The sequence below is a fragment of the Nothobranchius furzeri genome, chromosome 6, assembly GCF_043380555.1.
Source record: "Nothobranchius furzeri strain GRZ-AD chromosome 6, NfurGRZ-RIMD1, whole genome shotgun sequence".
NCBI classification, from domain to species: domain Eukaryota; kingdom Metazoa; phylum Chordata; class Actinopteri; order Cyprinodontiformes; family Nothobranchiidae; genus Nothobranchius; species Nothobranchius furzeri.
In genome coordinates this window covers 46,223,392-46,292,720 of record NC_091746.1, presented here as the reverse complement: position 1 = coordinate 46,292,720, position 69,329 = coordinate 46,223,392, and the positions used below count along the sequence as shown (strand labels likewise).

General features: G+C 41.6%; 6 protein-coding genes across 19 annotated transcripts in view; 4 read left to right on the top strand and 2 right to left on the bottom strand.

Annotated features, from left to right (window-relative positions):
- The window catches only part of ank1b (ankyrin 1, erythrocytic b), a 95,378-nt gene extending 91,285 nt beyond the window's left edge, over positions 1-4,093 (top strand). For 4 of the 5 annotated variants that reach the window (XM_054744873.2, XM_054744874.2, XM_070552264.1 and 1 more), the window contains 2 exons: positions 318-380; positions 2,879-4,093. In XM_054744873.2, coding sequence (XP_054600848.2) covers positions 318-380; positions 2,879-2,941 — 126 coding nt within the window. In that variant the 3' untranslated portion in view covers positions 2,942-4,093. Of the gene's footprint in view, positions 1-317; positions 381-758; positions 854-2,878 lie in introns of all 5 variants that reach the window. The other variant, XM_070552266.1, reaches the window with a different exon arrangement.
- An 8,638-nt stretch (positions 4,094-12,731) lies between these two features.
- LOC107396958 (eukaryotic translation initiation factor 4E-binding protein 1) lies at positions 12,732-15,713 on the top strand. The gene is made up of 3 exons (XM_015976812.3): positions 12,732-12,995; positions 14,856-15,050; positions 15,219-15,713. The coding sequence occupies exons 1-3, from the start codon at positions 12,860-12,862 to the stop codon at positions 15,248-15,250; spliced, it is 363 nt and encodes a 120-aa protein (XP_015832298.1). The 5' UTR covers positions 12,732-12,859; the 3' UTR covers positions 15,251-15,713.
- Positions 15,714-18,448: 2,735 nt separating this feature from the next.
- On the bottom strand, positions 18,449-20,778 carry LOC107374881 (nodal homolog 2-A). The gene is made up of 3 exons (XM_015943176.3): positions 19,540-20,778; positions 18,702-19,390; positions 18,449-18,609 (listed from the first exon to the last, which is right to left on the bottom strand). Exons 1-3 carry the CDS (start codon positions 19,823-19,825, stop codon positions 18,457-18,459), a joined length of 1,128 nt encoding a protein of 375 aa, XP_015798662.3. The 5' UTR covers positions 19,826-20,778; the 3' UTR covers positions 18,449-18,456.
- A 604-nt stretch (positions 20,779-21,382) lies between these two features.
- On the top strand, positions 21,383-45,450 carry LOC107395399 (prolow-density lipoprotein receptor-related protein 1). Of its 2 annotated transcripts, none has more exons than XM_070552747.1 (55): positions 21,383-21,484; positions 21,886-22,008; positions 22,095-22,340; positions 22,747-22,860; positions 22,945-23,064; positions 23,241-23,366; positions 23,540-23,743; positions 23,824-23,992; positions 24,097-24,265; positions 24,338-24,560; positions 24,665-24,784; positions 25,436-25,654; positions 25,730-26,035; positions 26,302-26,520; positions 26,654-26,800; positions 26,873-27,121; positions 27,199-27,405; positions 27,522-27,782; positions 28,161-28,328; positions 28,429-28,677; positions 28,746-28,973; positions 29,492-29,740; positions 29,809-30,036; positions 31,243-31,491; positions 31,570-31,797; positions 31,900-32,148; positions 32,241-32,462; positions 32,553-32,801; positions 32,880-33,107; positions 34,436-34,684; positions 35,016-35,177; positions 35,235-35,495; positions 35,594-35,809; positions 35,916-36,095; positions 36,543-36,665; positions 36,831-36,995; positions 37,069-37,284; positions 37,373-37,602; positions 37,806-37,935; positions 38,017-38,210; positions 38,313-38,496; positions 38,837-39,046; positions 39,143-39,326; positions 39,396-39,597; positions 39,770-39,934; positions 40,005-40,253; positions 40,333-40,560; positions 40,697-40,828; positions 40,912-41,113; positions 41,540-41,665; positions 41,936-42,043; positions 44,232-44,468; positions 44,559-44,859; positions 45,068-45,155; positions 45,286-45,450. In XM_070552747.1, the coding sequence occupies exons 1-55, from the start codon at positions 21,394-21,396 to the stop codon at positions 45,328-45,330; spliced, it is 10,647 nt and encodes a 3,548-aa protein (XP_070408848.1). In that variant the 5' UTR covers positions 21,383-21,393; the 3' UTR covers positions 45,331-45,450. The 2 variants fall into 2 exon arrangements, with proteins under 2 accessions (XP_070408848.1, XP_054599457.2); XM_054743482.2 differs by having other exon boundaries at positions 40,694-40,828.
- Positions 45,451-52,636: 7,186 nt separating this feature from the next.
- Positions 52,637-64,622, top strand: LOC139070312 (uncharacterized). 9 transcript variants are annotated; one of them, XM_070552263.1, is made up of 4 exons: positions 52,637-52,816; positions 57,340-57,679; positions 59,557-59,630; positions 60,834-64,622. In XM_070552263.1, exons 2-3 carry the CDS (start codon positions 57,393-57,395, stop codon positions 59,588-59,590), a joined length of 321 nt encoding a protein of 106 aa, XP_070408364.1. In that variant the 5' UTR covers positions 52,637-52,816; positions 57,340-57,392; the 3' UTR covers positions 59,591-59,630; positions 60,834-64,622. The 9 variants fall into 9 exon arrangements, with proteins under 9 accessions (XP_070408364.1, XP_070408363.1, XP_070408362.1 ...); XM_070552262.1 differs by having other exon boundaries at positions 60,110-64,622; XM_070552261.1 differs by lacking the exon at positions 59,557-59,630 and adding an exon at positions 59,669-59,737 and having other exon boundaries at positions 52,654-52,816.
- Positions 64,623-64,728: 106 nt separating this feature from the next.
- Positions 64,729-66,470, bottom strand: cldn23.1 (claudin 23.1). Its single transcript, XM_015976787.3, has one exon. The coding sequence runs from the start codon at positions 66,431-66,433 to the stop codon at positions 65,549-65,551; it is 885 nt and encodes a 294-aa protein (XP_015832273.1). The 5' UTR covers positions 66,434-66,470; the 3' UTR covers positions 64,729-65,548.
- Positions 66,471-69,329: the final 2,859 nt, after the last annotated feature.

The window sequence follows — 69,329 nt, the reverse complement described above, 5'->3', positions numbered from 1 at the left end:
TTGAACGGTTTTTACCGAGAACAAATACAGCACCTTTAATAAAACAAGTTCACGACCCCAGTGACACAACAGCAAGATTCTGTGATTACAAAACCGAGAACTCTCGTGAACAAATCAAGACTTGTGGGAAACATTCTTGCAATTTAGCGCCACCAGTCGCAGACCGATGAGCGATTGGCTTTCGTCACATACACTAACTCAAGCAATTTTTTTGACAAAAAAATTGTTTAACAATAGTTGACAGTTTTGATGGCAAACCATGTCACATGAAAAGGGTGCGGCTGTTCACAGGCTTATTGTGTGATTTTCTTTTACAGAGAGAACAGAAGGAAGGCTGGTCTGCAGAGGTGCAAGAGCAGGGAAATGTGCTCGCTAGAAAGGTGAACCAATTGTGTTTTTATTATTTCCACTGCGTAACATTCACATACTGCAAATCCATGTGTACAGCTCTGACTGTATGTTCATCGCATGCCCTGAAACACATAACTGGTTAATCACATTAGTCACCAGACAAGTGTTCACTAATGTATTTTGTCTTTTTTGAGGATAATTGAATAAACACATCTATGAATTCAGAAATCTGCATTTAAACCTTGTAAAATTATAAAATACTTGGTGGCCTGAATGAACACTAAATGCAAAACTGTTTATAAACAGTGAGTCGTAGTTAGTTTCCTGCTCTGGTTTCATGTGGAGGCTGCAGCAGTTAACTGGTCCAACCCTTCTCCGTTTGCCTCCTCCTGCCATTCTTGCTGCAGGTGGGGGTGGATGTGAGAAAGGGTGTTCAGTCAGTGCAGCGGACCAATCTGCGGAGAGTTAAACACTGAAATACACACACCTCCCAGTCCTTCAGGTATGGGACACACAACAAGCACTTGTGCATCCCAGTGCTTGGATAGTATCCGCTGGGAGTAATTTCCCTCTGGAATTAATAAAGTGTCGTTGTACCCTGTAAATGACGACCCATTGGACTCTGACTGAGCCTAAATAGTTCCTTTATAAGCTGCTCTGCTTCACTCATGTTTACTTTTTGCAACCCTGTTTGCAAAGGGAAATAAATGTAGACGTTAAATGTAGAGTCTTATTATTTAAAAACCATTTGAGCTGCCACAGGACTTAATGCAAAGGCAACATATCAGCTTATGTCAAGTAAAATGCCTTTTGGAGAATTTTTTTTCTCCTTTTTTCTCTTTTCCTTCTATTTACCTTTTTATTTTTGGGGCATTACTGTATCACAAGATGCATGAAATGTTCAGTGGTCTTGGGGAAATGTGGGTAAACAGCAACATAAAGGCTTGCCAATCTCACTAGATTCACGTGTGATTATGAAATGTGGAAAATTCATAGAACTTATCAACCTAAATCTTTTGGAGGAAAGACCTAGACCCACAGATTCAAGGGCGTGCCATTGATGCAATAAAAGTTCAATTCGACATCATGCCGCTGAAGCCTGAGTCGTACTTCTCGGTCAGCTCAGTTTAGGAGTCGGGCACATGCATTGAAGGTAGTGGGCGCAGTTCTTTTCTGGGCTATCCAGCCAACATTGCAGTCACGTCTCCAGTCCATAGCAGTGTATTAACTATTATGTTTAAAGAGGTCCTTTACTCTTTTTTGTACTACATTTGCAGTGGTCTCTAGCAGGAATAAATGCCTGGTGCTCCGGTGCATCTGTTTCAGCACAGAGAATTCAGCCAGAGAAAGTAGCTTCAGAGGACAGGATTTGGAGTTTTATTTCTAGATTACTAGACATTTCGCCTCTGATTGCAAAGCGAATTTACCACTGACTCTCTGTGCTCTGCAATGTTGATGTTTTATCTCCACAAATACAGTAACACAAGCCTGAAGGAGTTCTGCCATGTGGTGGAGTAGCTAATGCTAATATCTAGCTTATACAAGCCTTCCCAGTTACAAGTCAAGATGGGTGAGTCCATGAATGTTACGTGACAGTGTGATGTAGATCTGTCAGGATTTTCTAATCCTAGAGTTTCACCGTCTATGACCAATCATTTTAAAAAATAATAAGTAAAAATGATTTCTAAGTGGACCCTTATTTCAGAGACTTCTGAACACAAACAAATGTGTCCTTCATTCGTGTCCACCTCTTTATGCAATCACCATCTCCAAACAAACATTTTTCATCATTTCCATCCGTGAAAAAAAGGTTTGCTGCGTATCTTTGTACTCCTTCAGTCACATGTGTTCATGTCGTCTGACATTTTCCCTGAGATGTTCTTCAATCTGCTCTTTTTAATTTTTTTAGAGGGGACGGGTGGTGCTGTTGACTAATTTAAAGGAAACAGTGTCCTGACCAATAACAAGCCTGTGGTCTATGTTGCTTTAGATAGATAGTTAAAAATGTGAGCATGTTTCTGTCACCATATGCGGGTCTGCTGCAGAGGCCTTGCATCGACACATAATGGTGTTTCATGCCTCCCTACCCACGCAGACAGAGGAGAATTATTCAGGTTTTAATATTTATGTAAACACATTTCATTTATTCTGCACCTAATTTAAAATGAGACATTTAAACAATATGTTTCTATGTTATCTTGGTGTCAGACAATGGAAAAGTGGGATCATTTCAGGGTGTTAACTCTGCATCTTGCTTGGGCTCAGGCTAGGGGAAATGGTATTTTTTTCATCCTCAAGACCCATAAAAAATTCTGCCACACTCAGTAGCTTTACAACCTACAGAAGTTGGCCTTTTTATTTATTTTTAAGGTTCAAATGTTTTTTAAATCATCACATCCCACTTTTAACTCCCTTCTCACCACTTCCAACCCTCTCAGGAAGCTGTATTGTTCCACTGTCTACATGTTAATGTGTATTTTCAGTAATTATGTGTTTGTAAGACGATTGTGTTTCTAATTTTGCTCAGGACCGGAAAGCCACTGCCAAAACGTCCTCCACTAAAACACGACCAGACCGGAGAGGAAAATGAGCAGAGGAGAAAAAGACGAGACAAAAAGAGAAAACTAAAAGGACTAACAGAACCATCCTCAACCTGTGATAATGAAGCACCACAAGACAACAGAAGATCAGAAAAAAAGAGGAGTTCACGTTGTAGTTTTTTAACATTTGTAAAGAAAAAAGATCAACTAAACTAAAGCATGATGATTCATTTTTATACAAAAAATATATAAATGTTCGTAAAACAACAAGAAAAATAAGCAACAAAGTGCTTCCTGTGAACTGTAATCGCATGACTGCTGGTGCATGCCCTTTGACCTTTTGAACTGTCATTATCTACAAACTGAAGGGGTGTAAGGTACAGGGACTGGCCTACAAATGGGTCACAGGCCTTTTTAAGGACCTTCTTCCCCCATCTGGAGTGGTTTGTGTCAGCAAGTTGAGTCTGATAACAGTGCAGCCAAAAAGCGTTCCTCAAAGGATGGTTGTGTTTGCAGCAAAGCCTCTGCTGAGCCTACCAATGCTTCTTTCACCAAACCCTTTTCCTTAATAATCCTAATGTGATATATGCACTCTGTGCTACATGTGGACACGTGTCGGTGTGTATGTGTGCGTGTAAATTGCTCTACCGCATGAGTTTCTTGCTTCTGGGTTAGCGATGAGCCTCGTCCCTTGATTTGGCTTGTTGTCTCTGTGATGTCATGGCGTGCTCAATGGTGCAATGCAAAAGCAGCTGCTCTTCTCTTGTGAGTTCTTGTCTGCGTGTCTTTTGTTTCCTCTTTTGTTTCTGTTGAGACAAGCTTGCTTCCACTTTGGTGCTTGTCCACTTCGGTTCTCTGTATTGTTTGACTTTAGTAGAGAACCAAACCTCTGTCAGCCTTGTGTTTCAGGGGAAATGTGTCAAACCAAGACAGCAGAATGTTTTCTTTCGAAAAAGAGTTGGTTGCTTGATTGCATTGCACAGCGGCTCTACAATGCAAATGTTAACTTTTGTGTTTCGTTTTACACTTTCTTTCCTGAGTAGCATATGTCCTTTTCATCAGCAGCCCTTACATATATATGCAGTAAAATCACAGCCCTCTCCCGTCAGTATCCAACTTTTTTGCTCGGGCGCCTCATTACCAACTTTTAGGTAATTATTTTAAACAAAAGAGAATAAACAAAAGCTGCAGCCACATTTCCTGCCCCAAGTCAAGCTTGTTTCTAGTGTTGTTTGGACTCCACTTGGGCTGCCCCAAGGCGTGGAGAGGAGGGTGTTTGGTTTGGGAATCTCAAAGTGTAATTTCTGCATTTTGCAGATTATGTGATTCTGTCGGTGTCTTGAAGTCTTGACTTTTACCATGAAGTTCCTGGGATAGGGAGCCTAAGCCTCCTCCCATTCAGGTCAGCTCATGGCTCCCAGGAAGAACAAAAAAATGAGGCTATGGGGCTAAAAGAGCTACTTTCTAATCTGCTTTGTATCACGCCCTAAATCACACACATCTTTTTTCCGTGTCTGGTTCATTGACATCAGTTTGGAGTCATGGACGTATTTTCACACAAAACCTCAAATAACTTCCCCCCCCCCCCCCCCCCCCCCCGTTCGAAAATAAAAGTGTTCTTGGTATCAGAATGTGTCTTTAAGATTCACTGACATCCTATGTGAAATCCTTGGCACATAACAAACAGGATTAGAAAATAGATTTTATAGCCCCATTGACTTGCATTCATGTTCTCGTTCTTGGGGACCCATGGTCCAGAAGTAGATGGACTTAGGCTCCCTATTGGAGTAATCTTTTCAAAGTCTGAGACCATGGTACTTGATAGGAGAACTATAGAATGCATGCTTAAAGTGTCTTCTTTAGGAAGAGAATTGAGAGTTATCAGTTTTTCTTGAATGATTGTAGGATGGAGTGAAAGATTGACCAATGCAATGGAAGAGGTGCAGCAGTAATCAGGGTGTTGATCCAACCCGTTGTGGTAAGAAAGAAGCAGTCGAAAGGAGAATCTCTTGATTTGGTTGGTCTATGATCACAAGACTTTGATCAGGACTGATAGACAATCTGGTTACAAGTGACTGAAATGAGCTTCCTCCATTAGGTGGCTGAGCTCAGCCTTAGAAATAAAGTGAGGAGTTCCAACAATTGGAGATCTTGGCAGAGCTGCTGCTCTTCCTCATCAAAATAGTCAGCTGATTACTCTTAAGCTTTACTGGCCACGATTTATCCACCCTGAGAAGGCTTTGGGATTTCCCAAGAGGGGCTGGGGAGAGGGATGCCTAGGCCTCCTTTCATGACCCAATGTTGGATAATAGTGGAAAGTGGATGAATGGATGGATGAATGGGATGAACATGCAAAAACACATGTTATGGAACTAGTTGGAGAATTTCTGTCAGGTGGGAAATGGCTTTATGCTCCAAGAGTTTATCATCACAAGAGGAACTGTGCAGCGAGGACAGACAGGTAGCACTGTGACTGTCGTATCAACACTGACCCCAGACTCGTGAACATATCCACAAATACACTCACACGTTGTACAAGCACACACACCCCATATCCACCGATCTGACTGTCATACACCTTTAGCTGCAGCAATAATACTTAAGAAGAAAAACTGATGGACGGTTTGAGTCAAAAAAGACTGAATCTGGAGGTAAAGGATTTGAGTCTGACGAAAGTTCAAAAGCACACACCGAGACCCCGATGCAAACTGCTGTGACTGTCACGGCAACCATGTGGGCTGGAAACCAGAGGTTTTTGTTTCAGCACTAAACGTAGCAACATCACAATATGTTCTTTTAAAAGTATATTTTTAGTAAGTTTGCTGCTGTTTTAAGATGGAATTCACTTAAAATCTTTTTTAAGTTTCCTGCATCATTAAAGCTCTTAGAATTTCACAAATTCACCAGAGTTGTATTGTTTTACATCAATTATGTATCATTCAACACTTTATGCAGAAACCTGACAGCAGCACTATGTAGACAGTGTATCATAGTAGCACACATTCCTGGAAAACACACTATTTATCCCATAAGTACTGTAAACGCTACTGTAGCCTGGATGATTGTGGCACCAAATGAATGAATGAATGAATGAATGAATGAATGAATGAATGAACGAACACATTAGTGCATGTATTTTCATAAACCATGTCATGTAAGTGAACCTCATCTGATGATAGCACGTTTTAACATATCACATGTTACACTCAGGTTTTTATTTTTGCTCTGTTAGAGACAAAAATGGTTTGGATTACCAGGACGTCCTCCAGAAGATGAATGTGGAAATACTTCAAAAACTTTGCTGTTGGGGCTGTTTAGGTGGGAAAGGGGTGTTTTTGTTGGATGCATGAAGCAGAAAATATAGTGTATTTGTGAAAACATGTGCATTAAGTCAATTAAGACCAAAAAAAGTGTTGAATGTGTCAGAAACCTCTTCCTGTTTGAGGGTGCCAGTCATGTTTACCCTCAGTCATTTTTATCGTTGACAAAACTAAACTGAACCAAACCTACTTTGTGTGAAGCACAAAAATGTACTTTGATGGATGTTATATTAGTTTCATTGAACTTTTTTGTAGAGTGTCAACGGAAATCTTACTTGAATAACTCAAAATAGCAGTGCTGCTAAAAGCTAAGAAAATTTCCTGTCATACCAGGGCTGGGACAAATCTAATTGCTCCCTTGCAGATTTTTATTTTTGTCACTTAAATGTTTCAGAACAGACAACGATGACTATCCAAACACCCTGACCATAAGCGAAAAAAGTTACTTCCTCCAGGTGTTTCATCACAAATTTTCTGCGATCATCTACCATTTTTGGAAAGTTAATTTCAGTTTCACTACCTTCAAATAGACTTGAACTGCAGAATTAAAAAATAATCACTTTAATAGAACTCATCTGACAACATGAAGTAGGCTATAAGATCTCAAAAAGCAATCCATCATGCCCCAGTCGAAAGAAATGTACGAACAGAACAACATCTAAATTACTGTTGACCTTAGTTAACGCTCTAAAGTTAGAGTTCATTAATCAACAATACGAGGAGAAAGGGTTAAAACAGTATTGGTGGAAGAGTTCCAAACTGAGAAGAAACAACAAGCAAAAACACAAAAACTCATCTCACGTTTACCAGAAAACATCTAGATTATGCCCAAGAAATTTGGGGAAATATTCTGATGAGACAAAAACAGAATTGCTAGGAAGAGTGTAATTTCTTCTGGTGTACATCATCACACAAACGGTCAAACATGGTGGAGGTAGTGTGATGGTGCGGGGCTGCTTCTGGACCTAGACCACTCACTGTAGCTGATAGAGCCATGAATTCTCCTCACTACCTGAAGCACCTGGGGCATGTGAAGAGTGTCTCATCTTTGATGATCTCCCAATGCAGCTGAATTCAAACAATTCAACATCTATTCTCTCTCTCTCTCTCTCTCTCTCTCGCTATATATATATATATATATATATATATATATATATATATATATATATATATATATATATATATATCATCTATCTATCATATATATATATATATCATCTATCTATCATATATATATATATATATATATATATATATATATATATATATATATATATATATATATATATATATCATCTATCTATCATATATATATATATATCATCTATCTATCATATATATATATATATATATATATATATATATATATATATATATATATATATAATCATTTGTCAGGTTTACAGATCAGCTACTTTTTTACACAGACCCAAGCTGGTTTCAATATATTTGTCCTTGAAAGTGTGGAACACTGAAAAAACATTTTATTATCACTTTAATTTTTTCATGCAGGCTGATCATGAAAACAGTCTCCTATACCTGTCTCCTGCATTAGCTTCTGCACTAGTATTTGAAAATCCTCAGAGATCTACGTCACATTGTCACTTAACATTCATGGACTCACTCCTCATGACTAGCGATGGGGAAGGCTGCTGTTGTTCAAGCGTCCAAGAAACAGCAGAGAGCGTATCAGCTGAAGCTAACTGTTAGCATTAGCAACTCCACCCCACAGCTGAAGCTCCTTCAGGCTTATGTTATTTGCGGAGATAAAACATCCACATTGCAAGTCAGTGGTTGAGTTTTGTTGCTGTTATCCAATCAGAGGCTAAATGTCCCAAAATAAGGAAATAAGACTCCAAATTCCATCATCTGAAACTCAGCTCTGATGTGGCAATTTTCTATTACCTAAAACTGGTGCAGCTGGGGGTTTTTTTCCCCACAGTACAACTCACAATGCATTTATTCTTACTAGAGATCAATGCAAATGTATTGATTAAAAGAGTGTTCCACAAGTTTAATCAATCAGTTCATCAATTTAAAACAGGATTTGTATGTTTTCAGGTTATCTATTGAAATTAGTTTGCTGATCTGAAACATTTAAACTTTACAAAAAAAAAAGCAAATATAGAACAAATCTGTATGGGGGTCAATTTTTTGCAGTACAATAAATTTACTAAAAGTGTAAAGCTTTTAGAAGATGGGAGGTAAAGACAAATTCAGATTATTCAGAAAGTAGATGTTGAAAGTTCTAATCAACACAAACCTGTATTTTGAAGCTCTTCGTGTAGCAGGGATATTTGCCATGATGGCTAAAAGAAACCTCGGCTAACATGTTGCAGACTTATACCTTTGATAGTGTCAATCCACTCTGTCAAACGGCGTACCACACTTTTTCTCCTTAAAACTGTTTTCATTTTGAGAATGACTTGTACAAATATGATTTGTTGTTCATCATCTGATCAGAAATGATGTTCACTCCTGCACCTCCAACGTGTTTGTTCAGTATGAAAGTGTGTGTGCATGATGACGCTCGGTTCCAAACCTAGTTGGGTCAAAAAGAAGAGGAAAAATAAAGAGGACATTTTTACCTGGCATGTGAGTGAAGATGACGTGTAACTTACAATGGTGTATTTTAAAATGAGTGTTGTACAATTTTAACTGTTGCAAAGAGTAGAGCTCACCTATACTCCTTTAGACTGGATACATGACAATGTTAACGCAATATCATATTACACAATCCTAAGGAATGCAACTGCGCACATGCACAAAAAAAGATGTTTTTATGAAAATGTATGTATAAATATATGACAAAATCTATTTAATTAGAATGCTATGCACCCTCATAGAATTGTTATGGATGTTCTTTAAGCATTAACACGTCCAATGCCCACTTCATGGGGAATGTAGAGGCTTTGTAACGCGGTGCATTTGTTTTCTTTTCTTTTGTATCGCCCGCAGAGAGGATAAACAAAGGTGAACATGTATACAAGCCGTTCGATCAGAACTTATCTGACATGAAGATATGTAGAAATCATGTTACCCTGTACACCAGCTCTAACCATTTACAAGACTTAATAAACAAACAAGATGGGACCTAATAAGCTGCTTGTGTTTTTGGTTAAAAGCTGAATAAGTGCTGCTTTGTAGTTGAGTGAATCAGGTGCATTTGATATTTTCATCCAATGTTGCTATTTTTTGTTTGATTGGCTCGTTTGCAATTTTATGATGCTTATGCAAACAAAATGTATCTAAAAATGACCTAATCAGGGGAATTTAAAGGTTCCATATCATGCTATTTTAAACATTTTAGAACAAAGGTAGGCACAATATATGATAACATGTTACCGTTGGCACTACTGAGATGTAATTTGTCTTAAAAATCAGTTATTTTTGTCAGCCTGAATTTATGCCCAGAAATAAAAACGGGTTAGTTTCAATGAAACTCCTTTCATTCCCGCTCCAACAAAATGTGCAGAGTCAGCGGCTGACCTGTGTATGGAAGTCCAGTGGTTAAGGCATTTACCTGGGCGCTTTAACCACTGGACGACCAAGTTTGTTACATGACAATAGTCCACTAACACACATCCTGTGCTGGCCAGGGGAGACAGGTTTCAGACCAGAGACTAGCTTCCAAGAGAGGAGCAGGGCCTGATGACGAGACAATAGTTTCCATGAAGGCTTTACAGGATTTTCAAAGTAAAACTCAAAATTAGCAGCTGAGACGGGAAAATGCTGCCAAAAATGTTTTTTTTTTCATGAGGAAATAACATCACATGGTAAAAAGCTCCAACATGTAGATTTTCCATGACATGGCCTCTTCAAGTACTAAGTATGACATTAATGAAAATGTGCAGCATTCCAAAGTTTTTTCTGGTTCCTGGTTTAAACCTTTCAGACGTGCCGACCCTAGCATATGACTCCTATCAACCATATTACAGCCATGTGATCCAGTTTTTTAAGGGTTAAAGGCTCTGATAAGATCATCTAATAACTGGAACAAGATGGAGTCCACCCTTTTAGACAAACAGGATGAGCTAAATTTGATACTAACTTGTAAACATCAGACATTTTCTCAGTTTCCTGACCGGTTTAGGTAATGGGGTGTTTAATGTGAGCCTGGTTTGGAAAAGGCACTGGAATAGGATTGTTATGGTATGGGCATGAGGAAGGAGCTTGAGACATGTCAATGAGGGGACTTATAAGGAGAAATCTCTGTTTCAAAATAATAGCTACCAAATATATTGTCCACGTAGCGCTGGGCAATAAATCAAAAAATTATTATCGAATTTTCTGACTCGTTTCGAGACGTCTGCGAAGGTTCTCAGTCATCCAGATCATTGTAGTCTAATGAACATTGAAAGAAAAGCGTCTGGACTTCTTTGAGTTGCTTGAAGACGTTTCACCTCTCATCCGAGAGGCTTCTTCTGTTCTAAGGTCAAATGGTGGAGAGTCCCAGATTTAAACCCAGTGGGAGTTTCCCCCCGAAGAGGGAACAAAAGACCCCTGATGATCTTCTACATAAACACATGAGCCAAGGTGTGAGGTGGGTGTGGGTCCGATTCAGCCAGAGTTTCGGGTGAGCTCATTGTGAAGCCTGGCCCCGCCCTATTATTTCTTTCAAAGCTCATTAGACTCGTTTCGAGATCATTTTTTCCATGTCAAAATTTTGATAATAAAAAAATAATAAAAAGAAGTGTGTAGGTTCACAACATTCATGTCCTGAAGCTGTACCAGTGTGACTCAACCTAATACACGTGACAGCTCCATTTAATGGACAACTTTTGTTTCTGTGCATACCTGTAGTTATCGTCCATTTATCATTATTGAGGTGAAGTCCTCAATTTATCGTGATACTGATTTTAGACCATATCACCAAGCCCTATGTCCATATGACCCACCACCTTCCTTAAAAAAAATGAAAACACAAATATCTTACAATATCTTATAAGAAAATGATAAATGACCAGCACTTTTATAGTGTATTCCTGAGTCAGAGGACTCAAAAGTGCATTGGCGGTTTTAAACAGGGGCCCACAGGGGCCTGGGCCCCTATAGAACCGGCCCTGGCCCCTGTTATGGCCCCTGTGCTGAAGAGATTGGATTTTTTTTCCCGCGCTGCCTCGGAGATGGGAACTAATGCGCTGCAGCGTTTCAAAAGGAGCCTTTAGAGCGCAGCACACTCTGTGGACAGAACTGTTTACCCGGTGGATTTTTGAACAAAAGATTAAAAATAGTTTAAATGGGACCCGAAGAAATTCTTGAGGACGACTAACGGAAAAGACGCTGAGAGAAGAAGGCAAGCAATACAGTTTATTTTCCTGACATCAATGAATTTCCTTTGGCAAAATTGTGCACAAGCACAAAATTTGTCATATGGCGACGACAAAAAAGAATTTTGATATTGCACTAATTTTTCCCTTTTTTTCTAGCGCCCCCATGAAAAAAATACTGGCCCCACTATGGCCCCCCTGGAAAATTTGGCCTAGAACTGCCCCTGCAAAAGTGATTTACACTAGTGGATCCTTCATCTATTCAAACACTGGTGGTGATGAGCTACGTAGTGGCCACTGTTGCTGGGGCACACTGGCAGACGAGATGCTGTCTTACACTGGCCTGGCCTGCCAGACTTGTCCTCTGTTTAATTCTATACAGAGAACTTCCCATAAGGAAGCATGAGGCTGCTGGTCAGGCTAGCATTACACTGCACTACATAATTTGTGCTAAAAATATAAACAAGATGGACAAACAAATGTAAAGGTAAGACATGTCATACCTGCAGTCATATAATATTAGAACAAATAGAAAAAAAAAATCAAAATAAGACCTAAGAAATTCATCATCTTTCTTTTGATCAACTGAGAAATTATCTCTAATGGTTTTTGGTAGTACAGCACGGGTTTATTAATTAAATCCTGATCTTTTTTGTGATTGAACCAAAAAAAAATGTGAACAAATTGTGTCTTTGTGGCAAAGTGCTAGTAGCAGACTGCTCATTGAGCCAAAAGGTTTGGTGTATAGTGTCATACACATTGATTTTGAATTATGTTTCAAAACTATTTCAGTGCAGAATGTCAGCTTCCTCATAAGTGGAACTATTATGCTGTTTTATACTTTGAATTTAGGAGTGATTTGTATACAAATGGGTTCTAATTTAAGTGGCTTAACAAACAAAATCATGTCCCTGGAATTAGCCAGCTTCTGGACTGAAATTAGTGAAAATGCAGCCAAAGTTGAGAAAAAAACTGTTGATTCAGGCCAGATCACTTTAAAATATTACAGAAAAATCTGTTGAGAGCTAAAGGGTGACTCGGCACTAATATGTGAGTTTAATTAAATTTCTAAGAGTCTTTTTTTACATTTTTAAAGAGTATTTCTAAAAGTTGGTAACATTTTTCTCACACTCTGGATCCTGGGATTTGGATTTGATTTGTTTGATAGAAAGGTCATGGAGAAAAAACACTTCCGCTGTTGGTGCCGCCCCTCGTTTTCAGCCAATCACAGCTCGCCATTCCACGTGATGTTTTGTAGGAAACCCCTGAGTTGTTTTGGGTTTTTCTTCAACCACGTGGAGGGTTCCAGAGCTCACATCGCGGCTTGTGATCACCTCCAAACGCCGAACGCGTCTGTAACCGTCCGCGGTGAGAGGAGATGTCAGCGGCCGGTCAGACCTCCAGGAGCCGGGAGATCCCCGCCGTCAGGAGGATCGCCATCCACGATGCTGCCCACATGCCCCAGGATTACTCCACCACCCCGGGGGGGACCGTGTTCAGCACCACGCCTGGAGGTGTGGATGCAGATATTTGTGATGTTTTATTAATTTTCATTGGATAAATTAGATTTATTAGTTTACATAACCACGCGCTTTTACCAGATGAATGCGTTCTCAGAAATAATCTATTTATAGCCCTGCACTGCAGCAGCAGCAACATGTTTACTGCTGCAGACCTGATTTCACAGATGATGGCTTCTACACGATCATCATGTTACATTTTTTTCTTACTGGTGATCAGAAGGTTCACAGAAATGAATATATCATCTCATTTTTTATTTAATCTTTATTTATTTTATATCAGAGACAATTAAAGTGCCACCGGAAAACCCAAAGAGAATAGAGAAGATGGTAAGTGTTTTCTATTGAAAGCCTGGAATATTCGAGCCATTATCCAACATTTCACACAAACATGGACACAGGGAGCTCTGGGGAATTTCCTGCATGAGAGAGAGGTAGGTGGTGGAGGGGAAACCTGACCAGATGCACTTGTTCTTTCGTGACTGATAACATGTTCTGAAACATCAGCAGGTGGGACAGTTTAAACAGATTAAACATTCCCGGGTTTGAATAAACAACTGGGTTACTGGTCAGGGCCATGTGGAGCCGGGACGGGGAGAGAAGTCACTTCTGGAAAATACCACAAAAACAATATTTGTGCTAATATTTAATTTTTTTAATAGTGAGGAAATCTTTTTAACATAAGGTTTATTCATGATTTTATTTCTAAGAATTTAATGCATTAAAAAAAACATGTTTTACAAATGTGTTTGATTTTAAACATGTATTTATTTCAACTTATTTTTTATTGGGCGTATAATTATTTTTTACTCATTATGCTTTTTAATTATTTATTTTAAATTATTGGCTTATTCTATTTACTTTTTTATTTTTAGAGTCATTGTCGTTCCATGCTGTTTTTGATCATGTTATCTGTTTTGTATTCACAAATGTTCTTTATTGTTTATTGTTATTGAAAGTTTAGGAACGTGATCTAAAATCTTTTATTTTTTATGTATGATGTTTGAAGGGTAATTTTAGCCTGTGTAAGGGCCTGTATTTCTATAGCACCTTCTTAGGGTTCTACAACCCCCAAGACACTTCACACACACACACACACACATTCATTCACACACACACACACACACACACACACACACACACACACACACACACACACACACACACACACACACACACACACACACACACACACACACACACACACACACACACACACACACACACACACACACACACACACACAGGTGGGGATGAGTTACGATGTAGCCACAGCTGCCGCAGGGCTCACTGACAGAGGTGAGGCCTGCACTGGTGAACACTGGTGCCACCGGTCCCTCTGACCACCACCAGCAGGCATGGTGGGTGTGTTAAGCAGCATTCTGTGCCTGGATCGAACCTGCAACCTTCCGATTACTGGACAACCTCCTGCTGTTTCATCATGATCATCTAGATATTTTTAACCTAAATGAAAACCTCAATCTATCTGATTTTTCATACCAAGGAAAACTCAATAAAATATAAATTTCCCGCTTTTTTTTGGAGCCTGTTTTGTGTAGAAAATAAATATTAGCATGGCCATAGGCTTTTAAACATTTACTCAAATATCCACATTATTTTCATTATTTGTTTTTCCCGTTAAGTTTGTCTCATGCTTCAATAAAACAATTGAATAAAATGTGTTCTGCCAAGCATTTGACCTGCCAGTCACACGGTTAAACAGCCAAAGTATTGGAGCCTTGTACTTATTTTGTGTTTTCTAGCCGTTTTATACACTAATGTCAGTCAGTCAAGACGTGATATAAATGCTGCTCTTGCTAGGATGTGATCGTGCCACCTGTTCTCTGCTGGCAGGTACCAGGATCATCTATGACAGGAAGTTCCTCCTGCAGTGTCGGATGTCTCCGTTGACTCGGACGCCTCCCAACCTCCCTGATATCCCAGGAGTCACCAGGCAGCTGAACCCAGATTCCTCTAACGACACAAACCAACCAGAAGAGACGCCTAACAAGAGCCACCACAACAACACGCACACACAGCAGAGTCCAGGTAAAGTTACCTGATTAGACAGACAGACAGACAGACAGACAGACAGACAGACAGATAGATAGATAGATATATAGATAGATAGATAGATAGATAGACAGACAGACAGACAGACAGATAGATAGATAGATAGATATTTCCTGTTCCTAAACATAATGTCTTCTTTTCTAGGGGAAGATGCCCAGTTTGAGATGGACATATAAAGAAAGCCTTCTGTCAGCAAAGTAATCCTTATATTCACCTAGCCATTATTGACTTGAACAAAAAGCTTTGTATTAGCTGAATTAATACTCTTATTCTTAGTTTTATGTTTGATATTTCAAATATATTTTGAAAACAAGTGTGTGTGTGTTTTTGCATTGCCTTAATATTTGCTAAAATGTACTCACAGAATTAAGAAATACAAACAAATGTATTTCTGCTTTGATTTTGTGTGACTTGATATGATATGTAACATATACAAAACTGACTCTGAGTTGTATTAAAATAGCATTTTATTTGAATTTAATTCAAAAGTTTTATTTTAAGTGACGTTTAACTCCACACCAGCAGTAACTAACTTTGGCCACACGAGGGCAGCAATGAAACTGACCAGTGACACCCCTGTTTCAGGTTTTAAGTTATTTTGTCTAAAGTTGACATTAAAATTTAAGCATTTGTAAAGCAGCATGAATAATCGTCTAATTTCTTGTTTTCAGATATTTGATGAGTTTTGGTGTAATTTTATTATTGATTTAAATATCCAGCCTTGGAGAAAACATCCCAAAATCTGTGATTCTATGTATTATACATTAAAAAGCCAAGACAATGCGTGGTTTTGCACCAGTTTGAATAAAAACTTATCTCAAATGAAAGCGTTTTACAGCTTTGAACTCTTTGTGGGTCAAAGGTCATCAAGTGACTCCAGCATGTTCCTTTCATGTTGAAGAGCAAAAATCAGGCCTCCGCTGAAGTGGTTACATAGGACTGTTTGTCACAGGCTAAATGTTAAAGCAGTAGCTCAGACCTTTTGTGTAGACTTCTGTAGAAAGGTTAAGAACCACTGATGCCAGTTGGATAGTTCTTTGACCAACATCAGTTAAGAGAAATATAGATTAATACCGACTAAACAGATTAGCCAAAGTCTGACACAATTTTAATTAAAATATGTCTTAAACCTAGCCTAGAAATCTAGACTGGTCTAGCCACGCTACATTGTAGCCTTAACAGGCCCAAACAGTCTTGTGTCTGGCCAATCACAGCGCTCTTATCAGTTTAATAGGGAGTCTAAGTCACTTCCGCATCATGGGTCCCCAGAAGAACGAACAAATGAATGCAGGTCAATGGGGCTAAAAACGTTATTTTCTAATCGCTTTGCCTTACGCCCTGGGTCGCACGTATGTTGTACTGCAATTTAAATGAAAAGATGGGTCTTTCAACCAGGGGCGGATTAAGGACTGAAGAACATCCGGGGCTTAGCACACGCACGCGCACACACACGTGATACGCACTAGTCAACATTTTATATGTCTTGTACCACATAATTTTTAATCTGAAGCTACATATTAAGCATTTTCAAGGCAGAATATTGTTCCTGTTAGTGTTTAGTGTGAGGTGATAGTAAATATTCCCTTTCTTTATCCAACCACTTTACCTGATAAGCTAACTTTACGCAAACCAGCAGCACAACAAATATTTTCAAATAAGACTCACAAACCTGAGTCAACACCAGTATCATCAAAGCTGGGGTTCTGTCGCCGTACTTTTGGTCTAAAAAAACGTCCTTATGTCCATCTTCACTCATGCGTTTCAGGCAGAGAGTGTAGAAGAAGCCGGCTGCTGAAGGGCTTCTTCTTCAGTGGTGGAGGTTCAGGCAGGCTGTATACAAACTACTGCCAGCTGCTCCCTCTCTGTTGGACTTTGGTACTGCATGTTGCTTCCGCGATTTAGATCCGGGGCTTTCCATGAAATATCCGGGGCTTCAGCCCAAGTAGCCGGGCCTAACGCCACCCCTGGTTTCAACCATGACAGTCGCGTACTTTGAGATTTATTAGCTTGTAAAAGTTAGTAATTAGCATGACTACAAACTAGAAATCAACACGTCTTATATGTGACGTCACAACATTTTCTCTCCCCAAAGTAGCTGCTACTTACCACATGACCAGATTTATGGTGGTTCTTTCCTCCTGTGGGAAGTTCTTTGAACTTACAGCCCTTTTCCCACAGTTTTCTCCGTGTCTGGTTTGATGACGTCACTATCGCGAAGCACATTTGTAATCCTGGACTTAATTTCACACAAAACCTAAAATATCATTCCCCCCGTTCGGAAATAAGCACGTTCTTGGTATCAAAATGTGTCTTTAAAATTCACGGACATCATATGTGAAATCCATGGCACAAAACAAGCGGAATTACAAAATAGCTTTTTAGCCCCGTTGACTTGCAATCATTTTATCGCTCTTCCGGGGTCCCGTGATGCAGAAGTGACTCGCTATGGGCGGGATGGTGCCACGAAGCGAAACAGCAAAGATTGCCGTGGCTCGTTTGGAACAGCTTTGACATCAACTTTGGACTATTTAGACGTGGAATTTTCTTTGAGTCAAGAGTAGATAGAGATACTTACGTCCTTTATTTTTAAAAAGGATGTATTTGTGTCTTCTTCGACATCCATAGCGGTGAGGATGTCACGTTTTCCGTTGTCTAATAACATCAGAGACGGTTTTAAAGACAATCTTAGATTCTGCCCCACGACCGAGCTCTCTGGCTCGTGTTCTGACTACATATTCACCTCGCCAGGCTAACTTCAACCTGTTACTTACAACCATAAAAATTTACATTTTTATTAAATTCCACATAAATAACCAAGAAAAGGGACATTTGGTAAAGTTTCTAAAAGTACATTTTCACTAACAAATGAAATCAGAGTTGTTTTAAGGCTAATCCTTTTTAAAATCATTTATTTAAAACAAATAGCCAAAATCTATCATAGCAAACATAAATGCAAACATTCCAAAGCATTCCCACCATTTTAGTCTTGTTCCTTCAAAAACATTGACTTATAAGTCTTTGTGCATCTAAACAAACAGTTCATACATAAAAGGACTTGTGCAAGTGACTGTTGTGTAAATAGTGCTTTAGTTAGTGTCCGTGGTGCTTTTTTTTTTAAATGCACAACTCAAGTTAAGCCCTAACAAGTGAAATAAGTCAGAAATACATGTTGTGCATCCCAACAGCGTGATCCCACGCTGCACAGCATCAGGGGAAACATGCAAACATCACATTTTAGTGAACAGTGGTACAAAAAATCACAATCTTTGCTCTGGAAGGTCTGGGTACGTCTGATTGTCAGACATAAACATTTTCGTGCATTTTGTACTTCCGTGCATTTTTGACACATGGTGCTGTCATGTGTTTTCGTTTGAAACTGTCCTCATTGGCAGCCACACTCTTTCACCACCATGTCCTCGTGATGCCTCATCACTAGCTTCCTCTTATCGTAGTACAGCATGGAAAGCGGTGCCAGGTGTGTGGGTGCACAGGAGAGACGTGGAACCTTGTCTGGGTGGAGATAGTTCAGTGCACTCTGAAAAAGAGAAAGGTGAAAAAAACAATCCATCAGATTGGAGCACATCTCTTAAAGTGCACATGGGTGCATGTGAAACATTCCGGACTTACCTGAACCTGTGCGTGGTTGAAGGTGGCTAAAGTCCCATCCACCGACATGGAGCAGCTCCCCTCACAGCGGTAAGCGTTGTACCTTCTGGGCTGGACAATCCAGTCACTCCACTGGAGCTTCTTGAAGTCCACCCACATGTCCACCTTCTTGCAGAGAGGACGTTGTTTCTCCTGTTCTGAGAATCTAACATGTTTCTGTGTCTCCTGGTGTCTCTTCCTTCTACTGCTTCTCCTGTTGATGGACTTTGACTGCTCTGCTGTTCTGACCAATGAAGGCTGGTTCTTTGGATCCTGGCTTGAAAAGACCACCATCATTACTCTATTTACAGTAGGATGCTGGATTATCTCCTGCTGCTCCTCCTTCATCCCAACTTCTACTGTTCTGTTTGTGGAGGATTCCTGCTGCAACCAGCGATGAAGCATCCCCGTCACGTTGAAAACTTTCCAGGAGGAGGACGACACCATTGTAGTGGGGTGAGCTTCCAGGTGTCCCAGAAGCAGCCGGTTCACAGAGCAGTCATTGCTGGAGCAGCGGTTCTGGTTGGAGTGACAGATGTCCAAAAATACTCTGGAAGACTTAGAGAAGGCAGGAAGACGGATATGAAGTTCAGCCAGTTGGATGTTGTCCCTTTTAGACATGGAGGACAAGTCAAAGGTGACCGACCACCTCTCACCAACCTGCAGGCAGCCTGAAAGAAGATAAAGAATAAAAAAATTCTTAATAAAAAAAATCTGCATAATGAAGCTATTTCTTTGAAAAGCAATGAGATATTTAAGTTCAGTGTTGGTTCACTTCTGTGGGTTTTCATTTTCTATTTATTTTAAGCCAAATACTCACTTTTTGCAACAAGGCTGGTCACACAGTCCGAGTCCTGGGTCCTGCTGTGGTGGCCCCTGATGTTGGCACTAGCATGATCCTCGATTCGCATGGTCTGGTAGAGCTGCATCATAAAAAGGGGCAAGCTGCGGGTCTGCTGCCGCTGCATGAAGCTTCTGAAGCCGCCGGAGCGACTCGTCCGCCCATGAAGCAGCAGAGCGTCAGGGCGCGTTCCTTGGAAGGGTTGCGTCTGGACACCCAGAATCAAATCCACCAGAAGTAAACCCACTAACTCCGCAGGTTTCATTATTCCAGAGAGTTGTTGCTTCGAGGTCAAATCCAAATTATTTCAGTAAGAAACGCTGCCTGGTAAAGACACGCCCCTCATTTGAAGGTTGGAGGTGTGTGTGTGTGTGTGTGTGTGTGTGTGTGTGTGTGTGTGTGTGTGTGTGTGTGTGTGTGTGTGTGTGTGTGTGTGTGTGTGTGTGTGTGTGTGTGTGTGTGAGCCAGGGTCGCGCGCACTCAGTGCAAAAGGTCGTTTTGGATCGAAACCAAGCGAGAAAACTCTGCGATCTGATATTGTTCTGTGTGTAACAGATACTTTTGATAATGAGAGATCAAGGAGCTGCTTCACTGTGCAGTGATTAATCAGCCTAACAGGTCTAATTCGAGTAGATCAGAGAGGAGAAAATCAGGTGCTTCAATTTAAGATAACGGGTTTTTTAAAGTAACAATTAACAATAATTAGGGAGTGAAGCTTTAGTTTTCAGACAACTTGAAGTTGAAATCGTGAGAAAAATCTAAAAATTCAGTAAAACAGTCTTTATTCAAATGTGTCAAATAACTTTTTAGCTCAATACATTTTCATCATGTTACAAAAAACACAAAATAATAAAATAAACATTTGCAATGCATTGTATTGAATTAGCTAACATGTTTTAAGGATTTATAGCATTACTTTCTTGCAATTAATTATGTTAAACCGTAAGTCTTATTCATTTATTTTTGCTTGTTTGTTTGTTTGTTTGTTTGTTTGTTTGTAGGATAATGGTCACCTGACGGAAAAAAGCTTGGATCTTAAAGGCCCATCAACAGCCACCCATTAACGAGACAACTGCACTTGACTTCAAAGTTGATGAGGGACTTTTATTCCTTTCACTGGAACATGAAAGGATGAATTTACATTGTAATGAATGATTTTGGTTGATTGATAATTCGTGTATGTGTGACAAGTCACTTTAAAGAAAAAAATAAATCAAGTAATATTTCCATATATGTCTAATTTCATGGGTACAGAAAGATAATCAGAGAGTATGATCAGAGTATTATTAGGCCTATTCTTCTATTTTAAAAGATGACAAACATATGCCTATACTGTTTTACTTTATCCACAAATAGAAGATTTCAGTCTAATATTTGTTTAACAGCAAACATTACCGAACTTCAACGTATTCAAAAAGCCTTATGTGCGTAAAACTCACCAAAAAAAGCGCAAATGAGAAAGGAAAAATGTTTATTATACATACTAGCATGACAAAGCCAGGAGATGATGGTCCTATGATAACACAAGTGCGCAGGAATTGAAAAGATTATCGCTCATTAATATATATATATATATATATATATATATATATATATATATATATATATATATATATATATATATATATATATATATTACTTCAAGTGAGCGAAGTCATCATGTCCAACTTTTATCTTGAGTTCAACATCCAAAACGTGTTTTTAGTGTCAAAATAAAGGATTCGGTTTATAATTTTGTTTAATTTATGGAGCGGAAGCTGCCGGAAGCTGCCGTTTAAAATGACAGGTGCGCGTGCAGCTGAAGCTGATTTAAGAGCTTGCTGACACCTGGTGATGTTAGTTCGGGTGAGTCGCGCGCGGGCAGATATGCACCTGCGCACGTTCATTTGTCTGCTTTTTCTGGCAACTCGAAGATTTTCTTCTGGTGAGTTGAGCCGTTTCTAATACTTTCAGTAAACTAATGGAAAGGCTGGGAAGACCTGGGTGAGTTTGGAGGTTCCTCTTTCTACCCGGAGACGAGCTCCTCAGCTAGCGTTGTGCAGCTGAGGAGGTCCTGAATGACTGAAAGGTTATTATAGGAGTGCCACTACATGCATTTGGATGTGACCACTGCTCATTCAGTACACAAATGAAACATATAAATTAAACAATCCATTCACTTTAATCCACATATGTTAATTAACTCTAAAATATAGCAGGAACAAATTAAAAAAACTATTAGCCCATTTTGGTGTGATTCAGATCCTGATTTTGAAAAGAGACTGGTGTGTTTAGTCTGAAGTATTGATTGACTCACACAACATTGTCTTATTTTGATGTTGGAAGGCCAAATCATAGGATGCCCTAGAGGCCAGTGGCAGTGTGATGATGGACATTGCATCACTGATGCATGGAGATGTGATGGGCAGGGAGACTGTCTGGATGGATCTGATGAAATGGACTGTGAAGGTACGTTCTCTGCCCCAGACTGCACTGAGTTGTGCTGTCATTGTTAAATTTGTCAATTCTGAAACATTTCATCGTGTTGCTTTCAGCCTCCGGAGGCTTTGGTTGCCCTCCAGGTCAATTTGCTTGTGAGGACTCTGTTGGCTGTGTGGATGTGTCTGCACGCTGCGATGGAAGGAGCCAGTGTCCCACTGGGTCTGATGAGGAGAACTGTCTGGCCACAGAGGGCTGCCTGGATTCAGAATGGATGTGTCGAAACCACGTTTGTATCCCCACAGAGCTGCGCTGCAACAGAAAAAACGACTGTTTGGACAACTCTGATGAACAGGACTGTGGTGAGGAAGACGGCGGGTTTGAATCTGATTTCTAATGAATTGTAAAACTCGTTGCATTGAGATGAACTTTGAATTGAAGTGGATTAAAAGGGAGTCCAGACTCCGTGCAGAACATATTCTGTTTCTTTGGACATGGAGATGATGCAAAATCAGATCTTATAAATTCAAAGATGGAAAAAGTATTTGGACCTAAATCTTGAATAAAGCCTAAAACAAAATGTTCCTTTTTACATTAGTGAACCCAGCAGTCTTCAAGAATATAACATTTTGTGGAATGAACAAATTCAAATCTGTTAAGTTGAACTGTTGAGGCTTCTTTCTTTAAAAAAAAAAGATCCTATGAAGCATTGGTCACTCAAAATGGTGAGAGCTACTCTGGCTTGCTCAATAAAGACTATCATTGCAGGTACGTGCAGTGCAGAGGGTGTACGTTGTCCTGATGGGACGTGTCTATCACCTGAAGAGAGATGTGATGGACAGATTCATTGTTCTGATGGTAGTGATGAACCCATAACGTGTGGTAAGCCCCACCAGAACTCTTCTAAATGGTTCAGTAATGCTATCAGTGTGCAACCATTGATGTGGTTTTTGGTGCCTTCTGCAGGCCGGATCTGCTCCATGAACAATGGCGGTTGCAGCCATGTGTGCACTGATGAAGTATGGGGCGCTCGGTGTTCCTGTCCAGTTGGACTTAAACTCTCTCCTAATGGTGCTGTGTGTGAAGGTGAGCAGGCTGTGAAAACTATTGGAAACTACTACTTCTAATACAAACATGTAGCACCATAAAACTAAAGAGCTTCATGTTTCGCAGGAGCAGTCTTTCCCAGATAATCGAATACTAACAGATTGTTTTACTTGTAAAGTGAAATGCCTGTGAATCGCTACATCTTTTGTTCTCAGATTTGGATGAGTGTGCTTCACCTTTTCCACCATGTGTGCATCACTGTGCAAACACTGTTGGGTCTTTCTATTGCCACTGCAGAGTGGGTTTTAAACTGGTGGGAAGCTCCAAGTGTCGCGCCTCAGGTACGACTTCACCAAGACTTCATTAAAACTAAGTTTCCAGGATAAATTAAAATCTACTCGACCTTTATCGTTTTCTTTTCTCTCCACTTCCTAAAAACACATTTTTAGACATTAATTACAAAGTTTGACTTAAAACTTCCTCTAAATAATTCACATCTTTTTCTTTCTGTCAGGAAATGCTACCCGTTTGCTGACGGTGCAGAAAAATGCAGTCGGACTGCTGAATGTAAAATCTCAGCATTTTAATATCATCAAGGCCTCGGTGTTTGACCCAGTGGCCTTAGCTTATGACATCACTAGAGGATACTACTACTGGGCAGACAGGGGTGGGAATATTTTTAAAAGTAACGGGCAGCAAAGCTGGACAACCTTTTCAGGTCCGTTGAAGGTACGAAAGATTGTCTAAATAAAAAAAGTTTAAAATTTGGTAAAAGGTTTCTTTGATTATTTAAAACAGGAGAGCCTGGAATCAAAGGTCTAGCCTGTGATTGGCTAAATGGATACCTGTTCTGGACCAATCAGAAGACTCGGTCAATCTACATGCAGTCAGCTGATGGAGCGAGTTACACAACACTGCTGAATAAAAACATCAGCCCTTCAGATCTGGTGGTGTTACCTGTTGAGAGGTTCGTTTGTTCCACCTGAAGATGAATTGATAATTGTTGGTTTGCTAAAGTTTGAAAACGGCTGCATGAGTGCCCCGTGATTCAGTTTTCTGTCTGCCTCCCAGCTCCATGTTCTGGATCAACGTTGGTCCAGGGGACAGAGTGACATTAGAGAAGTCATGGATGGACGGATCGGACAGAGGAACGCTGGCCGTCCTCACTGCACAGGTTGCCCACAGCCTGACGGCTGACGTCGCTGCCAGGAGGCTTTACTGGATCAGTGGCTTCAAGAGGGTGGGCTTCCTGCATAAGGAGCAAGTTGGAGAGCACCCTGTTGATCTATCATTTCAAATAACTTTTCTTCAGTCCATAGAGACGGTGAAGGTGGATGGGACCGGCCGTTTCTCCTTCACAGGGATGTTCAACAGGAGGCCCGCACGGAGCCTAGCTGTGTTTGAAAGTGTGTTCTACTGGGTGGACGACAAAGGACTTTGGCAAGTTCCACAAAGCCAGCCAAGTCAGAGGAAGTTCATCTGGAGAACCGAGCTGCCTCAGTTGGTTGTCTACCATGAGCTCCAGCAACCTAAAGGTATGAATATTGAAGGGTGTACTACGAGATGCTGCTACACTGAGACCATGTGTGTTAACTAGATGGTGTTTTTCTCTCTTAATTTATTTGGTTTGTTTGATCAGGGTCGTCTGTCTGTGCCGAGATGTCGTGCGACCTCTGCCAGTTGACCAAAAGCAACTCAGTAGGCTTCACCTGTGCCTGTCCGTACTTCAAAGTGCTGTTGCCTGACGGGATGTGTGAATGTGAGATCTCCACTTCAAAGTTTAAATATCTATAAAGTCTTAATTTTTATTCTGTATAAAATGTAGATTTCAATATTTAACTAATTTAGAACTTGCTTGTGAAGCAAAACCTAGTTTATTTTATTGAGCTGTGCACTTAAAGGGTTATTCAGCAGGCTTTATTGTCCACCACTGAATAATGCAGTAATGTTTCAACCAGTTCTTTATGTGCGAGTTGGTTTTTCTGTCGTTTCAGCAAAAATATTCTATGAAGCATTTGATTTCTAGACTCAAAAACTTCTAGGATGCATCTGCAACTGAACAACTTTTGAAGTTGAACTGGTTCAAGATGGCCGCCACATCTAGTAACTATAGCAACTTCAATACTGTCTTAATTCAGGAGGAGCATGAGGACCCAGCCTACCCATTACACATAGGTCGAGGTCGTTATTTATTTATTTTTTACAAACAATACATTTAAAACTAAATCACCTCAAGCTTTTAATTAAAACTGCCAGATATGTGTGTACTGACATATGAAACTACCCCTGTTTGCCATAATTGCAACAATCTCCACTGTGCATGAGTCCTAAAGATTTGACCAATGACCGACTACATGTGATTTGAACAAGTAAAGTTCTGAGTGACTGCGGCGTTAATTTTGTTCCCCAGTTCCACGATTTTTATACACTACAATCACAACCATCAACTTGCTGGAGTTTAGAGGCAGCGAGTCGAGTGAAACGCAGCTGTTTACCACCGACGAAGGAATCCTGTCTTTTGATGTGGACTGGTACAGAGACTGGCTCTACTGGGCCAATCAAACGGGCCACATCCAACGCTCCAGTCTGACGCAGGACAAGGTGGAGCTCATCCCAGCGCCACTTCCAGGTTACTGCTAACCTCTTGGAAAGGTCTTTCATCACAGTTTGAGTTTCTGCAGTTTACCAATTAGTTTTGTTTCAGTTTGTCTGATAAATGTGGACCAGAGGAATGGAAACCTCTTTTGGGTGTCGTGTGACCAGAACTCCATTGGCACCATCACAGCTGGCAGTAACTACCCACAGCAGCTTTACCGCACCACAAAGGAGATCCGCAGCCTCTATCTGGACTGGCTTCGTGGTGGGATGTTCTGGCTGGAAGATAAGCGGATCTTTAGCATGGACTTGGCAGAAGGAAAAGCTAAGGAGCTGCTGGAAATGACAGGAGGTGTTGGTAACCTAGCTTTTGACCTCAGGGCCAGCAGTCTTCTCTGGAACTCCAAAAGAGCAGGTTGGTTGGTTGTAAACTGAAAATGCCTGAAAGTTTTATCACATTTTAAACTTGTACAGCTTTTGGAAATGCTTAGAAGTGTTTTGATTGTAGATGAAACTACTGCAAAAGTTGCTGTAAAGTTTAGTGTGTGTGTGTTGCTAATTTTAATATGATTTACCTTTTTGATTTTTCAGTAACTTCTTTGAATTTCCTAAAATAGCATCTGACTTTTAAAGCTTTAACTGGTAATCAATCTTGATGTGGGTTTGCTGTGTATTCCTTAGGCCTGACAACTCTGAGTTTGCTGAAGGAGAGAAGCCATCAAGCAGGAAGAAGGTGGAACATTTCAGGCTCTGTCGTAGCTGCTTTTGAGCCCTTCCTTTTGTCATATTCTAATGAGGTCATCACGCTCTGGGATCTGCGTGATGGGACCAAAATTGCATCTGTGACTGTGAGGGGTTACGTGTTGAATGTGATCGTTGCGCTTGGAGACATTCAGATAGGTCAGTTTCTGTAGTGTTGCTAATTTTAACAATTATTTTCTGCATTAGAGAAAAACTATTCCATTATCTGAGAGTGGATCATTTTGGTGGTAAGACTTAATCTGAAAAATTCTATCATTGCATCTGTTCATAGAGCCTGAAACTCCAGAGTGCAACGCTCCATCTTTATTGTGCCGGCGTTCCTCAATCTGCATCCTACAAACCCAGTTCTGTGATGGGAAGAGGGACTGCCCAGATGGAGATGATGAGGACTTTTGTGTTGTCACATGTTCATCTAAAGGTAGTTTTCTTCGACTCTGCTTTAAAAGCATTAAATGAGTATGATTGGGTGTTCATGCCTGTCAATTTTCAGATGAGTTTAAGTGCAAAGACAGCAGAAGCTGCATCCCCATAAGACTGGTTTGTGACGGCCGTTCTCACTGCCACGATGGCTCAGATGAGGCCAGCTGTCCAACGGAAGCGGCTCCGTTAACTCGCTCAAACCACCTGAAATGTCGCAGCGGCTCTAAGCTATGTGCAGATGGCACGGAGTGTGTGCTGTACAGCCATGTGTGTGACGGAGAGATGGACTGTCAGGATGGATCTGATGAAGTGGGATGTGGTACGTTGTCTAATCATAGCTCTGATGTAATCACCTCTGACTTAATGTTTACATTAAACTGTTATTGTTGTTTAAAGATGAACCTAAGGAGAACGTGGATAAGTCGGGTGGCACATCACCTACTACTCCACCTCCAGCTGCGACTCTACCAGCCTGCCTCAGCCCGTCTGTCCTCTGCCCTTCTGCACACATTTGCATTTCTCCAGACAAGTTCTGCAATGGGATTAAAGACTGTCCTGATGGATTTGATGAAAAGAACTGCATCAAAAGTTGTCCCTTAAAAAGTAACTTGGAACATTTGATAAAAAAACTAATAATTAGAAAGTACAACATGGAACCAAGACCTAACACACATTTAATTACAGATGAATCTGAATTGTTTGAATGTTCTCCTTTTTAGATGATTTTCTCTGCAAAGACCGTCTAAGTTGTCTTTCCAAGAGTTTAGTCTGTGACGGTCGCTCTCACTGCAGCGATGGTTCAGATGAAGTGAACTGTCCAAACTTGGTCCCAAACGCTCCTCGGAGGAACACGAAGTGTCCCTTTGGCTCTAAACTGTGTCGAGACGGCATCGGCTGTGTCCTCCTGGGTCACCTTTGTGATGGACAGAGAGACTGTCCTGATGGATCTGATGAAGAATGTGGACAGAATCTATCAAAAGGTGAGTTTTGATGGATAAGACAGTTTATTATTTAACCCTCCCACAGTCCTAATGGGTGACCCCGCGAGGAAAGTTGACCATCGAGCAGGATTGATGTATCCCTTGAGGTCCAGGTGGCAGGGGTGAGGAGTGAGCACCACCTGCCACCTGGACCTCAAGGGATACATCAATCCTGCTCGATGGTCAACTTTCCTCGCGGGGTCACCCATTAGGACTGTGGGAGGGTTCAGTCAAATCTAAAGTCATAACAAAATCCTGATTTCAGTTTCAAAGGTTTTAGGTTTTTTTTTTAGTTGTCATTTAGTGAAGTTACGTTATGGATTAATTTGACTACTTGAACCACGTTTGACCATTTCTTCTTGAACTCATTCCTAAAAGCTGAAGAGATCCTGACAACCATTCCTCCCACCACTCCACCGTGCACCAGCCCTTCAGTCCTGTGTCCAGGTTCTTCTGTTTGCATCAAGCAGACACAGATGTGCGACAGAAAGAGGGACTGTCCTGATGGCTTTGATGAGAAATGTATCAAAAGATGTCCCTCTGCAAGTGAGTATTTCAGGAAATACAATTTTAAAGTTTCTGACAATTATGCTCCTGTAGATGATCAGAGTTCCTTTTCTATTAACATTTTTTCTTCTTCCTGTAGCTGATTTTCGCTGTAAAGACCGCCGGAGCTGCGTTCCAAGGAGTCAGGTGTGTGATGGCCGCTCTCACTGCCACGACGGATCAGACGAGTTCAACTGCCAGAGCCCCGCTGCTCCTGAAACTCCAACCAAAATCCTGAAGTGTCGATTTGGCTCCAAATCGTGTCGAGACGGGACAGGATGTGTCCTCCTGAGTCACGTTTGTGACGGAGAGAGAGACTGTCCTGATGGATCTGATGAAGAAGGATGTGGTGAGTATTCCAAGATGGTAGATGCTTCTTGTTTTTGTCCAGAAATAATTACAGCTTTACCTTTGTAGATGATGCAGCCGTTGAGCCAGCTATTTCTGGAGAAAATCAGAGCTCGACTAAAGCTCCTGCACTGACTGAAAAGTTACCCGAGCCGCCCACCACTCCACCGTGCACCAGCCCTTCAGTCCTGTGTCCAGGTTCTTCTGTTTGCATCAAGCAGACACAGATGTGCGACGGAAAGAGGGACTGTCCTGATGGCTTTGACGAGAAATGTATCAAAAGATGTCCCTCTGCAAGTAAGGAGCTGATGCGGCAACGACCATCTTCAATTCAATTTAGTAAAATTATACTCTTAAAAAATATAAATAATTAAAAACCTCAATTTCTTTAAACTTTAAAATTTGAATTTTGTGATCAGTTTTTTGCCCCTCGATCATTCTTTTGATTTTGAGTGTCTAATAATAATGCATTTCATTTGAGGCGCCTTTCTAGAAACTCAAGGTCACCATACATTAAAAACAAGAGTTAAAAACATAGAACAGATGCAAGAAAACGGAGTATAAAATGGGTGAACAAGGTACTCATGCAAGCTGGCCATTAAGTTTATGAATTTTCTTTGTGTCAAACATCAGTTGCGGAAGTAGATAAGAAACATGTTAATGGTAATGAATATATTAAAGTGGCCTCCGTACATTAAAACAGTGTGGCTGTATTGAACGATGCACCTTCTCACGATGGTGCACGCATTGCATGGCAGGTGAACTAATGCTGTACTGTAATTTAAAATCTAACGTAAATTTCTCTCTTCCTGTAGCTGATTTTCGCTGTAAAGACCGTCGGAGCTGCGTCCAAAGGAGTCAGGTGTGTGACGGCCGCTCTCACTGCCACGACGGATCAGACGAGTTTAACTGTCAGAGCCCCGCTGCTCCTGAAACTCCAACCAAAATCCTGAAGTGTAGATTTGGCTCCAAATCGTGTCGAGACGGGACAGGATGTGTCCTTCTGAGTCACGTGTGTGATGGAGAGAGAGACTGTCCTGATGGATCTGATGAAGAAGGATGTGGTAAGTATTCCAAGATGGTAGATGCTGCTTGTTTTTGTCCAGAAATAATTACAGCTTTACCTTTGTAGATGATGCAGACGACGAGCCAGCTATTTCTGGAGAAAATCAGAGCTTGACTAAAGCTCCTGCACTGACTGAAAAGTTACCCGAGCCGCCCACCACTCCACCGTGCACCAGCCCTTCAGTCCTGTGTCCAGGTTCTTCTGTTTGCATCAAGCAGACACAGATGTGTGACGGAAAGAGGGACTGTCCTGATGGCTTTGATGAGAAATGCATCAAAAGATGTCCCTCTGCAAGTAAGAAGCTGATGCAGCCACCACAGTTACATTTATTAGAAAAATTATATCTATAAAGAAATACTTTAAAATTGAGTTGTGATCACATCTTTTTCCCCTGAAACATGTGACTTTGAGTGGGACACCATTATCTGCGGTTACTCATACTTCAGCGATGCATTAAAACAAGGAAAACGGAACTGATGTGAGCTGTCCATTAAGTTTACCATGTATTTAATTTCCTTCATTTTCAGGAAGTACACTGATAAAAAGCATGTTAATATTAATGTAAATATTCAATAGAGGCTTCAAACCATTAAAGTGATGCACGTTTCCATGATGGTGCACTTGCATCATGGATGGCATGCTCACTTTTTTTTGCACAACACCTGTGCGTCAGCCTCAAAGGCAGCCAATTCCGCAGCTCCAGGAGACCGCATAACCCAAAGTTTGCTACCACAGAAGGTCCTTCAGTGGGATAAATACTGCATTGTTGGATTATCTTTTAGATGACTGTAAATTGTCTCAGCCGGCTCGATGTTTACGGTCTGATTTGCTGCAATGAACAGGGAAGTTTAATTTTAAGACTAGAACTAAATGGAGATGGTGTTGTGTATGGTTTGTGGTATTAAATGCTACTTTTCATGCCACTACATGAAATACCTGAAACGAACACATGGAAGTGGCTGTTGCCCTCCCTATTCTGTCCAGTTTAACGTGGGTTCAAACTGTTTATAGTTGTGCTCTCCTGAGGTCACACGTTGGCTCTGTATTAGCCTGTTAGGCAACAGCCACCTGTTGAGGCGTCTGAATTCCTTGCTTGCTGTAAATTGTGGCATTACTGTTTGAATGAAAACAATGTAGTGGAAGTTGAGATTAAAACTAAACTATTAAGATTGAAAATCCCTCAGAGGGTGCAAAAAGGTCATGTCTGTTAAATCTGACCTTTTTCCACCCAGTTCTGATGGTTAAAAAAAAATCATGGTCTGCCTGAATCCCGATAAGATTTGAACTGGAAGAGTAACTTTGACAGTACCATCATATTGCATAACTAATGCGTTGCACTCTGACGCAGAGGCCGGCGATATATCACACTGATGTATTTAACTTCTTTTTTGTCCAAATCTGCCTAAATGATTTTTAAAAGCACATTTAAAATAATATATACAAATCAGGCACCTGTGTGGCCTACTGATTTTAGCCTTTTTTTTTTTTTTTTTTTTTTAGCCGATTTTCGTTGTAAAGACCGCCGGAGCTGCGTCCAAAAGAGTCATGTGTGTGACGGCCGGTCTCACTGCCACGACGGATCAGACGAGTTAAACTGCCGGAGCCCCGCAGCTCCTGAAACTCCAACCAAAGTCCTGAAGTGTCGATTTGGCTCCAAATCGTGTCGAGACGGGACAGGATGTGTCCTCCTGAGTCACGTTTGTGATGGAGAGAGAGACTGTCCTGATGGATCTGATGAAGAAGAATGTGGTAGCTGTCATATAAGTTTTCATATTTGTCTCTGATAATTTGACTACTTTTGAGCCATGCTGACCCATGTGTTTCTAGATGATGCAGTGAGGAGTTCAGAGAACACTGTGGAAACTAAGGACATAAATGAGTCTCCTACACTGACTGAGAGGTTACCTGAACCTCCCACCACTCTACCGTGCACCAGCCCTTCAGTCCTGTGTCCAGGTTCTTCTGTTTGCATCAAGCAGACACAGATGTGCGATGGAAAGAGGGACTGTCCTGATGGCTTTGATGAGAAATGTATCAAAAGATGTCCCTCTGCAAGTGAGTATTTCAGGATATACAATTTTAAAGTTTCTGACAATTCTGCTCCTGTAGATGATCAGAGGTCCTTTTCTATTAACATGTTTTTTCATCTGCCTGTAGCTGATTTTCGCTGTAAAGACCGCCGGAGCTGCGTCCAAAAGAGTCAGGTGTGTGACGGCCGCTCTCACTGCCACGACGGATCAGACGAGTTCAACTGTCAGAGCCCCGCTGCTCCTGAAACTCCAACCAAAATCCTGAAGTGTCGATTTGGCTCCAAATCGTGTCGAGACGGGACAGGATGTGTCCTCCTGAGTCACGTTTGTGATGGAGAGAGAGACTGTCCTGATGGATCTGATGAAGAAGAATGTGGTATTTATCAAAATATGTTTGTACCCTTTTTGCAACACATTAAGTAGTCTTGTGTTTAACTTTCCATGCGGTCTGTGCTTTTTGTGTTGCAGCAGAGGGTGTTTCCACAAGTTCTGTAGACAAAGGCTACTTAAATGAGTCTCTCGCGTCCTTGAAGCTGTTCACTGAACCTCCCACCACTCCACCGTGCACCAGCCCTTCTGTCCTGTGTCCAGGTACTTCTATTTGCATCAAGCAGACACAGATGTGTGACAAAAGGAGAGACTGTCCTGATGGCTTTGATGAAAAGTGTGTGAAGAGATGTCCCTCTGCGGGTAAGTCTGAACGTCCGTTTTAGACTATATTGCACCAGTAGATGAATGGAGGTTCTGATTTAGTCAGCCCCCCCCCCCCCCTTCCTGTAGCTCATTTTCGCTGTAAAGACCGTCGGAGCTGCGTTCCGAGGAGTCAGGTGTGTGACGGCCGGTCTCACTGCCACGACGGATCAGACGAGTTAAACTGCCGGAGCCCCGCTGCTCCTGAAACTCCAACCAAAATCCTGAAGTGTAGATTTGGCTCCAAATCGTGTCGAGACGGGACAGGATGTGTCCTCCTGAGTCACGTTTGTGATGGAGAGAGAGACTGTCCTGATGGATCTGATGAAGAAGAATGTGGTAGCTGTCATAGAAGTTTTCATATTTGTCCCTGATTATTTGACTGCTTTCTAGCCATGCTGACCCATGTGTTTCTAGATGATGCAGTGAGGAGTTCAGACAACACTGTGGAAACCAAGGACATAAATGAGTCTCCTACACTGACTGAGAGGTTACCTGAACCTCCCACCACTCCACCGTGCACCAGCCCTTCAGTCCTGTGCCCAGGTTCTTCTGTTTGCATCAAGCAGACACAGATGTGCGACAGAAAACGAGACTGTCCTGATGGCTTTGATGAGAAGTGTGTGAAGAGATGTCCCTCTGCAAGTAAGTGCTAAAGTTGATTTGCTCTAACATAACTAACCTCTTACAAACCTTAAAGGATCTAAAGTTTCCATGCACAAGTGCTGGTCATAAAATTGGAACATAATACAAAGTTGATTTCTTTAATAAGTGAATAATGTGCATTAGATGCATTCATTAAACACTGATATTTCAAATGCTTCTTTCTTTTAATGTTCATAACAAACAACTTGTCAAAGTCTCAAATTTAGCAGCTTATCTGCATCTCCATGAAGTTGGTCAGTAGCAGGAAGCATGAAGTGAACCAAAACTTCCTGGTAGATGGCCACGTTGACCTTGGACCTCAGAAAACACAATGGACCAACACCAGCAGATGACATGGCAACCCAACTGCGGAAACTTAAGACTGGACCTCAAGCAACGTGGATTATGTTCCCCTCAAGACTCTTGGACCTTGATTTCCAAATAAAATGCTAAATTTATTTTCATCAGAACATAACTTGGGACCACTCGGCAGCAGTCCAGTCCTTTCTGTTGTCAGCCCAGACAAGGCGCTTCTGATGCTGTCTCTTGTTCAGGAGTGACTCAACACAAGGAATATGACAGCTGAAACCTGTCCTGCATACGTCTGTCTAGTGGTTCTGGAAGCACTGACTCGAGCTGCAGTCCACTCTTTGTGAATCTCCCCACAATTGTGAATTTGTTTCACACCTTGAGGGGTTGTGGAACCTCAAGAAGGTGCTATACAAATAGACAATTAACCATCCTCTCCAGGGTGCAGTTATCCCTGTTCACTTTTTCTACCACATCTTGTCCTTCCCTTCACCTCTATTAATGCGCTTGGACACCGAGCTCTTAGTAGCCAGCCTCTTTAGCAGTGACTTGTGTCTTGCCCTCCTTGTGCAAGGTGTCAATGGTCGTCTCTTGGACAAATTTGAAGTCCTCCCCATGAGTGTATAGCTCATAGAACTAGACTGGGAGACTTAAGACATTTGCAGGAGTTGATTGGCTGATTAGTGTGGCACCAGGGGTCTTCAATAAAGAACTTTTCACAAAAATCTAATATTCTGAGATGCTCAATTTAGGATTTTTATTGTCAGTTTTATACAAATATACAAGTTTAAACTAGTTTTGATTTTAAATCAGGCCTTAACTAAATGCTAACTAGTACTTAAATGGTTGTAAAATGTTAAACTGTATGTCTCAAAATAGGAGTGATTTGTATTTATAGTTTCAGAATCTCATATTTCAGTAAAGCATTTTGCTGCTGTGAAGGGAGCTAATGCTGATTTTACAACCAGTTTGAGTTTATCTTGGACTCATTCACTCATTGACCCGTTCCTTCTCTGTAGCCGATTTTCGCTGTAAAGACCGCCGAAGCTGTGTTCCCAGGAGGCACGTGTGTGACGGTCGCTCTCATTGCCATGATGGGTCAGATGAGGCAGACTGTCCAAACGTAGCTCTCCCTGCAGCCCGGAACAATGTCCTGAAATGTCGAACGGGTGCCAAACCTTGCCGTGACGGGACGGAATGCGTCCTCTTCAGCCATGTCTGTGATGGAGAAAGAGACTGTCAAGATGGCTCCGACGAAGACGACTGCGGTGAGTCTGAACTCTCACACAGCTGTTACACTTTTGTCTATCAACATATTAACAGTTTTGTGGAGTAGTTTCCTGATTTTTGAACTTCTCCCATTATTGGGTCCTTTTCTTCTTTTTTTGTGATGGACAATGAAGTGATGTCATTGTACCTGGTACATTAATAACAATGGAAGTAGCTGATGTCTATACCTTTCTGAGCATAAAATTTTTATATCTATTTGGAGATCAGTCACTGGCAGACAGTAGAAAAATATTGATGTCTAATTCATGTTTAGGAAGTCTTAAACATTATTTTATTAAAGAGGAGCTTAACTTGTGTTCTGTGCTGCAGAGACGACTGAATCGCCCGCCCTCACCAGCTCGCCCTGCAGCTTTCCTTCCGTTCAGTGTCCAAGTTCAACTGTTTGCATCGACCCATCACAGTTGTGTGACGGAGTCAGAAACTGCCCTGATGGATCAGATGAGATATGCGTGAAAAGATGTGCTGACAAAAGTAAGTGAAACTTGTATTTCCTTGTTTGTTCAGATAATAAAATTTCTCCCTCTGCAGCCGATTTTCTCTGCAAGGACCGTAGAAGTTGTGTGTCCAGGACTCTGGTTTGTGACGGCCGTTCTCACTGCTCCGATGCTTCTGATGAGGCCAACTGTGCCAGAGTGACCCCCCCGCCTTCACGGTCTGTCTTAAAATGCCGCATGGGCTCGAAGCCATGTGATGATGGCAAGGAGTGTGTCTTATTTAGCCACGTATGTGATGGCGAGATGGACTGTTTGGATGGATCTGATGAACGCGGATGTCAAGAAACCTGTGAAGGTTGAGTCTAAACTTCTTGCACACAACAAAAAATGTGGTGGTGTGCCATTTTACCTAACAGTAAATTAAATGCACCAATTGGCTGTTTTTAATCTCAGGAGAGTTTCAGTGCGCTCATGGGAAAAAGTGCATCCCTGAGGCTGAGGTGTGCGATGGGAAGTTTCAGTGTCAGGATCAATCTGATGAACAGCACTGTTGGGAAAAAACCAAAAGTTGTGAGCACCGATGTGCTGATGGGAAACGCTGCATCCCCAAGAAATTCCTCTGTGACGGAGAGCAGGACTGCCTGGATGGGTCAGATGAAGTGGGATGTGGTGAGATCTGTCATGATGCTGCAAGCTGAGAAACTGCAATATAAAAGAAAATGCCTAATTGGTTCCGAACTTAAGCTAATTACGTTTTTTTAATTTTTTTCCTCAGACTTAAGTCCTGCTACAACAGAGTTCCCTCTCCTCACCTCCCCACCTGCGTGCATCACTCCATCAGTTCTGTGCCCAGGTTCATTTAAGTGCATTTCTCAATATCAGCTCTGTGATGGACAAAGAGACTGCCCCGATGGGTTTGATGAGAAGGACTGCGTGGTCCGATGTGAAAACCCAGGTATGCTAGGGCCATATATGATGACGAAGCTATATTTCTTTCTTGCCTGGATGTAAAATCCAATTGTATGTTAATTTGACGTCAACATATCCTTGTAGTTGGGGTACACCTGTCTAGTTTCTCTGAACTGTGTTGAATTCCACACATACAGTCCACCACGTTTTGACATCTCTCTCCACCTTTGGTAGTTCTTAAACATCCAATACAAAACCCAATAACGTCTAATTTTGCACAATGTTTAGATTTATTTGTGAAAGTTAAATAGTCTATACATTTTCTTTTCTGTGGTGACTGATTAGTAAATATTTGATCACTTTTATAAATATTAGGTTAATGTTAAGTATGGAAATGTAGAATTTGGGGAAAAGGTACATCTTGGAGCCATAGTATTACTGCAGAATTGGTCAAGGAAGAGTCTCACATTTGCCTTTTGTTCCTACACATCAGATGACTTCCTGTGCAGTGACCAGAGGAAGTGCATCCCACAGACACAAGTGTGTGATGGTCGTGCTCAGTGTCCTGATGGCTCGGATGAGAAGCGGTGTCAGTCAGAGGATCTTTCTGCCACATGTAAGCTCACGGTTTAAAAATGGGAAGTTATATACATGCGACCTTTTGCATCTCACCAGCAGCTTCCAGCTGGTAACCCACTGGTTAATGTTGAATTACTTGGATTTGGTCTTGTCAAATTGCTCCCAAGGTTTAATCTGCTTTTTTTTTAACCTTTCTGCAAAGCCAACAAAGCACCCAGCACAAGACCTGTCCCTCTGAAGTGCCGTACTGGTTTCAAACCATGTAAAAACGGCCTGGAGTGTATAATGTACAGTCATGTGTGTGATGGAGAGATGGACTGCCAGGATGGATCTGATGAAGAGGGATGTGAGAGTCTCTGCAAAGCAGGTTTGTTCTGTGCATGCTGTTAAAAGAATCATTGAGACTCGGACATTTGCATTTATTTGTTTTCCATCTCCAGGTGAGTTCCTGTGTTCTCATGGGAGGAAATGCATCCCACAAGAGCAGGTCTGTGATGGGAGGAGTGACTGTCAGGACCGATCCGATGAGCTTGACTGTTCCATACGGAGTGAGGGGTGCAGTCGGCGCTGTGACAACAACACTCGCTGCTTACCGCAGACCTTCTTGTGTGATGGGGAGAGAGACTGTGCTGATGCATCGGATGAAGAGAACTGTGGTGGGTGGATTTCAACAACCACTTTGGCCACAAGGCCAAACAAGGCTTCGACTAATCAAACAGATGAATTGTTCCACATCTTTTTCAGGTGTGGTAGCATGTGCTGCTCAACAGTATCGCTGTGCTAGCGGTCAGTGCGTCTCTGAGGCCCTCAGATGTGATGGCTATCCAGACTGCCGAGACCGCTCTGATGAAATGGACTGTGCACGACCGCCTCGCTGCCCTGTGGAGCTCAGGTGTCCACACAGCCATGAGTGTTTGCAGAAAGAGTGGCTCTGTGATGGTGAAGAAGACTGCAAAGATGGCTCGGATGAAAAGGTAATAAGTGTGAAGGATGCTCGTTTTAACAAGTCAAGATAAGAATGTAAAAGAAACGGGTCTTCAAATAATGCAAGTTTGAGTGGTATAAATCTACTCGTGGGCCTTAATATGTGGAAGAAGGTGTTTGGCATGCTTGATCACCCTTTTTTTCCTCCCCCTCCGATGCTTAAAATGGCTAACTGGTTTAACTTCTTACCCAGAATTGTAACAACCCTCCAGCAAAGTGCAGGAAGCACCAATTTCAGTGTGGAGATGGCAGTCAGTGCATCCCTCTGTCCTGGAGGTGCGATGGGAAGGAAGACTGTTCCAATCGTATGGATGAGGACAAATGTGTGCTGAATTACCTCTTTTGAAAATGTCTTTGTTAGAAAATGTTTAATAGAAAATAAGTCCATATGCCTGTCCTTACAGGTAGCCAGAGAAAGTGCCCGTTCCACCTTTACCAGTGTGGCAGCAGAGAGTGTCTGGACCCCAAGCTGGTGTGCAACGGCTTCACAAACTGTGCTGATGGCTCAGATGAAGGTGTAGGATGTGCTCAACGCAACTGCTCCAGTCCGTCCGCTCCGCTCTGTGACTTCCGCTGTGTCAGCACCCCAAATGGACCGGTTGGTTATTCTGGTTCTTTCCAAACCTCTATAATGTCACTTAAGTGGTTTACTCCTAATATTTTACCCACAGATGTCTAAAATGTTGTGTATATCCCCCAGAGATGCTACTGCGGTGCAGGGTTCAGGCTACAGTCAAGTTCCAGGTCCTGTATGGACATAGATGAGTGCAGTTCATCAGGAGCTTTATGCAAACACATCTGCCAGAACACTCCTGGTTCCTACAGCTGCCTGTGCCATCCAGGGTTCTACCTGGAGCCAGACAACAGAAGCTGCAAGACAAAAGGTACTCATCTGAACATTTTCATTTCTGTGATGTGGAACCAAATATATCAAATCTGTCTCAATTTTGTCCACTGGGTACAATATTTAGACAGCAGAAATGTGTTAAACTTAAAAGTAACTGGCCAATTATGTGTCTTAAAATGCAAAACAATACAAACTTGTTAAATTAATTGGTTTTAGTTTCCCACGCTTCCATTTGGTGCCACCTTAGCTGTTTGTACAAGCTCTTTGTAGATTTCTTTCTTTCTTATAAATGAACTTTTAATAATGAGCGTTTAAGGCTAATCTGTTGTATGTACTGTATTTAATTCAGGACCAGTAAAACCAGTTTTTGTTTCCAGATGAGCCTTTGCTCCTGGCGTCCGTGCAGACTGAGCTGTTAATCCTGGGAGTCCACAGTGGGAAGATGGAGATTCTCTCCTCTGTAGATCGGCCAGTCTTCTCCCTGGATTACGACCTGCTTCAGCAGAGGGTCTACTGGCTGAGTCCTGACTACCAGAGCGTCCGCTGGGCTGGCATGAGGAGCTCAAACAAAGGGACCCTGATCAAAGGCAAACTGTCAAACTACTCAGTGACTGAGCTTTAACACTTCTAATCAAGGTAGTCCGAGCTTCAATTTGACCTGTGTTGTATGAATCCTTTTACAGGTGTGAAGTCAAATTCCCTCGCCGTGGACTGGGTTGGTAGGAATCTGTACTGGGTGGATGGACTGGTAGGCCAGATCCTGGCAGCAAAGCTCATCAATTCCACAATGAGATCCCAGGACTACACTGTGGTTCTTGGTGATAACCTGGAGCAGCCGAGCTCTCTGGTGCTGCTGCCTGAAAGAGGGTAAGTTTCTCTTCCTGGTTAATAAATATGTAATAAACCATGTTCTAATGCTGCTTACTTTGTTTTTAGGTTGATGCTATGGTCTGAGATCGGCAGCTCTCCTCAGATCGAGCGAGCTGGGATGGATGGCTCCCAGAGAAAGGTGGTGGTGAGCCGTGACTTGAGCTGGCCAGTCGGCTTGGCCTTTGACTTCCTGGATAACAGGCTGTTCTGGGCCGATGAGAAGCTGCGCTGCATAGGTTCAGCCTCTCTGGACGGAGACGACATCCAGGTGAGCAGGAGTCTGAGCATTAAACAGGCGGGTTAAAGAATCCAGAGGGGAATAAGTAATAGCCACAGCTTGTTTAGAATCCATCAAATCATTTCAACTGATGCTTCAGACTTTATTCCCACTAAACTTCCAGTCATTATCTAACATTGAAATGTCACCTTTGTGCCACTAGATCCTCCAGCTTGCTGAAACACCGAGCCCTTTCTCGGTGGCAGTTTTCAATGATCGTGTGTTCTGGTCCGACACAAAGAGGAGAACCGTCCGCTCGGCTGATAAGAAGACTGGCAAAGATCAGAAAGTTCTCCTGAAGAGGCCCGGACAGCCATTTGGACTGAAGGTAAGTCTCTGTCCTCTAAAGCAGTGTTTTTAGTGAGACTTTGTCTTGACCTTCATGTCCTCTCTTTTAGCTGATGCACGCCCTTTCCCAACCGGCTGCATCAAGCCCCTGTGAGCTCATTCGCTGCTCCCATCTCTGTCTCTTGGCTCCACCAGTACCAGGACAATCTGGACCAGCGGGTTCGCCTGCAGCTCCAGTAACGAACGCAGCAGTTTGTCGATGTCCAAAAGGGCTGCTTCTAGCGGAGGACAGGATGACCTGCTCTCTACCCAAAGAGTCGGCATTCATCCTGCTTCTGTTCAGGGACTCGGTGCATCAGGTGAAAGGCTGCAGAAACTAATGGAAATAGTTTGGTCTTTATAGGATTTATTTACTTGTGGTGTTTTTTTTCCTCCTAGATTTATTTGCGCTCCATGCGTCGTGATGGGTCTGCTTTGAAGAAAATGCCCAATGGTCGAGATTTTGCCCTCCCTGGAGTGAAAGAGGCTTTGGCCCTAGATCTTTTTATCCCACAGTTGCTGCTGTTTGTGGCTTATTCAAACCACGGATCTGTGGATGTGATGAGACTGAGCAGCTCTAAGTCTAATCCAAAACTTGTTGCTGCAGAACCCATCCTGAAACTCGAGGTAGGAATTAACCTCTAAGTTAATTTACAGATCTAAATTTCTGAATGCCTAGACTAGTTTGACTAAAGTGACTCTCGGGTGGCTTCGAATGTGATTCACTTGTAAACTTTTTGCCCTACCCTGTCTATCAAAGAAGGATTCAGTCACAGCTCTAGCTGTTGATTGGGTAACCGCCAACGTCTACTGGAGCAGTGTAGAGAAACCAGACATCCACGTGACGTCACACTTTGGTGGTCACACCACCTCACTGCTGCACGGATCTTTGATTGTAAAGTGTTTATGTTTCATTTTCATTAAATATGGATACAATATGCTAGGTTCTGATCTAATAAGTGTGAATCCACCCCTTAGGCAGTTTCATCCATTGCCCTGCATCCTTCCACGGGTCGGCTGTGTTACATTGCGGTGGCAATGACCGGAGCTAAAGGTGAGGCGGGGGTGGATTGTGCCTGGATGGATGGTCGGAACACGGTGGTGTTGTGGAGGAAGTCCAGCATCCCCATCTCTCTGGTATTCTCTGATGCAGGAACCAGGATCTACTGGGCTGACTCTGGTAGGCTGTTACACATTTTATTACCCAACATCTGATTGTTTGGGACTTTATCCAGCATTAGCTGGGTGAAAACAGTGATGTCAAGTATACCTGTAAGAAGTTGGCCCATGTACTGATATTTGAACGTAGCATTGAGCTGTTAGCTAGCTGAACAGTAGTTTTCAAAGGTTGGGTCAGGACTCTGCTGAGACCTCAGAACTTGTGCTAAATTTAAATCATTGTTTCAGGCTTGGCTGTCCAATGCACTTGCAGCATTGGTGTAATTTTACTAATGGTGATTGGGGTCACAAGTTTTTCTGCCCTACATCGGTCTGGTTTAAGTAAAATGACACCAAAAAACAGCAAATGTGACATACGACAAGATTAGTTTGTTGATGGCTGCAATAATTTTAATTACAGATAATTTTAATGTCACCGTTTTTTCAGGTGAAGGAGTGATAAGCTCCATTGGAGTGGATGGATCCGGGTATAGGGAGTACAAAACGGGGCCCAATCTGCTCGTCTCATTCACGCGCATCGAGAACCTTTTCCTCTGGGTCACTCGTGACAAAGGTATGGAGCAAACATGGCTGCTGGCAAATGTGATTCTGAGATGTCATCCTTGTCCTAAAAATCGAAACCTTTAATACAAATGTAGCGAGTGGTCAGCTCTGAAGAGGGACTGATTTACATTCAGGCAGCAGGTGGCAGCAGAGGCAAATAAGATCTGTCAACTTCATCTGACCCATTTTCTTACAAATTTATAATCTGTATTAAAAGCTCAGAACAGAATTTCTGTTTCTGCTCTCGATGTTTTTGCACATTGGTTCATATTGTGTGTAGATGTGAGCAAGCTGTGGTTCAGTGACGGACGGCAGCCTAAACAAGTGTGGTTTGAGACGAAGAACGCTGTGGTTGAACTGAGATCCTACAACAACGACACTCAGGCTGGTAAGTGTGTGCCTCTGTGTTTCTAATACTCAAAAGACCACAAGGAGAGGGTGTTTAAAAAAATAAATAAAAATGTAACTAACTGCTTTGTGGGAGGTGATGGATCTCATGTCTGCAGCACCAGCGAGTTAGAAATAAGATCTGGCATAGATCATAAGTTGTGGCTGGACCGGACTTTGAAAGGCAGTGACGAAACAAAAAATTGGGGTAAAAAAATAAGATTTTATTTTTTAAAGTCCAGTAGGTAGCTGGTTCTGATGTCAAGGTCATGAGATTGAAGCATTTTCACAAACCTGCTTTAAGCATTTAATAAATCAAAAACATTTCAGTCACTTAAAAATGTTTTAGAAGTTAAATATGGAACAAGAACACAAAGGCGACGTCTAGTGTATGGAGGATGCAAGGTTTCCAATCAGGCTGCCAGGTTTGCTGCTAAGTGACCAGCCAGCACCATGTCTAGTGACGAACAGTACAGGGTAAGGACTAATTTCTGCTACATTTATTTTACATTTTCTGGGCTCTGAAGCAGCTGCTTGACTTGCTGAGTCTGCCATTTTCCACCGTGCCAGCCTTTCTGTGACAGGCAAACGGTTTACTGCAATGGTGCCTTCTATTGGCTGGTGGATGTAAACATAAACTCAGTGTTGTGCCAGTCAAAATAAAGATCGATTATTTTTATAATCTAGATATTAAAGGAAATGCTGTACCTTCATTCTGCACACTTGAAGGTATTTTTAAAGTTTTATTAAATTGTTCCATATTCAACATGTAAGTGGTAAGCAATATGAAATATAAAATTTCTTTGACAACGGTTTAACAAAATTCATCTTTTTGAAAAGTTATCTGATTTCCTACCAAAAATGAGCTTTAAAAACTTCACCCCACAAATTTGTTTTTGGAAGTCCTAAATGTCTATTTGCCACTGAATTGTTAAAATAAAGTTCACAAATTTGAACCTTGAGACTATAAAGGAAAGTGAGTCTTTGTGGGACTAGAGAATCACCAATAAATGACTTACAAATAATTTGAACACATTAAATCATGTAACGGACGTTAACGCAACGGACTTCTCCTAGCTGCGGTGCAGATGAGCCAAATCTGGTTTTTCTGAAATGTTAAACCTTCAGGCTGCAGCTGAAATTGGTTTGTCCTGAAATGTATGCATAAAACCAGATATTTAACCTATAAAGTTCATTGTTTGATGGAAACCATTTTTCCATACCAAATGTGTTTATAAGGAGACTGGTAGCTAAAGTAGCATTATATATGTAACGTGGAGGTTTAATGAAGCTCAAATATGCAGGAGCCAGTCTATTTAACCATTTAAAAACAAATAAAAGGACTTTAAAACAAATCTGGAAATCCACAGGCAGTCAGTGAGAGGAGAAACGTGGTCAAATTTCTTGTGTCCCACCAAAAATCTGGCAGCTGCATTTTGCACTAGTTGCAGCCTTGCCAAAGCTGCCCTGGTCACTCAAAATAGGAGGGAATTACAGTAGTCAATCTGTGATGTTATTAAAAGCATGAACTATTTCCAACTGGTGTCCTGTCAGGAATGTTTTTTTTTTTTAATCTAAACGATGCAGATGATAGAGGTGGACACAATTCCATTTACATGGAAGCTGCTGGAGTTTACCCAGACAGACAAGCTTCACTCTAGCTTTGGTTGGTCAAACTAACTTCTCCTCTCTAGAATCCACTTTGTGTAACACTGTAGAATTCCTGCCCAGGTCTGTTATGCTGACAAATAGGAATGCTACCTGGATTTGCTCAGCGGCAGCAAGCAAGACGAACCTGTCGGTCAATCACTACATGTGTATCAAGTTTCAAACCTGTGTTGTTGGACACTGGAGGCAGAATGAAAAGGTTCACTTTTGCTCAGTTTGAGCTGAATAGCTGGAGTGATGAGATACCTGCAGGGAATTTATGAGCTGTGAGACACCCCGGTCTGCTCTGGAAAAGGGCAGTGACAGATGGGAACTCCAGCAGGAACCAAACTCTATTGTTGCCCAGTCACACCTCCAGTCCCAGCTTGGAGATCGCATCACTCTTGTTTCTGTTCATGTGTAAAATCCAGCCGAGATCAGATGAAATAAAAACAACGGAGTATCGTGATTCGACGCAAAAGCCATTAAGGAAACTTGGAATTTGAGTTTCCACTCCTCCCCCCCCCCCCCCCCCCATCTAGGAAGCAACAGCTGCAGCAGTAACAATGGCGGATGTGACCACCTGTGCCTGCCCTATCCTGGAGGTCGAACCTGTAAATGTGGGCGTGGCTTCTACATCATCAGTGACACTTCCTGCACCCCACTTCCCTCGTGTCCTCTGGGTGAGGAGTCCTGCTCTGATGGCAGCAAGTGCGTTAGCAGCAGCCAGCTGTGTGACGGGAGAGTAGATTGCCCAAACGGGTCGGATGAAGAGAACTGTGAGTTTAATGTCTAAAGGAAAAAGTAAAAAAAAAATAATATATAAACTTTGATCATTTAAATAAAATGCTAAAATGTGATCTCTCCAGGTGTGATCTCTGACTCGACCTCTTCAGACACCAAAGAACATGACAATTCTTCATTGCCCCTCCAACCCAACCCCCAGAAGAACTCTGTCTCCTCTGATGACCTGGAGTCGTGTGATCTGGAACGCTGCAGTGGCCATGGCAACTGCATCATAGAAGGCCAATCCATCCACTGTCGGTGTCTGCCTGCCTACAAAGGAGAGTCCTGTCAGGAGCTAAATAGGCAGAGCCACCCAGCTGTAATAATGGTTGCCTTCTGCCTCGTCTCTGCAGTCGTCTTGGCTGGTTTTGTCTTCACTAAAAGGTACAGATGAGTCCTCTCGGACTTCACTCTTTCCAACCAGAAGGCCCTGTGTTGCAGCAGCTTGTCTCACTGATCAGGACTTTGTTTAGTTTGCTCACTTTGCTCCTATTTTAGTTTGTCTAAAATCCAGGAATAAATTATGAACTTCAAAGTGTGAAGTACTCATAGCCTGCTGAATGTGTGAACAGTAACACATGTGATTAAACAGGAAAGGATGGGAGTGCTTCAGAAGAAGTTCTGAAAAGGACCCCCTGATGGCTCATATGGCTCTGCCTGAACAAGATTCTGACACTGAGGTACAAACATGCAAAGATGCTGGAACCATTTTATTAAACAATAAATCTAATATTGCCATAACATTTTGTGGCTGGATGTTGCGGCTTTTAAATCCGATGTTTTTTATGGGGTGGGTTGTTTTTCTTGCAGGAGTCTCCAGTAGACGTGAGGAACCCACTGCAAACTGACACTTAGACTCACAAACTGTTAAGGATCCACTGAGGCTGTGATGTTTAAGAATAAATCTGAAGAAATGCAAGGATTAATGTTTGCTGTCATGAATTAAATGTCTTTTTTTAAATAAAAATTATGAACCAAAAACTAGACTGCCTTCATTCATTCATTGAGACCAGCTGGTTTGCTTGGTCCCTGTTTACTGGTTTTTACAGGGAAATGTTTAATATTTTTTATAAACTAATACTAGACTGAACTTAATGGAAACATGTGTTCTTGCTTGTTTGACCACCCTAAAATGAAAGTTTGTTAATGATGTGGTCTTCAACTTAAGACAATTTTTGAGTCTGTTGGAATGATTTTAATTTCTCAATGCTCAGCCTCACATTTGTCCTGTGTTCATGTAAAAGTCGTATAAAATAACCACACCCTGGAGAGGATATTAAAAACAAAACTCGGTCATAATGTGTGGGGAATTCACAAAGTGGACTGCAGCTGCAGTCAGTGCTTAAAAAACCACCACACAGTCGTATGCAAGACAGGGTCCAGCTGTTGCTTTCTTGTGTCAAGACTCTTGAACTAGAGACGGTATCAAAAGTCTCGCCTGGGTTAAAGACTAAAAGGACTGGACTGCTGCTGGGTGCTCCAAAGTTATGTTCTCTGAAAGTAAAATTTCCTTTGGAAATCAAGGTCCTGAAGTCTGGAGGAAGAGAGAAGCACATAATCCATGTTGCTTGAGGTCTAAAGTTTCCAGTCAGTGATGGCTTGGGATGCTATGTCATCTGCTGGAGTTGGTACATTATGTTTCCTGAGGTCCAAGGTCAATGCTGTCGTCTACCCGGAAGTTTTAGAGCACTTTCTGCTGACCAACTTTATGGAGAGGCAGATTTCATTTTCCAACAGGACTTAGTTCTGGCACTGTGTGCAGGGGCCATCAGTACCTTAACAGCCATGGTGTCCCTGTTCTTGCTTAGGCAGCAAACTCAACTGACTCCATACAACATCTTTGGGGTGTTGTGAAGAGGAGGATACAAAACACCAGACCCAACAATTCCGAAGAGCTGAAGGCCACTATCGGAGCAACATGGGCTCAAAACCTGAGCAGTGTCTGACTGATGGACTCCATGCCATGCTGTAATCCAGCCCAATGGAGCTCCATCTTAATATTGCATGCTGTACATGCTCATACTTTTCACTTGGCTACCATTTCAACATTTTTTTTGCATTAGCCTTAACATTTAAATTTTGAGATGCTATAATTGGAATTTTGATCAATTTTATGACCAGCATCTGTTTGATTACTGGTTTTCTCTATCAACCAACAGCAGCTGGTGTGCACATGTGACTAGATTTGCTGGAAAGAAACATGTTTTTGCCTGAAGTGAACTTTTGTCCAAGTCTCTACCACTTTATTGAGAAGTTTGTCATGCAGGTGTGCAGCGGTTAGTAAACGCAGCAGAAAAGCTTACAGTTAAACACTTCCTCTCCTTTGCCTGCAGGAACTGAAAATGAAAAATGAAGCAAAATGTTAAGCAGCTAAATATTCACCATGTGTTGACATGTTTCTTCTATTTGTCTCAAAGATGTTAAGGAAGCAAGTTGGGCTCAATTTTAAGATTTGTAAGGATGTTTTTGACTAAAGTTGTGTCTGACAGACTTAATATGCTTATATTAAATGGCTTGTATCTACAGGCCTGCGTTGTTGCAATGTTTAACCCTCGGGGCTCCACTTGGCAATAGAACATTTGTAATATTTCTGTATTTCAGTCTGTTTGTTTTTGTTCAGATTTTAGATGTGTCGCGTGCACGTCCCATTTACCGGTTCCGTTAGAACTTATGAGACGGTGCATCCATCAGGGTTCTAGGGGATGTCGGCGAGTTTTATCGTATCAGATCCGGGTTTGGATCACCTAATTAGAATCGTGTCTTTTATTTTAAAGGTGAAATGACTTGCACGAATAGCAATCCCCAGAGTAGTCCACTTCTTTTAAACTCGTTACCTTTTGGTTAAGATACTAGAGAGAAGTCTGGAGGCAAGCCAAGCCTCTCAGCAATTGTTTGGGTTACCCGGATTAATTGCGCCTCTAACAGCTTATGTGGGAGGTTGGTAACTATAAAATGATTTATGCTAGTTGATCAGGCTAACATAAGTTTATCAATTTATTTAATCAATCCAACCTTCCAGCTGGTAGAGACTTTTTCAACCTGCAATCAGAGCCAAAAATAACCTCTAATATTCTGATTTTATCGCCCTTAAGACAACTCGTTACTCGCAAGGAGGGGGGAGTTAAACTCCCCTTATCTTAAGGGTTTCTTTATATTATTTTATTACAAACTGTAAAGTAAGTCCTGATAATTCAGAGACCTATGATCGACATGCTTACCTCTGTGCAATTATGGCCAGGGCCCCCAACCGTGAAGCTTTAGAGAAAACCTGAAATAATCAGGATTATGTTTCTTTTCCAAAAAAGTTTATTACAAAATAGAAAAATACAAAAATGAGTAAGTATAAAAACAACCACTATCCCCCAAGGAGGAATTAGTTCAAAATGATTAAATAAGAGTTAGTTTACACTAGCTCCTGTCTTCTGAGAATCTCCCCAGCTCTCGTCTTGGAATCCCCAAAGTCTCTCCTCTCCCGATCTGAGCTGCATCCTTTTATATCATTCCTGAGACTGCTCTAAACAATGTAAGAGTCACAAGTCATTCTCTCCTGACAGTTTAGGTCAAGGGGTCATTTCCCAAATACACTTTTTTAGCTCTACATAAGACATTTGGTATCATTTTCACTACATGCAGTATTCACATGAGGGCACAAAAGTTCATGTTGCACTCCTGGAATGGGAGCACAGGTCATAAATCTTCATGTTGGTAGCAAATTGTAGATCTTCCTTCAGCATTCCTGAGGACTTCTGGGTCCAGATGGACTGTCCTTACTCCATTCCAGTCCTTTTTTTCCCGCCAGAGGTGGAGTTAGGGGCAGGGCCATGGGTGGACCCATGGGTGGATCCAGAGAAGCCAGCCTGCCTTTTGACCCTTTGCCTAGTTCTGTCCTCGCCAGCAAGTCCTGAACTATTGTCCTCTTGACCCTTGTGTGACCCTTGTCTCTGACCACTGTTTCTAAGCCTTGACCGGCCAGGACTCGCAACAGATGTAACTGTAAATTTTGTAAGTAACTAGAAGAATGCTATTTTAGAATGATTAAACAGGGTTATGGATTACTTCAATATTTTTTTGTTTAAACGTATATCCATCCATCCATTTTGATCCGGAGTCGGATCGCGGGGGCAGTAGCCTAAGTCGAGAGGCCCAGACTTCCCTCTCCTCAGTCACTTGGGCCAGCTCCTCCGGGGGAATGCCAAGGCGTTCCCTGGCCAGATGAGAGACACAATCCCTCCAATGTGTTCTGGGTCTGCCTTTAGGTCTCCTCCCGGTTGGACGTGCCCGGAAAACCTCACCAGGGAGGTGTCCAGGAGGCATACTGACAGGATGCCAGAGCCACCTCAACTGTCTCCTCTCAATGTGGAGGAGCAGCAAATCTACTCCGAGCCCCTCCCGGATGACCGAGCTTCTCATCCCACCTCTGCCAAGTGCTTCTTTTTCTACACTTGAAAAGACCAGACTTTGGCGTCACTCAGATGTCTTTATTTGACCAGTGTCAGGATCATCATAAACATCAGTATCAGTATCAGGTGAAAACCTTTAAATACAAAACAGAACGTTTTAACAATCACACAAACACCAAACTGAATCAACAAATTAAAAAGCATTTAAGCCAACATCTGTAATTTACTTTATACACAGTTACCTTTTCAGTATTTAACCTGTGTTTTTTAAACATTTTAATTAAGGTTTGAAACAAGGATCATTGTTTACAAAGAATCTGATTTCATTCTAACCAAACACTTTTCTCCAATTCAAAACACAAACTGTCTCCCAACACATGTGTTTGCCACAAGAGCTTGGATCAAACACAAGTCCATATGAATCAGTCCAAAAGCTCGCCGACAGTCCTCCTCACAGTTGAATTGTTTGCTTGCCTCTGCCATCTCAGTTTGTCACACACTGGCTGAATGTCTGCTGCATGCCTTGAGAAACCACTGAATTGTGAGGTTGTGTGCTCTTGATTTCTTAATTTGGCTCACCTGGAGGAGGACACACACCAGAGTTCACAAGCCCCCTCTGGCCAGTGAGAAGATTGCATGCAGAGCTCATGTGCAGATACTGTGCAGAAGAGACAGCATGAGGAAGAGACAGTTGACAGAGCAATCTCTGCCAAGTCAGCATGACAATCTCTAAGGGAGAGCCCAGCCACTCTTTGGAGAAAACTCATTTTGACCGCTTGTATCCGCAATCTCGTTCTTTCTGTCACTACCCAAAGCTCATGACCATAGATGAGGGTAGGAACGTAGATCGACCGGTAAATCAAGAGCTTCGCCCTCTGACTCAGCTCTCTCTTCACCACGACAGACCGGTACAACACCCGCATCACTGCAGATGCAGCACCAATCCTCCTATCGATCTCACGCTCCAGTTTTCCCTCACTCGTGAACAAGACATACATAAACTCCTCCACTTGGGGCAGGACCTCATCCCTGACCCAGAGAAGGCATTCTACCCTTTTCCAAATCAAGACCATGGTCTCAGATTTAGAGGAGCTGATTCTCATCCAAGCTGCTTCACACTCGGCTGCGAATCGCTCCAGCGAAAGCTGAAGATCACGTTCTGATGAAGCACACAGGACCACATCATCTGCAAAAAGTAGAGACCTGATCCTCAGGCCACCAAAACAGATGCCCTCATTACCTTGGCTGTGTCCATGAAGGCTATGAACAGAATCAGTGACAAAACACGACATGGACATAAATCATTCTTCATTCTGGGTTAGATCTTGTTCTGCTAAATGCATCAGCACTTTGTTTATAATCTATTTCAGTTGCACTTTCTGCTTGTTTGAGCAAATAAATTAAGCTTTAAGAAGCTTTATTTCTGCAATTTATTTATTATCATTTTCATTAAATTGAAGTTGGACAGATGACTTGATTATGACATGAAAATTCAAAGTTTAAGGACTTGAACTTGACTTGGACATTCAGATCATTGACTTTGGACTCGACTTGGACTTGGTTGTCTTTGACTTGGACTTGACTCGAGACTTGACTGGAAAGACTTGTGACTTACTTGTGACTTGCAAAGCAGTGACTTGGTCACACCTCTGTTATAAAGTCTGATATTTCTACTCTGTTCTGTTCACAAAATCAGCCAAATGCAGCTGGATTTTTAGCATTATGATGCACAGATTCCATGAACTTGTTGCAAAAATTGACCCATAACATTTATCAAAAGCACCCTTATTGATTGTCAGAGTAAATATAAACATTAGTTTAAGTCACTTTGGTCATAAGAAGTTACCTCAGACAGACTGAAGAGCTGCAGAGCCCTGGTTGGTTTAGTCAGTAGGGGAGAGTGGGGTAATGTGAGACACCACCTGTATTTAGGCAGCAGATCCCATTTGTGCCCATGTGACCATTTGTTCCCAAGCTCCTCCCATTTCCCCATGGCCATAAAGAGGACAGGCTCATTTTGCTGAGGTAAGCATGTTTTTTTTTCCCAAAAATGCTTTTTGCTTGTATAAGTACATTTTCTTGCTGTCAACTTAATAAAGTGTTGTGCCAAAGCAAATTGATTCAAGTAGAAAAACTTATATCATACCTGTTTATGAACAACCAACATATAAAACCATGCGATGATGCTAGCTGACGGTTAGCCTGAATTGCTAAGAAAGGTATTTTTTTTCTAAAATGATGGAGATGGGTTAAAGTGAGACGAATGATGTGGGGTCTAACTTTACCCCACCATGAGGCACAAGTTAAGTTTAGTTTAAAAATATTTTAATATAATGTAACATTACATGTGTATTGTAATATTAGTATTAATTACACATTAATTAATATGCAATGTTACATTTTCATTTAAAATTCATTTTTCTTTTTAAATGTCAAACATTCTAGAAAATTCCAAGGCAATACTAAAGATAATTCACCTTCTGATGATTATCCATCCACTGCACATGGTTCACATGAATGCGTTTTGTCAGCTGACTCAGATGTGCCACTTGTTCCCAGCCAACCTGGATATGTGTCTCCATGTGAAATCCTACCACTTCCCAAACGTCCCCCCAGAACACAAACCAAACGAAAGTGTGTGAAGACAGCCATCATAACTGATACTCCCGAGAAGCAGGCAACTGAACAGGCTTATAAAAGAGACCAACAGGGGAAAAGCAAAATGGCAAACAAAAGGGAAAACAAAAAACAAAAACAACCAAAAGGAAAATCTTAGTTAGCAGCGCTGAGGAGAATAATGTCCCTGTCATACTTGATGACAAAGAGTTCTGAGGATAAAAGAAGTGATCCAGAAGACAAAGATCTGTCTGTGGGGGACTTTGTCATGATTAACTCCACAATCAAACACAAGAGCGTCCGGTACACTGGCATCATTGAAAAAGTTGAAGAGGATGAAATTCTTACGCAATTCCTTAGAAAATTTCAGGGAAACACAAGCGTGTGGGAGAGACCCTCATTTGCTATAAAAGAAAAATATGTGGCTTAAGCAGATGTGGTTAAGAAGCTGCCTCAACCTAAGAGACGTGGAGGGACCACACGTAGAGAGCAACTCCATCTTTCCCTGCAATCTTCAGGGCTGGAATGTAGAGTAGTTGTAGAGGCCTATAGTGGTAGAGAGTGACTGAAGCTGTGACTGTGGATCTACAGTAGTTCTGTTGAGTCTCAGCCTGTTTTAGCTGGCTGTAAGGGTCCTGTGTTCTGACCTCCGTACTATTATGTGTGCAGAATTGTTTGAAGTGTCTATATGGGCTGTGTTCAATTGTACAGCACACAGGTTCCTGGCATTTTTATATTATGACTTTTATAAACATAAAAAAACTGGATATTTTATTGTGTACCAGTTGTGATGCAGCAATGTGAGTTCTCTCTCATTTGAATGTTAATAAAACCTTTTGAATTACATTATGTTGTGTTTTTATGGTAGTTTCAGAGCAGAAAAAGTAAGTGTATCAGTTTACCCCTAGCTGGTTTACTTTATCCCTAAACTGGGGAAAAGTGAGACACAAAACACTTTTTTATAAACCTTCACATTTTCATTGCTGTTCATCCTGGGTACATTCTGATAATTACCATTGCAAGGAAACTTCCTGAATTTATGGGAAATGTGTCAATTTACCTGATATATCATTTTTTCTCGCTTGGAGAGAAAAAAATGTCCCGCTTTACCCCACTCGCCCCTAGCTAGCTGATTAGCTTATTTTAGCACATAAGTGTTGCTTCTCTCTGGTTCCAAAATCCACCTGACGGCTCCTTTAAAGTCCACAGCAAACACCCACACCCGAGTTTATGCAGCCAAGGGCTGAGGTGCAGCAGAAGTGTTTTCCTAGAACTGGGAGCAGCAGCTACGTTCCTGGAGCTTTAACCAGAGCCACCTGCTTCAGGTATGCCACAAGTAAAAGCTGTTTTTAAAAACCTCGTTAGCTTTTGTTCATCACCTCAGCTGTTTTAGGTGTTGGGTTTGGAACAATAACCAAAGTAGTTTTTCTGGTCTGCATGCTTGGCTTGAACCCAAACTGCTGGTTTGTTGACTCTGAAACTGCAGTGCCACTTTCCTCATCAAACATGTAGGTGAGGCAGCTTGAACTTGACAGAATGTTTTGTATAATTGTGCCGGATTTTAGGAGCTCATTACTCCTGTGCTTGTTTTTGCTGAGATAGCACTACCAGTGGACAAATCTCCCAGCAGAGGTGGCATATTTCCACATCACCTTTATCTTAAAATCCCAGATTCCTCTAAACCTTTTTCTACTTTCCATTATAATCTGTTTCACACTTAATAATTTCAGTCCCTCTCATGGGATTAGCAGACTAGAAGAAACCCTCCGAAGTAGCTGGTCTTCATTAATGAACCTGACACTTTGAGTTCAAATGTCTGAAGCTATGTTTTTCCCTTGGCATCACAAATACCCGTGAGCTTCCTCCAAAACACCCAAATTCTAATGACATCATGTTCTAATTTAAAATGTTTGTTTTTAGTTTTAAACACCTTTTCAGAGTAAAATGTGCTAAACAAATACAAAATTACTGTCCTCCAACTTTTATCATGTATTGATGTTCATTTTAGAAGTGAAGATCTCAGTTTGGAGTTTAAAAAAAATCATGATTAGTGCATGAATCTATTTCTGTCACTTCTGAGGAGATATAGTTGTCAAAACAGCCGATCCCAGGGCCGCCTCGCTGCAATAATCACGGGGTAATGACTGAACTGTGCAGACTAATTTGTATTTGGACTGGGCTGATGAACACTTACAGTAACATGTATGGAAACATGAAAAATACCTGTTAAAAATATACAAAAATAGTGTTTGCTGAAAAGTTGAGTGTACTCGTTTTGAGGTTGTTAAGAGTTAGACGTGATTAGATTTCTGTTTCTGATTGCACAAGGACCTTCCTGAATGCATGAACACAGACATGTCCGTATTCACAGTATGAATGCACAAAAGAGAACACAGGCATGTCTGTTTTGTCATACCATGCCAGGTGATTCTTGCTCTTACTTGCCTGCTCCTCCCCTCTCCCTGTTCTCACAAGCACACCTACCTATTTAGCTGCATTTCAGTAGACTGACGCCTAGAAAACCTGCCAGGACCTACTTTCCTCATGTTTTCTTGGTGTTTCCCTCGTTTTAACAGTGACAAATTACAAGAGCAGATGTGTTAAAGGTGAGTGGGGCAGGGGAAAGTGTTTTCATGATTTTACTTGTTAGGAAAAACAGGTTTTCAGTTCCTCCCATCTCTCCTCCCCTTTTTTCAAAGGGGAACCACAGACGAGCCGACAATAACCTGAGCTCCAGCTCAAACTATTTCACACATCAGGAGTTACTTTTATTTTAATTCTGTGAGTATTTATGATTTAGTTTGGCTTTATTAGTTGAGTTCTGGCCTTTTTTGTTTGATTTGTTGCAGAATTTGTTTTAGTGTCTAACACGGTACTCTGGTGGTCAGCGTATCCAAACAGATTATCAGACCGTGCTGCTAATTTACTTAATGTTAAAGGCCTAAAACTGTATTCATTACTTGTATCGATACAATTCATAAAAATCACGACAAATAATTTCTTGTTTTTGAAGCTTTTATGCGTTTTGTGCATCAGTTTATGTCATTTTAAGCAAACGTGCTTCAGTAGTGGTGCAGTTATGCCTTTTCAGTCACTTGTTTGTTTGTGATGACGATTTAACAGTAAAATATGTCTAAGGGCAGGGCACCACATGACCTGACCAGATGCTGTAGAAGTTTGCATGAAAACAGTCCCGTTCCCAGTGTTTGAATTAAACCAGACGTGGTGGAGGTACTTATTAGTATTGTTGCTGCAGGATATAATAGGAAACTTGCAGACCCATGACATATTGTCTTGAAATGCAGTTTAGCTAGAAATACCTGTGTGTAGTAGCTCTGAATGTTCGACTCCTGGGAGCAGAAATCCAGTTTGGTGGACTTCCTCCATGACAATGTTTCCTGTAAGATCCAAGTTCAGATACAGAGTTTCAGGGTTCAGTCTGACAACATGTGCCAAACCTGTTAGACCAGGGGTGTCAAATATACGGCCCGCGGGCCGGATCCGGCCCACGAGATGGTTGTGTAAACTTTATTTTCATACTTTACAATGTAGAGAGAAAATAAACTTATCTTTGTGAGCAAGTTTTCTCTGTAATGAGTATAAATAAAACAAAGCTGCGCTCAAGGCTCACACAAGAACTTGAATGACATCCTGAAGTTGGCCGCCACTCAGGATGTGACTTCTGATATTGATGTGCTGGTGAAAGCTAAAAGGTGTAAAGTAAAATGAGTCAAATATATTTTACATGCTGCATGAAACTGATCTAGTCATTTGATCTGTAAGCTGTTTGAATCACTAAGGAATGTTTTTTTATTTATTTATTTTATTTTTTTCAAATTCAAGTACACTTCAGGTGTTGTACTTGTACTATTTTGGATACACTGTCCTCAGGCTCCAGCTTTGGTGTATATTGACTGAATTAAAACAAAGAAAACAATCTGAAGTTGTTTTTAATTTACCGGTCCGGCCCACTTGGGACTAGATTTCCCTCAATGTGGCCCCTGAGCTAAAATGAGTTTGACACCCCTGTGCTAGACATTAGAGGTGATTAACAAAATACGTCATATTTACGGTGGTGTGAAAACCTATTTGGCCCCTCCCTGATTTCTTATTCTTTTGCATGTTTGTCACAAAATGTTTCTGATCATCAAACACATTTAACCATTAGTCAAAGATAACAAGTAAACACAAGATGCAGTTTTGAAATGATGGTTTTCATTATTTAGGGAGAGAACAAAGTCTAAACCTACATTGCCCTGTGTGAAAAAGTAATTGCCCCCTGAACCTAATAACTGGTTGGGCCTCCCTTAGCAGCAATAACTGCAATCAAGTATTTGTGATAACTTGCTACGAGTCTTTTACAGCACTCTGGAGGAATTTTGGGCCCACTCATCTTTGCAGAATTGTTGTAATTCAGCTTTATTTGAGGGTTTTCTAGCATGAACCGCCTTTTTAAGGTCATGCCATAGCATCTCAATAGGATTCAGGTCAGGACTTTGACTAGGCCACTCCAAAGTCTTCATTTTGTTGTTCTTCAGCCATTCAGAGGTGGATTTGCTGGTGTGTTTTGGGTCATTGTCCTGCTGCAACCCCCAAGATCGCTTCAGCTTTAGTTGACGAACAGAGGGCCGGACATTCTCCTTCAGGATGTGTTGGTAGACAGTTGAATTCATGGTTCCTTTTATCACAGCAAGCCTTCCAGTTCCTGAAGCAGCAAAACAACCCCAGACCATCACACTACCACCACCATATTTTACTGTTGGTATGATGTTCTTTGTCTGAAATGCTGTGTTACTTCTACGCCAGATGTAACGGGACATTTGCCTTCCAAAAAGTTCAACTTTTGTCTCATCAGTCCTCAAGGTATTTTCCCAAAAGTCTTGGAAATCATTGGCATGTTTCTTAGCAAAATTGAGATGAGCCCTAATGTTCTTTTTGCTTAACAGTGGTTTGTGTCTTGGAAATCTGCCATGCAGGCCATTTTGCCCAGTCTCTTATGGTGGAGTCATGAACACTGGCCTTAAGTGAGACAAGTGAGGCCTGCAGTTCTTTAGAAGTTGTCCTGGGGTCTTTTGTGACCTCTCGGATGAGTTGTCTCTGCGCTCTTGGGGTAATTTTGGTCAGCCGCCCACTCCTGGGAAGGTTCACCACTGTTCCATGTTGTTGCCATTTGTGGATGATGGCTCTCACTGTGGTTCACTGGAGTCCCAAAGCTTTAGAAATGGCTTTATAACCTTTACCAGACTGATAGATCTCAATTACTTTTGTTCTCATTTGTTCTTGAATTTCTTTGGATCTTGACATGATGTCTAGCTTTTGAGGTGCTTTTGGTCTACTTCTCTGTGTCAGGCAGCTCATATTTAAGTGATTTCTTATTTGAAACAGGTGTGGCAGTAATCAGGCTTGGGGGTGGCTACAGAAATTGAACTGAGGTGTGAAACACCACAGTTGGGTTTAACAAGGGGGACAATTACTTTTTCACACAGGACAATGTAGGTTTGGATTTTGTTCTCTCCCTAAATAATAAAAACCATCATTTCAAAACTTCATTTTGTGTTTACTTGTGTTATCTTTGAATAATGGTTAAATGTGTTTGATGATCAGAAACATTTTGTGTGACAAACATGCAAAAGAATTAGAAATCAGGAAGGGGGACATAGTTTTTCACACCACTGTATCTAGACTTGTTGTTCAGCTGCTGGAAAGCAAAACGTTTCATGCAAATTCCACTCTGATCCAACATCTGTGTTTGTTTTATTAGATGCTTGGTTACTATGAAAGTTTATGATGACCTACAAAAGCCACAGATCCATTTCAGATCTTCCTTTCTCTGTCTTTTGTCTTTCAGGGTGTGTTCAGTCTCTCCTCCCTCCCACTTCAGTCTGTTTAACCCCCTGTGCTATGGAAAGCTCTTCTCCCCTGACAACACCAGGAGGTTTTGACTCAAATCATCCAACCTGTGGGGAGACCCACTGCAGCGGCCATGGCTCCTGTGTGGCTCCTCTGGGTGGCGGTTTCAGTCTGGTCTGTGACTGCCATCTGGGCTACCAGGGCAAGTCCTGCGAGGGCACGGTCAACGGAGCGATGAGTTTACCGCTGACCATAAGTGTGTTAGCCGTCATCATCGGGCTGCTGATCTTCGCTTTTGTCTTTGCCAAGTTTAGACAGAAGCATAAGAAGAAAAAGAGGTATTAGGAAGTCCCAGATGAAACATCTCACTTTATATTTGTCAGTTGAGCCCTCACGACAGTTTAGAAGCTTCTGTTCTGTCTAAAGCCTGGTTCAAAGTGTGTGTTTTTTGGCTGTTCTAGACAAACTTGTGATGAATAATGGTAAACACGAGCACAATTCTCTGTTCTGTAGCGGTTCAGTGTGACTGGCCCACCTAGAGCTTATGGAACACTCTCACGACTACATCCAGCAACAATTTTCAGAGGTGTAAGAAAATCTGTGACTCTTATGGATTGCGTGGCAGACCTTGGTGGTCCGATTCCTACATGTGGCGTTTAGGACATGGACTGTGACCCTCTGGTGAGGAAAGAGATGGAGTTTGTGTAAGAGGCAGAGAGGTGCCAACTAGATGTACAGTGGGAAAGTATTCAGACACCCATACATTTTTTCACTCTTTGTTATATTGCTATTAACTAAGGGGCTTCTTCTGATCATCCCTGGTCCTATACGTTCAACGGAGACCAGCTGTGTTTGATTATACTGATTGGACCCTATTAGGAAAGCCACACACCTGTCTATACAAGGCCTTACAGCTCACAATGTATGTCAGAGCAAATGAGGATCATGAAGTCAAAGGCACTGCCTGAAGTGCCTTTGACAGAGACAGATACGTGGCAAGGGACAGATCTGGCCAAGGTTACAAAATAATCTCTGCTGAACTTAAGGTTCCAAAGATCACAGTGACCTCCATAATTCCTGTGTGGCAAAGTGGAGAAACGAGGACCTAGGCGAGATTCAATCCCCAGACTCCCGAGTGAGTCATGTGCGGTAACCAGTCAGCCAAAGGGACATCCCCATGGCCAAGTAGCCAGGGCGCATGATTGATCGAGTTAAGTGACTGGGCGCTTACAGTGTCACACTTGAAAGGAAGACATGTGGGACAACCAGAACCCATCCTAGAGCAGGCCGTCCAGCTACAGGGGGAGATGAGCCTTGGTGAGAGATGTAAAGAATCCAAAGATCACTGTGGTTGAGCTCCAGAGATGAAGTCAGGAGATGGGAGAAAGTTGTAGAAAGTCAGCCACTGCAGCCCTTCACCAGTCAGGGCTTTATGGCGGAGTGGCCCGTCGGAAATCTCTCCCACATGGAGTTTGCTAAAAGATACCTGAAGGATCCTGAGATGGTGAGAAATAAGATTCTCTGGTCTGATGAGAACAAGATGTAAGGCTCCATTTCTGTTGATTTTTAAGGCATGGTTGAAGACAAATTTTTATCCAATAGCTTTGAATAATATTGAATAAATCACTCGTGTGTTTTATTGCCTTATTGTTGTGAATGATGGATTTTAAGTGGTTTTGACTGTTCTTAATCTGGTTTAAATGGTTTTAATGTGGTGTGCTGTTCTTTGGGCCATGCTGAGCATTGGCGAAGAGTGCTATATAAAGGATGATGATGATGAATGCTTGCTGGAGAAATTTGCTGCCAAGTATGAAACAGCTGGACTAAAGAATTTGGCCATGGTTCTTGACCACAAAAGGGTGGATTGCCACCTCCAGGTCGGGGCAGAGGTTCTACCTCAAGCGGGGGAGTTTAAGTATCTATGGGTCTTGTTCACACATTTGTGGTTGACAGGAGGCCTCCAGGTCAACACAGGACACATTAGAGGGATTATATCCCCATGTTGGCTTGGAAATGCCTGATACTGCTGGTTGAACTGGTGCAGGTTGCTAAGGATGGGGTGCTGCTTCCCCCAAGACCAGAACCTGGAAAAGCTGGTGAAAACAAACTGATGGATATCCAAGAAAATTCTGCATTTTAAAGATTTTGTTGTTTATTAGCCAGTCCTAAGAGGCCTTTTTTGTTACTGAACTTCCTGATTGTCTTTGTGTTTCAGACCTCCTCCAGTTTGCTCTACAGTCATGCAATGATTCCGGTTGTCTTTGTGCAGTTTGTGAATCAAGTATACTGGTGAGAAAATAACATTACCTGTTTTGTTTCATCAATAGACAACGTCTGGCAGAAAATCACAGCTATAACATCAGCATATAAGGTGCACAAGTCTCAGGAGATCTGAGGTAGGCGTGTGACTGTGGACAGCTTTTTCTCTGATCAAATGGGAGGATGTAACCTGCTCAAAGCAGCAACCCATTGTCTTAACAACTGCAGCATAAGGGACCATAACTCCATTGAATTATTGTTTTAAAAAACTTGTTTTAATGTGTTTAATGGACTTTTGTTGCTCTTCTTTGAAAAAGTTACTCATAAGTAGCAAAAATCCCTCAAATTGTTATTTTTTTTTAATTTCTCAGTTTGATGTTTTGCACGTCGGTGCAATTCACTCTTTAGCTGACTTTAGAACAGATCAATAAAACACAGAAATCAAAGGGAGTTTGTTATTAAAATGAATGTAAAACAAATTCAAACTAAGTTCTTTCATTCTTGTCCAGATTTTTAATGTGTTGTCAAGCAAGGGGACTCAAGAATGTGTTCTTGTTTAAACCGCGGCTGCTCAGATGCTAAAACTTTACTGACAAACTGAAGCACTTTGGCCGACTTCATCCATCCAACAGCAAGCATCACTCTGATGGGACCTCCAGTTCATGCTTTTAAATGTTTGCACAGAATAAAACTGAAATAATGCAGATTTACTCTTCCATATCATCCACTGATAGAAAAGCATAGTTTTGTTTACATAAATCAACAAATATGCATCATGTCACACAACAGAATGTGTCAATGAAAACTATCAATCTGGGCATTGTGCGTTCATAATGGTCACATCTATCATTTTATAGTGCTGGTAGTGCAGTTGTCACCATCCATGTGTGCAGTGTTTTTGCAGCCATCACTTGAGTATTGGGCCATGATGTCTTTTAAACTAACTTAACATTTTGGCATCTATTCAGATTGACTGTATGTGCCATGGTGGTTGTATTTATTAGGCTGTTTTTGTGCAGAACAGCAGCAGGTGTAGCTGTAATGAGATAGCTTCACCTACTGTCTTACTAAATATTTGTGTTGTTCCTGAACCGAGCTTGGCGTCGAGTGCGCACACACTCGGCATCTTAGAATATTCTGACTGTGCTGGGTCAGTCGTCAGTGAGTTCTTGGAAAATCTGCAAAAGATGAATTCTACAGATTTGTTGACAAGACTCTGTTTTGTGTTTTCAGTTCCGGCTTGCCCAGTCTGAACACAAGATGCATATATGACAAAACTAGAGCATGTTGTTTGTTTTTTTATCTGGTATTGTCCAAACTGTGTTTTCTGCATCAGAGTCTGAAATCTATGTAATTCCAGTTTTTGTTTTCTTTGCAGAAACATTTCAGATTCAAAACTTTAATGGTGAAGTTGATTTTTACAGATGACTTCTGTTCTGTTCTATTAGGGCAATTATAAGCGTATTTCTTTGATTCATGGGTGCCTTTTCCAGTTTTATTGTATTTTTGTTATTGTCTTTTATGCGGTGCTAACTCTTTATGTGCACACACGTTACCCTGAGCATTTCTGTTTTACAGAATAACACCCTTTTGTTTTTTCTATAGCATCTTAATATAATGGATGAAGGACAATTTATTTATTAGTGTCTACAAATGTATGCTAATAAAGCTGATTGCCTCTTAAGTTTTGCTTTTTTTTATTCTTTTCAATAACGATTCGTGGTTTTTTACTGGATATAAATGTCTCAGGATTCTTGTGTTCTGAAGTTTTGCTAGCCAGACTACAGACTACTCAGAGAACTAGTCTGGATCCTTAGAGGCAGAGAGCACAATGAGGGGCGGGACTAGCTTGCTCAAAAATAACCAATCAGTAAAAAAGGTGGAAATGACGACTGTATCGCACAAAGCTGTAGTTTTTTGGCTGTAGTCAAAGATGGCGTCTGGCGACGGCACAAACATCTTTCTTTAGCAGAAAGGCTTTTAGCGCTTCTTGCTGTGGTTTTAAAGACGTGTCCGAGTCATTTAGAACAGAAAAGCAACAGCAAACCTTAACCCTAACCCTTCAGACGCCTTCTTAGTTGTTTTTTTTTTTAATGAGAAACTGAGAATCGCGGTGTGTGACGTCCGCTGCTCAGCACTGATTGGCTCGGTTAGAATTCTCAGGGGGTGGGGCTATTTGATTGGGAGCATTACCAGGCCCTTTGTGTCTCATAAGGAGCTAATGGCATGGCTGGCCAGGCCAGAGTTTAGTTGCATTTTTAATACATAAAGATGCATGCTCACTCTGAGGAAAGTAATGTCGTTTAGGCTCCCTCTTTAAAACTTTCTGTGCAAAATTATTTTACTGATCTTCTGAATTCATGACTCCTCATGGCTGATGACAATCTAACAGATTGGTTTACCTGAGAAATCCTGCTCCAGTAGTGGAGGACTGATCAGACATCAGGTGCTGCCGAGTCAGCTTCTGTTCTCTAACGAGCTGAATACACGTAGAACAATAATAATACAAGACTTTCAGCTGTGGAGTTTTTTTCTAAGATAGGTTCTAAGATGTATGGTTTTGTTTAGTTTTGTTAAGCATGCCAATAAAACCATACATAACAGTTAGAAACAGACGGATACACCCAAAAGACAAGATATCAGCAGGACATAAGTGTGGAGTCATGTACGAAATCCCATTCAAACTCTGCAATAAAACATGCATAGGAGAAACCGGACAACTCAACATACGAACAATAGAACATAGAAAAGAATGTGAGAAAGAAACAAGTCAAAGACACACAAGAGCCATGAAACAAGAAGCAAAGAGTACAATAAAGAAACCAGCCGTAACAGACCACTGCATATGGGAGAATAATAAAATAGACAACAACAAAACAAGGATCATAAACACAGCACAGCAAAAATACAAAAGATGGATCAAGCTTTGTCAACTCTGACTGGTACATGAGAGTCAAGCTTATACGCTGTAGCTGTATATTGTTGTTTAACGAGCAGAAACTACTCTGATTAAATCAAAATCTGAGTTTCCTCACCTCAAATTCCTCCGCCTATCCAGGTTCAGGTCGCAGGGGCAGCATCCCAAGTAGGGCCTTCCAGGCAATCCTCTCCCTGGTCACGTCCGCCAGCTCCTCAGCTGGGACTCCCAGTCGTTCCCTGGCCAACCTAGAGATGTATTTCCTCCATAGTCCTGGGTCGACCTGGGGGCCTTCTGCTCGTTGAATAACAAAAGACAGCTACAGCTTATAAACTTGACTCTCCCATATTCCAGTTTCCTCCTGAAATTAAAATCAGAGCCAATGGCTTTTTACTTTTTTTTTCTTGGCTGACAGCAGATTAGATGGACACTGTTGTTATTTCATCTTCTTTTAAGTATCAAATGAATCAGCTCTTAACTGAATGTAATCTATTGATTTGTCTCCTGTTGTCAATTTACGACCAATCAGAATTGTTTGTGAGTTGTTTGCATACGCTAAAACCAGTATTATGTTGTTGTCTAACTTAGCAGTAAATAAATCAGTCTACCTACTGGTTACCCAGTGACTAGAGTTATTTTACTACCCAGTTTAGAAACATTTTATAGAAATCTGAAGCGGTATTATTAGACAATATGTCATTTTAAACATTATTTAAAGTAGACCTACTGCAATAAAAAAACAGTTGTTTAAAATGTTTAATTATCTATGAACAATGTCTTGACAAATTACATTTCATTAAAAGAGTTTTTCTTTTTTACAACTTGTTCAAAGTAACTAGGAGTTACGTATATCTCATCTAATACTCTGGCATGTGTGATTACTACTACTCATGTAGTTCATTTAACTATTTCACTAGAGCTTTTTTTTTAATAATGCTATTTTACTTGAGCACATTTTTTGGCCACTCTACCCACCTCTAGTTACTGAGTAATGCATTACTTCCAAGCACTGCTATTGTCATAGACTACTCCATTAAAAAAATGTGTGCTATTTATGCATCAATTCTAAATATGTTATAATACCAAATGGGCTAGGACCGCCCCTGCGATCAGGGTGGACTCCAACAGCCTCCACATTCACCAAATCTCAGTCCTATCTGCCTTTGGGATGTGGTGGAACAGAATGCAACTGTGTTACGCTCCTCTGTTAATATTAGTGATAGACAAGAGTGGGCAGATATTTATCATATACAGCAGAGGTGGGCGATCTTGGTCCTCGAGGGCCGTTATCCAGCAGGTCTTAGTTGTTTTCTTGCTGCAACACACCTGATCCTTGGATGAATCACCTTTTCATCAGATCATCAGGCTCTGTTGCAGCCTGTTAATCACCAGCAGATTCAAACCAGGTGTGTTTAAGCAGAGAAACAACAAAAACCTGCTGGATATCAGACCTTGAGCACCAGGGATTGCCCACCTCTCTTATACAGTATGTTGTTCACTAAACTTCAGTAGTTGATTTAAATGCAAACAGCCTGTTGCTGCTGCCATTTTTTTTTATTAAATTAAATCTAACTTTCATAAAATCTGCTTAATAAATGCTCTAAAACAATATCGTTGACAGGTGTGTTTTTTATCTGTTAAATATGTATTGCTTTGTCTGTTCATTCATTTGTTTGATCAACTTTGGTTAAATGTTTGATTGTAATACTGAGCCTTTCAGGGTGTGCAAAATTAAGATTCAAGAGTTAAATTCAGAGTTAAAAAACTTACCAGGTAGAAGTGTTGTGTCATGACGACTATTAGTGACATTTTAGCATGGGAATGAAGCAGAAAATGGACCAAAAATCTGCAGCACATATCAGCCACTGGCTGAGCATGACCTCTACGCCTTAGCATTGGTATCAGCCATCAACAATAGGAAAACCACATTAGTGGAGTCGATTTGGAACAGAACCCATGAGGAATGTTTACTGCATCTTATTGAATGTGTGGCATGTTCTGAAGATAACTGGATGTCCTACTTAGTGGCAGGTGAGGTTTAAGTAAAAATCCCTGCCAAAATATAATTAAAATGAAGCATTAAAAAAACAAACAACAAAAAAAAACATCAAAAAGTTGCTGGTTTTCGTTTTAACTTATCACTAAATGGAAATCCTCTAAATTTGACTTGTGGTTTTTGGTGATCAGCAGGTCCAGTGGGGACGTCAGCACTGTGATGTCTAGCAAACCATTTTATTCATAAAAGACTTCGCTTGAACCTCGCCTTCTCTCTTGTTTAAACAGAAATGAAAATGTTGTTGTACAGGATGTCGAAAGAGCCCAACCTCTCAGACAGGTCTGGCCACATTGTCTGTATACTTAAGAGGTCAAGACACTGGATCAGGTGAAAGATCAAAAAATGCATCTGTTTGAAGAAGTTTCTTCTGCAAGGAGGACATACATAGCCATCTGCATATTTGTTAATTTTTGCTCACGTTTTCTTTTTTTGGCTACCAAATAAAGATTTTCTTTTTTTTATTATTAAACACAAAGTTAAGTCAAGAAATAGAGCTCATATGTAATAAAAACAGAGTTTTACATCACCTCAGTAATCAGACAGTCATCCTTCAAAACCAAAAAGTGCATAGAACAGTATTTACAAACAAATGGAAGAAAAAAAAACCAAAGATTTGTAAAGAAAACTTTCAATTTTCCTTCAAGGTGAAAAGCACGCCCACCTTAAGGTCAGCATTATCAAAGACAACTTCTTGCGTTTTTATTTGATGTTAAATTGAAACACTCTTCTTCGTAGTTTAAAAACGTTATAATAAACTTCTCTGCACTTGTTGAGGCTTTCAAGTATAAAACAGCAACTGAGGAATAATCCACATTATAATTCTGTAGGTTTTACTTTTGTTTTACATTCTGCCCATTTTGTTGGTTTTCAAATACTTCAAAGTTCTTTCCTGTCATCTCATACAACTTTTACAGTTCTTCTATTTGGCTTTTGTTCTCTGCGTAAATTTGACGCTCGGATCAGCCTGTCTGGCTCTCATAGGTCTGCGTCATAGGGTCTGCTGTTGAAGGAGCTGTTGTCTGACCGGGCTGCGACGCTCTTGGCCCGGGGGAACGACACATCATCATCATCATCCATGGAGTCCTTGGAGTAGGGCACGCTGCTGCCGGCCCCGCTCCTGGTTCGGTTCAGGCTCGGGACATCCACGTGCCTCCTCTCCGGTCTTGGTGGTGGGTACTGGCGCGGCTGGTGGCGGTCCCGTTGCGCGCGTGCAACTGCTTCCTCAATTGGTCTCTCGTCTCGATTCCAACCTTTGCAGCAACGGCAGAGGCCAAAGATCATGACGATGCCGGCCAGGACTTCAAAGATCCCGCCAATGTAGCCCAGCACGATGCAGTAGCCCACGCGGATGTCCAGGCCGTTTTCTTGGAACGTGGATGTGATGTTACCGACCACGTGGTTGTACCAGGCGATGGGAATGATGGTCAAGGCACCTGACAAGAAGATCAGGAGCCCAGCGATGGCGCAGATGACCCAGAGAGGCTTCTCCTTCCAGCAGCGCACCCCCGGGATGGCAAACCCGAGCCCGATCAGAGTCACTATCAGGGATGCGATCATCATCCCCTGCGCCACTGTGACCACCTGGTTGGATTTGAAGTAGATGGTGTCTGTCAGACCACACCGCTCGCTCTGCGCGGCGGCAGCGGCGATGCAGACGTCCCAGATCCCTTGTTCAATCGTATATGAATCTGGTCTGTTCTGGAAGCCATGCAGGGTCCTCCAGTTTGGGGCCACGGTGCTGGTCAAGTTCAGGATCCACCCGCAGGGAGACAGAACCAATCCGAAGATCAGGATGCCCGGCGTGCGCAGGGATCTCCGGACAAAGTCCGGATTGTTGGTGAAAACGGACCAGAACGGCATGCTGGCTGCCTAGCTGACGATCCTGGTAGTTCTGGGTCTGACAGCCCAACAGGTGCTTCTTAAAAACAAGTAACACTGAAACTCAGCAGGGAGGGGCGGATCCAAATAGGACAGGTGTAGCGCACTGCGCACAGGTGGGCGGGGCTCTTTTCCTCCTCACCTGCCTGACACAGAAAGCAGGACAGAGGGGAGTTTCGAGGACTTCTTCAGATGCTAATGAATGCGATTGGATCAAGAACGCAAACCATCTGGTTTCAAACTGACGAAACAAACTTCATTTAGTTGTTATTCTCACGGATTAGGTGTGGTTTGTTTAAAAATAAAGTGGCTCAGATTTAGAGCAGATAAATAAAAGGTTGGCTGAAGAAAGTGGCACCACAGCAGAACATGCATGGGTATACAGTTTTAATCTTTTCATTTTAGTTCTGGAGGATCTCGGGCCATGAATTCAAAAACCTTAGTCATTTTCATTTTAATTGTTCGCCTTACTTTATGTGAGTTTACAAAACTGACTCAGTTAAAAGGACTTTGTTCCTTTAGAGAAGGGAAACGACTCTTGCCGTGATTTGGCACTATATAAATAAACTTGAATTTAATTGAAACAATTGACTATTTTAAGTTAGGGCTGTAAAAAAAACAGAGTCATGTTATTTTAGTTTACAAACAATATTTTATGCTCAAAATTTTAAATAGTTATTCTAGGTTCTTAATAAATACCTACGAAAACTTGAAACTTAAGAATATTAAAAACAATTAATTTATAATTTAATCTGTTGTAAAGAAACTTTTATTAGACACAATTAATATGATCTGATTTGCCCTACAAGCCAAATCAGCCTCCTTTTATTCATTTATTTATAAATAAACCTGTTTATTGGCTCAGATTTGAAGAGAGTTGTTGCTGCGTCTGTTTCTAACCGGTCCCAGGGGCTGCATGAGAAACAGACACAATGTAGTTCTACTGGATTCTCGTCGTCGTCTTCCTCCCCTTATCCCGGTCCGGGTCGCAGGGGCAGCATCCCAACTAGGGAGCTCCAGACCGTCCTCTCCCCAGCCACCTCCACCAGTTCCTCTGACAGGACCCCAAGGCGTTCCCGGACCAGATTGGAGATGTAACCTCTCCAACGTATCCTGGGTCGACCCGGGGGCCTCCTGCCGGCAGGACATGCCCGAAACACCTCCACAGGGAGGCGTCCAGGAGGCATCCTGACCATCTGGTCAGGATGCCTCCTGGACGCCTTTTGAGGTGGTTTGGGCATCTGCCCAAACCACCTCAACTGACTCCTTTCGATCCGGAGAATAAGCGGTTCTTCTCCGAGTCCCTCCCGAAGAAGAAGAAGAAAGTATAATTTCTATAGTGCCTCTCAAGATAAAAAATCACGAGGCACTTCACAAAAACAAAAAATGTAAAAATATAAAATAGCATTTAGAAAATATTTAAAAATATATTTAAAGTGAGCAAAAATAGACAATTGTGATTAAAAAAATGTTAAGAAAGAGAGAGAGTGAATAGATAAAGGGAAATCAGTGGATCCTGAGGATGGTGGAATAGGTGGGGAGAGCAGAATAAAGAGAGAGTGGTGAAGGTCATACAAAAGCCAGCTTGAACAAGTGAGTCTTCAGCTGCTTTTTAAAGGAGTCCACTGAGTCCACTGATCTCAGGCTCAGGGGGAGAGAGTTCCAGAGTCTGGGGGCCGCTGCAGCAAATGATCTGTCACCTTTGGTCTTTAGCCTGGTGCTGCACAACCAGTAGGCTTTGACCACTGGACCTCAGGGACCTGCTGGGGGTGTAGGGACTAAGAAAATCACCAATGTAAGATGGTGCTTGTCCATGTAAGGCCCTGTAGACCAGAACCACGATCTTGAAATGAACCCTGAAGTTGACTGGCAGCTGTCATGCGCGCCGGCTGGGTGAAGTGGAGAAGAGATGAGGATCCAGGCCTGGGAGGAAGCAGGCAGACAGGTAGGATTCTTTACACACAGATTTATTAGGACGCACACTGGACAATGAAATGTAGTGAACCTGATTAGGCTCTTTTAATAATGTAGAGTAATGGTTTATGCTCTTTTATGAAAGAGGAACCATCCTACATATTTTATAGTTTTAAGAAGACTCAAAGGTTGTTTTCATCGATAAACTGTCGATAATATCTGTGGGTCTGTGTTTCAGTTCAATGAAGAGACAAGTTGAAAGTTAAAAGATTTAATTCTTCAAATTAAACTAATGATTTTGAAATGACAAGCATAGGAAACAACAATCAACATTGGCAACTTTGTTGAACAATCTTTAACAGTTGATATTGTAAGCTTGCACAAATAGACCTTGTGTTGAATGTGAAGATTGAGAGTGATGTGATGTGATTATGGATGCGTGTGTGCAAAATGTAGTGAAAATTGAGAATAAGGTAAGATGAATGTGTGTGTGCATCTGATTTTGCTTCAGGAAGAAACAGGTGTCTGAGTGAAAAGTGATGGTTTGAATAAACTTAGGTTTTGTTGGAAAAGATGCATCATACGCTATCTCTCGTGGACTGCCTCACCGTATTCGGACCCTCTTTTAGACCCGGGACGTCAAAGGACGATGTTTCATCCAGGGGTGACACCTCAGCTGGCAGAGAAGACGAAGGCGTGCTGCGACCCGGTCCAGAGATGACCTCGGTACACGTGATGAAGCGTTTGCAGATGCTCTTTCTTAAGTTTAATTACTCAGAAAATCAAAGACTCTGGACGAGTCTGCGTTAGCGGTTGTAATTCAGCTGTCCTGTCTGGCTTGGCAGGAACAGCGGGGGGGGGGGGGGGGGGGGGCGCAGCCCTCCCTCTTTCGTGGTCAAACACCGAACTGAATCATGAACTGAAACTTACCAAAAGCCTTTCTCTTCTCAAAGCAAAACTTGTG

Bases quoted from the DNA above. Each gene is read 5' to 3' on its own strand.
- LOC107396958 (XM_015976812.3), top strand. From the start codon at position 12,860: ATGTCAGCGGCCGGTCAGACCTCCAGGAGCCGGGAGATCCCCGCCGTC. The intron at 12,996-14,855 runs GTGTGGATGCAG...CTCTGCTGGCAG, and splicing joins GTTCAGCACCACGCCTGGAG to GTACCAGGATCATCTATGAC. The intron at 15,051-15,218 runs GTAAAGTTACCT...CTTCTTTTCTAG, and splicing joins GCACACACAGCAGAGTCCAG to GGGAAGATGCCCAGTTTGAG.
- LOC107374881 (XM_015943176.3), bottom strand. From the start codon at position 19,825: ATGAAACCTGCGGAGTTAGTGGGTTTACTTCTGGTGGATTTGATTCTG. The intron at 19,391-19,539 runs GTGAGTATTTGG...ATCTTCTTTCAG, and splicing joins GACCAGCCTTGTTGCAAAAA to GCTGCCTGCAGGTTGGTGAG. The intron at 18,610-18,701 runs GTAAGTCCGGAA...TCTCTTTTTCAG, and splicing joins TCAACCACGCACAGGTTCAG to AGTGCACTGAACTATCTCCA.
- LOC107395399 (XM_054743482.2), top strand. From the start codon at position 21,394: ATGTTAGTTCGGGTGAGTCGCGCGCGGGCAGATATGCACCTGCGCACG. The intron at 41,666-41,935 runs GTATGGAGCAAA...TATTGTGTGTAG, and splicing joins CTGGGTCACTCGTGACAAAG to ATGTGAGCAAGCTGTGGTTC. The intron at 44,860-45,067 runs GTACAGATGAGT...GTGATTAAACAG, and splicing joins GGTTTTGTCTTCACTAAAAG to GAAAGGATGGGAGTGCTTCA.
- LOC139070312 (XM_070552261.1), top strand. From the start codon at position 57,393: ATGGAAAGCTCTTCTCCCCTGACAACACCAGGAGGTTTTGACTCAAAT. The intron at 57,680-59,668 runs GTATTAGGAAGT...TTTCATCAATAG, and splicing joins AAGCATAAGAAGAAAAAGAG to ACAACGTCTGGCAGAAAATC.
- cldn23.1 (XM_015976787.3), bottom strand. From the start codon at position 66,433: ATGCCGTTCTGGTCCGTTTTCACCAACAATCCGGACTTTGTCCGGAGA.